This window comes from Panthera onca, chromosome D3, assembly GCF_046562875.1.
Source record: "Panthera onca isolate mPanOnc1 chromosome D3, mPanOnc1 haplotype 2, whole genome shotgun sequence".
Lineage (NCBI taxonomy): Eukaryota > Metazoa > Chordata > Mammalia > Carnivora > Felidae > Panthera > Panthera onca.
Genome location: NC_138350.1, coordinates 48,330,337 through 48,385,718, shown reverse-complemented (window position 1 = coordinate 48,385,718; position 55,382 = coordinate 48,330,337). Strand labels below are relative to the sequence as shown.

General features: G+C 41.2%; 1 protein-coding gene across 2 annotated transcripts; it reads left to right on the top strand.

The window, feature by feature from the left end:
* Positions 1-17,787: 17,787 nt before the first annotated feature.
* AQP4 (aquaporin 4) lies at positions 17,788-30,898 on the top strand. 2 transcript variants are annotated; one of them, XM_078435364.2, is made up of 5 exons: positions 17,788-17,920; positions 21,045-21,459; positions 22,381-22,545; positions 22,844-22,924; positions 27,120-30,898. In XM_078435364.2, the coding sequence occupies exons 1-5, from the start codon at positions 17,889-17,891 to the stop codon at positions 27,396-27,398; spliced, it is 972 nt and encodes a 323-aa protein (XP_078291490.1). In that variant the 5' UTR covers positions 17,788-17,888; the 3' UTR covers positions 27,399-30,898. The 2 variants fall into 2 exon arrangements, with proteins under 2 accessions (XP_078291490.1, XP_078291491.1); XM_078435365.2 differs by lacking the exon at positions 17,788-17,920 and adding an exon at positions 18,852-18,976.
* The last annotated feature ends 24,484 nt before the right edge of the window (positions 30,899-55,382 follow it).

Sequence of the window (55,382 nt, the reverse complement as noted above, 5' to 3'; positions counted from 1 at the left end):
AAAACAAAATTGCCAAGCTTAAACTCACAACCTTGAAGATAGAAAGGGATTTGACAGCGATCATCTTGTTTATCAGACTGCTTCCAAACAAGACCACACCTAAAATATTCCAAAATGGCCAAAATAACATACCCAGTCTTTTAATGAGCTTCCGGGAAGATTACAATACTCTATCTCAGGTGTCTATTCCGGAACTGTCAAATCGTTACAGTTTAATTCTTCACACTGAAATTCCATCCATCTCCAGTGTAAGCTGAAGCAACGGAACATGAATTTCTGGAACCTTCACCAAGCCCTGGAATCACTCTGCCTTTCCATCTTCTCCAGCCTGCTAACCTTCTGGTGGTCACATGACTGCTGCTTGAATACGCCAGTCATAACTACACCAGAGATGATGTACTTAAAGACTTAAGAACAGAAACTGGCACGTAGTAAGAGCCAAAAACGAAAAAAAAAATAGTGATCCTCATGATGACAATTGGCCGAGGTGACATGTCCAGTCACTTCAATGTTGCTCTCACCAAACACTGGATTGCTTTTAAATTTACCACTGTGCCAATCTCGACATAACCCCCTCCATTCATTTTTCGTATCCCTCCTCCTGACTGCAGAGCATTGCTAAGCCAAATCACAGAATTTTGCTATCTCCCTACAAACTCATGCTAAGTTCCAATGTACTCTTAGCTGACCAAAACCTTAGCATGTATCTCGTGTGCCCTCCCTAGCACACTTCTGAAATAAATCACTCCACATCTTCTCTCCCTCAATTCTTTTCCACCGGAAATCTCTTCTCCCAGCCGATCTCCTCAGGAATGGATTTTTCATACAATGCTGCATACACCAGTGCCTCGCTTAATACCTGAAAGATGGAGTTTGTTCAACGCGTATGTATCTGATTGAAGCCAAAACAACAGTAGTCAAGGTAGTTTCTACAGGAATTTCCATTTCCTTTTTTCTAAAGAATTGGGGAAGATCTCAGCCAAATGCAGGAGAGGAAAGGTTTTCTGTGTTCACCTGTTTTGTCATCTTGTTCCCACGACTTTTACTGTCCTGCCTGCTATGTTATCCTGTTGCCACTGGGTCTGCATCACAGTGGTCACTGCGGTCACATCTAGAATCTAGTCTTCAGTACTAGCTGCCATGTGCAGCCCCTCTCTTGGTCTGCAATTGTTCGAGTTTCCTGTTTTAACTTTTTTTTTATTTTTTAATGTTTATTTATTTTTGACAGAGAGAGAGAGAGAGAGAGAGAGAACATGAGCAGGGGAAGGGCAGAGAGAGAGGGAGACACAGAATCTAGAGCAGGCTCCAAGCTCTGAGCTGTCAGCACAGAGCCTGATGCGGGGCTGGAGCACCCAAACTGTGAGGTCATGACCTGAGCCGAAGTCCGAAGCTTAACCGACTGAGCCACCCAGGCGCCCCATCAAGTTTCCTGTTTTAAATAGCTTTCTTCACAACACGTGGACAGCTCCAGCCAATTGTATTCCTACCAGGAATTGACAAATTATGTGCAAATGACACATGCTCCCTTTGAACCGACACTTCTGTTTGCTGAGAATGGTCTCTCCCTTTCGTTCAGTTCTCTGGCTCCAGGGTCATCAATATTTGCATGACTCGTCCCCCCCCCCCCCTCCTCCTCTTCCCAGTCTCAGCTCCATGCTACACCATGCAGAGCCTTGCAGGAACAATTATGGACACCCCCGTCCAAACTCCATACATATGCATCCACTGACAGTTTTTGTTGGTGATGCCCAAGTTTGCACACATCAGCTGTGCAGTCCAGGTGGAGACAGGGATGCAGAAGGAGAGAGCAGAGAACTCCAGAGTCCCAGTTACGGGCGTGGTATGTGATCTAGAGGAGCTCTGATGTGCCCGAGAAGGAGGTTGGTGCACCCAGAGCCTTCCGAAGCATGGCCCGCAGCAGGGCTCCGTTGCCTGGGTCTGAGGAAAGCACTGCTGCCGTTTTCATCGTATTCACATCTGCAAAATAGGTACCGATGGATGGCAGAAGTCTATCTATTGAAAAATGCAAATCCCCTTCTTCCAAAGTAATTAATTCTGTAATGATTTCTGTGCTGCGCTATCAAATATTCCTTGATCTGTGTAGCCCGAAGGACTAACCATTTTTTTACCCTTCAAATGAGGTACACACAAATCTTCATTTTCCTCCCTTTCTTCATTCCCTCTTGATCTCAGGCATTTCCCCCTGCTATAAGGCATTTCCTCTCTTCCTTTTCTCCTTTCTCAAAAAGAGTGCCCTTCTTCACATGGAAGCAGCATACACTGATGGTATGCAAGGTGTGCACAGAGTGGACTTCTCTGAAACTATTTACTAAACCTAATGTGCATTATAAAAATCTAGCATGTAAAACCAGTTATATTATTGCATAGACTGATGCTATATAAAAATCTGAATTGACTTTATATATATTACATCTATATTATATATATACATATGTATGTATATATATAATATATTATATATAATATATAATATATAATATATAACATATATTATATGTTATAATATATACATATTATATACATTATAATATATTATACATTATATACATTATATATTATGTAATGTATACATAATATATACATTATATATAATATATAACATATATTATATATTATATATTATATATAATAATATATATAATATATAATATAAATATAATATATAATATACATATATATAATATATAACATATATATGTTATATATTATACAATATATAATATTATATTATATATATACATATGTATGTATATATATTATATATATATACTTAAGAAAGCAGTAAGTTAAATAGCAATTGACTTAAATATATATATTATATATATAGTATGTATATAATATATATAATAACAGGAAGGAGTTGACTTAGATATGGCAAAAATGATGAAGGTGGATTAGAAATGATAGAAATTTGGGAAATGTTCAGTACAGGAGAACTCATTAGAAAAAGATACACAGCCCTTGTCCTGGATCTTTTACTTCTTGGCTGTACAAACCTGACCCTTACATCACTCCTCAGGTTTGTTTTCTTACCTCTTTGGGTGGCTCAGTCAGTTAAGTGTCTGAGTTCGACTCGGGTCATGATCTCACGGTTCATGGGTTCGAGCCCTGTGTTGGGCTCCACACTGACTTGGGATTCTCTCTCTCTCTCTCTCTCAAAAATAAATATATAAAAACTTAAAAAAAAAAAGATCACGGGAGAGCTCATTGAACTGGCCATGCTGAAATCATGTGCCCTCCTACCCCCCAGTTTGCCATGCTGGAGAGTGCCCTTTGTCTGGAAGGTGCCCCTCAGCTTGTACCCAAGGGCACTCTCAAGCGAGACTGGGGAAAATAGGAATAGGAGTTGGATGCTGGGCTGCCGAGAATTGATTGGCAGTCACTACGATCAATTCTTCTCTTCCCTCTTCTTACTGACTCCTACTCATACATCAGGACTCAACTTCGATACTACTCCTTCCAGGAAGCCTTCCTGACTTCCAGACCTGGATTGGCTGTGCCCCTCAGCACTCTGCGCTTCCCCGCTCATGGTACTTTTTATGGCAGGTTGTAGCATCTGGTTTCTATTTCTTTGCTGAACTGCCAGTTCTGGGAAAGCAAGGCAATTTCTGCTTTTCACCTTGCATCCCCAGAACCTAGCACAGGGTCTGGCACAGGGTTGTCTCTCAGCATTGAAGAATAAACACATATGCTGGGTTTGAGCACTCCTGAGGACACGTGTATCTGGAAGTGGTTAATAGGGAAAGGTGCTCACAAGAGTAATCTACAGGCTTTAGAAATAGTTCAGATAAATAACGTTTGAAGTTGTTGGAATGGATGAGAAACTATCATCCATTATTGAGAAAGAATAAAAAAGTGCTGAGGACAGTGCTTTGGGGAATGGGGATATAAAAGTCGATGAAGAACACTCAAATAGATGAGTTAGAGATGTAACACATGTGGGAACAGTGAAAAACCAAAAAGGAGAGCATTTCATGGAACAGGGATACCCTGGCACACAACTGTTGCAGAAAAATTAATGAGACTAAAGACCGAAGAAATGCTATGCAATTTTGCAATTGTGAAACCACTTGGTGGCCTTTGAAAGAATTGTTTCAATGGAATAATAAGGATAAAAATGGGAGAACAGGGAGGAAGTAGACACTGAAGAAGTGGATGCTGAGGGTGGAGGCAGGGGTCGTAGATCATGGTTCTACGGGTGTGACTTCAGATTCATCTACATAGATGTAAAAATTACAGCTCTGGGTACCATTCTCAAACTTTTCTAGTTCAGTAGATCTTCAACGGGGCTTGGATTTCCCTAATTTTAAAAAGCGTTGTGGGTGATTCAACCTCTGTCTGGGAATCATTAGTGTATATCCATTGCTTCATTAGTTTGGCTCACGCAGGAAGAAGAAGAAAACAGGTAAGTGTTATGGATCGAATTGTATCCTCCCCAAAATATGCTGAAGCCCTAAGCCCCCAATGTGATGGTATTTGGAGGTAAGGCCTTTAAAGAGGCCATTCCATTTAAATGAGGTAATAGGGATGGAATAATTAATTGTGATATGGAATAATAATCATAGCTACACCTCAGGTTGCCGTATAGCTTAAACGAGCTATCTTGTGTAAAGCATTTGGCACCATGCCCAGCACATATTAGATGGACAAGTAGTCAACGAGGTCAGAAGGTCAGAGGGTCAAGGAAGGTAAGGATTGGAGCATGTGCCCTAGAGTCACATACCAGGGAAGGCCCTGGGAACTTGAAGACGGCCATTTACAAGAAGATAGAGGGACAGAAACTAGATTTCATTGGGTGCCAAGGATGCAACATGAAAAAAGCAGACAATAAATGGTAATGACTATTTACGGATATTTGGCTGTAATGGGGAAAATAAATTTGATGGTCTTTAGTGAATTACTTGGGATTGAGGGGAAATTAATTTTGGTGGGTTTTTTTTTCCAATATGAGAGATGCATAAGCATGCTTAAAAACTAATAGAAAGAGAGGTACCTTGGTGGCTCAGTCAGTTAAGCGTCTGAGTCTTGATTTCGGCTCAGGTCATGATCTCATGGTCATGGGGTGGAGACCCATGTCAAGTGTGGAGCCTGCTTAAGATTCTCCCTATCTCTCTCTCTCTCCCTCCTTTGCCCCTCCCCTGCTCTCTCTCTCTCTCCCCCTCTAAAAAAAAAAAAGGGAAAAAATAATAGGAATAATAGGAAGAGACAATATTGAATAAAGAATTAAGATACAGAAAAGGGGACTAATCGATTCAATCTGTGGGCCTCAGAGCGTGGTTTCCATACCCCTAGGGGTCCCTGAAACCTTTTCAGGGACCAATCACAACTGTTTTCATAATTACTATAGGATGTTACTTGCCTCTCACTATATGGCTTTTGTATTGTTAATGCAAAAGCAATAGTGGGTAACACTGTGGGCACTTTTGTGTAAACCAAAGCATCAAAGTGTCATGGTGGTGTTTCTCTTCTTCACCCTCCTACACAGTAAACCAGTGCCAGTTCCACTCAAGAATGTCCTTGCTGAAGCACAAAATTACCAATTTTATTAAATCTTGACACTTGAGTGTATGTCTTTGTAATAAGCCATATGACAAAATGGGAGGTACACAGAAAGCACTTCTATGTAGACTCAGTGTGATGGGTGTCTTCAGAATTGATCTTGTTGGGAGTTGAACTAGGCTTTTGTCACGGAATACCATTTTTAATTTCAAAAATGGCCTACAAACTATGGCTATTCAAATGAGTGTTTGGAGGACATTTTCTTGGAAATGAGCAAAAATGAGGCTGTCACTTCAAGAAAAACTGACAATATTTGTTGGCAATAATACTTGAGCTCTCAAGCGGAAATTATAATGTTGGAAAATTTGTTTCTGCCACTGTGAGTTTGACAGTTCTCAATACTTTAATACTTTTCTGATGTGATTGGTGGTGATATTCATGAATATGGCATTTTTGATATTATAAAATAAAATGTGCCAACATTTGAAAGATCTGCATAATTCAATGAACCAATATTTTCCAAATGACTATGCATAATGTTTAAAATCATGCCATATTAGCAAAAGATTAGTTCAAAATGCAAATAGATTAATGGATTTTTAAAGTAACAGGCTATGGAAAACTCATTAATACGCCTTCAGGATCTACATGGCAGCTAATCTGTAGGAAAATATTACTTGTTGAGTTTTGGTATAATATTAAATAAAAATATCCACAATTATCTGAAGAAGTTGTTAGAATAGTCCTCCCTTTTTCAGCTACACATATGTGTAAGGCAGGATTCTCTTCCCGTACTTCAACCAAATAATCATTTCACAATTGTACGCAGAAGCTGAAGCAAGAATCTGGTCGTCTTTTGTTAAACCAGACATTAAAGAAATTTACAAAAGTGTAAAATAATACTACTTTTCTCACTAATTTTTTTGTTTTGGAAAATATATGTATTTATCTTTTAAAATGCAATTGGGGTGCATGGGTGGCTCAGTCGGTTGGGCATCCTACTTCGGCTCATGTCATGATCTCATGGTTTGTGGGTTGGAGCCCTGCATCATCAGTCTCTGTGCTGGCAGCTCAAATCCTGGAGCCTGCTTCAGATTCTCCATCTCATCTCTCTCTGCCCCTCCCCCACTCGCACTCACTCGCTCTCTCTATCAAAAATAATTAAACATTAAAAAAATTTAATGCAACTTAATTAGCATATACTCAGGTTATTTTTTTTTTAATTTTTTTTTAACGTTTATTTATTTTTGAGACAGAGAGAGACAGAGCATGAACAGGGGAGGGGCAGAGAGAGAGGGAGACACAGAATCTGAAACAGGCTCCAGGCTCTGAGCTGTCAGCACAGAGCCCGACGCGGGGCTTGAACTCACGGATCGTGAGATCATGACCTGAGCCGAAGTCGGAGGATTAACCGACCGAGCCACTCAGGCGCCCCTCAGGTTATTTTTTTAAGTCAATTTATTTTTTAAATTCTCTGTTTCAGTTCCTAAAATGGTGTCAATAACGTACACATAGTTCACATAAACAAGAAGTCCATCGGGGTGCTCGATAATTTTCAACTGTAAAGGGCTCCTGTGATCAAAAAGTTTGACCAGAAAGCTGGAAAAACAATGGTACTAGAGTAGGCAGGAAGGCAGAATGGGAGTGAAAGATTCCATCCAAGATGAAGGGAAGGCTATTTCTCCCATAGGAAACAAAGAAGGAGGAGAGGATTAGGCAGATGCCAAGATATTTGGAGCTTGGTGGCAGGAATTCAAAGGATTTCCCATCTGAAGTCTTGCTTTTCAGTGTGATGTAAGTGTTGGGGTTGTGTGTGGAAAGTGAGGGGAAAGGGGAAGGTAGCTCAAGCGTTTGAGAGACCCATGGAGCAGCTCTGGAGAACAGGAGAACCACCTGGCCAGAGCCCTGCAGAGAGAAGACTAAGCAGCAATGGGGACAAGAGGTGAGGTGAACATTCCAAACCAGGGACAACGCTATACTCTTTACCCTGCCAAAGTAGCTTGGTTTTACTATAATTACTAAATTTCTTATCCATTTAATATTGCAACCACACAGAAATAAGTAGAACAATATCTCAAAACACCTGTCTGTCCACCACCACCATTTTAACAATGCTAATGTTGGGGTGCCTGGGCAGTTCAGTCAGTTAAGTGTTCAACTCTTGATTTTGGCTCAGGTCATGATCTCATGGTTTGTGAGATCAAGTCCCATGTCAGGCTCTGCTCTGGCAGCACAGAACCTGCTTAGGATTCTCTCTCTCTCTCTCTCTATCCCTCTTTCTCTCTCTCTGTCCCTCTCGTGCTCAGGCTCGCTCTATCTCTCTCTAAATAAATAAATAAACTTTAAAACCAAAACAAATGCTAATGTTTTGTCATAGGGAACACAGACTGAATATTTAAGCTAATTTATTTCTAGATACTATAAAATGTCTTTAAAAACTTTATTGGTAGTTTAGTCCACCCTTTATATTCTGATTTTATAATATACAGTTTTTAATTCTACTTCTGTTTGTTGATTTTGAAACGTAAATCTAGAAGATTGGACAATTGACAATCTTGCTGTTTTATTGTAGCTTCCAGGAACAAACAATTTTACTGGGGATAATGGCTAAATGGATTTGTTTTCTTTTTTTTTCTTTTTTTTTTTTGACTCTTAACAACTATTTATTATAAACCATAAGTTAAAGTTGTTTCAAAGAAGAAAACTATATGGATTTTGAAGATATTTTCCTCTAAACAAATGATGCTATTTTAAATAAGAGGTAAGAGCTAAGCGTATTTAAAATTTTGGTCAACAATCTCCTTCAGGGTTTACTCAAGGATTAAATCCTGAATTATTTCATTATATTCATTGTTTTTTCTAATATGAAATTTATTGTCAAATTGGTTTCCATACAACACCCAGCTCATCCAAACAGGTGCCCTCCTCAGTGCCCATCACCCACTTTCCCCTCCCTCCCACCCCCCATCAACCCTCAGTTTATTTTCAGTTTTTAAGAGTCTCTTATGGTTTGCTTCCTTCCCTCTCTGTAACTGTTTTTCCCCTTCCCCTCCCCCATGGTCTTCTGTTAAGTTTCTCAGGATCCACATAAGAGTGAAAACATATGGTATCTGTCTTTCTCTGTATGACTTATCTCACTTAGCATAACACTCTCCAGTTCCTAAATGGATTTGTTTTCATTTTCTCTTCAATGCATAACATAGGGAGGATCTAATGCCAAAAAAAAAAAAAAAAAAAAAAAAAAACACAAAGCTCAGCTTCCTTGTCTGAAGTGAACAAATTTTAATCCTTAAAGTGTATCTTCAGAACCCAAAGTCTAGATTGGTTCATGACCTTGATTGTGCAGTTCTGACCACCTTTAGAAGTTCAGACTTCCCAGCTATGGAAGCACTCACTCCCTTTTCACGTCAACTAAAGGCTCAGAGGATGACACAATACTCTAAAGTGTTTAAAAAGCAATATCCCCTTGTTGGGCTGAGATCAAGCTGTGGTCATCTCCACCGAAGTCAAGGTCAACGACCTTCACAAGTTCTGATGCTAGCAATCTCTTTCTGCCTCCCTAAACATCCAGTGAGCCACGGGCCACTCAGCGCAGCACTCTTTCCCCTAAAAATGCGGTGCAGAATGAGAAGGGCAATGTGAGGTTTGCAAACTTTTTCTGTGAGATCTGTAATGGAATATGCTGCTAAAGGCTGTAATGTTGCTTCCACCAAGACACCATAGAGTTCTTTCATTTATTCCACGCAACAATCTCTCATTTTGAAAATAGAATTATTAGCAATAATAATAAATAATAAGTATATTGCTCTTGCTAGTTTATAAAGTGATTTTCATATGTCCCCCTGGGTGATTATAAACACTGGTACACAGAAACTATTATAACAAAATTATAAACTATACACTGAGCGGATCTATAAAACTGTTGACATCTGGTTACAATGTTCTGTTGGACAGCCACTCTCAGGTATCAGGGCGACTCATCATCGTTCATTATGTCAGTACATTACTGATTCACTAAACTTTTTTTTAAAAAAGTCTCACCCAGTTGAAATGAAAATGCTAATTAAAAAAAAATAGGGGTACCTGGATGGCTCAGTCGGTTGGGTGTCCAACTTCAGCTCAGGTCATGATCTCACAGTGAGTTCGAGCCCTGCGTGGGGCTCTGTGTTGACAGCTCAGAGCCTGGAGCCTGCCTTGGATTCTGTGTATGTGTGTGTGTCTCTCTCTCCCCTCCTCCACTCATGCTCTGTCTCCCTCTGTCTCAAAAATAAATAAACGTTAAAAAAAAATTTTTTAATTGATCTAACCAGTTAACAGGAATAGGATTCTATGTTTGTTAAAAGGCTATCAAACAACCCCAAATTAGCCAATTTCCCTACAAACTGTTATTCTATTTGCAAAAGAAAATCAAAGCATAAACTTCCTTTTAAGTCTTTTTTTTTTTCCAATATATGAAATTTATTGTCAAATTGGTTTCCATACAACAATTGTTGTTCCATACAACACCCAGTGCTCATCCCAAAAGGTGCCCTCCTCAATGCCCATCACCCACCCTCCCCTCCCTCCCACCCCTTTTAAGTCTTTTAAATAGATGGGATAGTATATGAAAAGGGATGCTTGTCCCCTGAAACATTAACTTTCTTAAAAAGCCAATACCCCCATGATAGATAGGAAATGTACTTCTATAATACATGACAAATCTGGTCCAGTCAACTTCTGACCTTCCGGGTCACTCAAACTCTCCATAATTCAGATCGAATGCTTATCTCATAAACATACAAAACAAGACACATGTGAAACCACTTTGGTCAACTCCTCACTCATTCATTTATTCATTCAAGCAACCAAAATGTATTGACTGCCTTCTTTTTTCCAGGGTCGCGTTAAAAAACTAACACACAATCTCTGCCCTGAGGAATTTTTTCTTGAGTTAGAGACAGAGACATAAACAATTAATTACCAAGCAGTGTGTTTATAACGAATGCAACCCTACTTGGAAACCGCACGCACAATTCTTAGTGTTTGTTGTCAGGTACTAGTTATAAAAGCCTTTGATTTTTGGACCTCCTTACTGAGGCACCTCATGTATTTTTGGGGGGGACATGAAAGGAACTCTGGATTTACACGCTCAGAAATTGGAAGGTACAAAGCTATTTTAGAAGGCACTGTGGAAGAACAGAGAAATGGCATCTAAATAATATCAGAGGAACAAGGAAGTTTTTACAGAGAAAGTAAAATTTAAATTGAATTCTGAAGAACAAAAGGTGAGTTATCTCGTCAGGGACTTCTAGCCTGTGAGAAATATCTTTCTGTTGTTTAAGCTGCCCAGTCTGTGGTGTTTTGTTATGGTGGCCCCAGTAGACTAACAGTGCCGTGTGACTAGAAAGAGATGGCATCAGGAATGGTGGGAGGTGAGGATTAAATGAGTTTATATAAAAGAGTTAGCTGCTATCGTTTTCACCTCTCACTCACTGAGTATGGCCTTGGTGGCAGGATAACTCCTGGTGACTCTCCCCAAGGAAGCCATCTTTCTCCCTGACATAAGATCGAGTGCTCACTCCAGGGACTTTTCCTCTCGAAGCAGTGAGGCAACCGGAATTCTTGATGGCCATCCACCCCAGCAGCCAAAATGCGGGTCCTGCCTCAGCTTCCGGAGCTGCCTGGGGTGTGGCCACAGGCAAGCTGGTTCTCCACCTCCCTTCAATTCTTTGAGCCTCAATATCCTTTCAGTAAAGTCTCTTCTGCTTAGGAAACGCCAGAGTCATATTCTGTTTCAGCTAAGGTCCCGGCTTGATAATAATTTCCATCTCCTTCCTGACTGGAGGATGAGAGAGATTGCTGGGTGACGGTAGAGGAGCAAGGGTACTTTACAAATGATTCACTTGTAAAATGATCAATCCTCATTGGTGTTATTTGTCCTAGCAGTACTCAGTGGCCTGTGTGGAAATGTGAAAGTCATAAATGTCATATACAATCATCCCCAAAGAGTTTCTGGGACAATGAGGAGATGACATATGAGTCAGTTTCTTACTTTTGAACAAAATTTACCAAAACATTTTGGATTAACCTATAAAATAAAGGTTTTGAAAACATTACTTCTCCCTTAAACTCTCAAATGTGGCCTTAGAATTATCTATGCCCATTTGAAGTTTATAAAATTTTATTATTAATGTTATTACTTGGCAGTTACCCAGCTCTTTATTTCAAAGAACTATACATATGTTAACATCTATTTCTAAATTCTTACCTGCACTAGAAAAAACTTTCATTCTGCAAACAGGAAATGAGATTAAAAATACATGACTTTTGGGGTACCTTGGTGGCTCAGTCGGTTAAGCGTCCAACTCTTGATTTTGGCTCAGGTCATACTCTCACAGTTCGTGGGATCGAGTCCCAAGTTGGGCTTTGGACCATCACTTGAGATTCTCTCTCTCTCCCTCAGCCCCTCCCCACCTCTCAAGATAAATTAATAAGCTTAAAAAAAAAAAAAAAAAGAATACATGACTTTTTCAAGGTTTGGCATGGATAAGTTTCTTGATTTTTTTATCATAAGCATCAGCAACAACATTATTTCCATTTACTGATTCAGTTTGCAAAGCACGTCTGCTGATATGACCTTATTGGAGTCTCATCCACTTGTTTATGTATTCCAAAATGTTTTTTCATCTTTATTTATATGAGTTTTATTTTTTTAATGTTTTTATTTATTTTTGAGATAGAGAGAGACAGAGCATGAGCAGGGGAGGGGCAGAGAGAGGGGAAGACACAGAATCTAAAGCCGCCTCCAGGCTCCGAGCTGTCAGCCCAGAGCCCGATGCAGGGCTTGAACTCACGGAGTGTGAGATCATGACCTTAGCTGAAGTCGGACACTCAACCGACTGAGCCACCCAGGTGCCCCTGTTTTTTCATCTTTAAAATGTATCTTGGATGTACACTAGGTGCTGATGTTACAGCAATTAATTACTAAGATTAACTAACCCCTGAGATGACTAAGAAAGTATTCCCTGCTCTCACTCTGATTCCAGACTGATGATGGAGTTAGACAAAAAACAGGGGGTTCCAGCATGCTGAGAATAATTCTGGGATGGAATTTAGGGAACCGAAGTATTGCAGAGGCACACCAGAGGTCGTCCACAATGAGAAGGGGGTGAGGAGGGACTCTGGACTTAACCACAGCTTTGCAAAAAGACAAGACACAAATAACGCTCCATTCCATTTCAGAGATGAAGAAGTAGCTCAGGGAGGTCAAGTGGACCAGAGCCAATAACAGTGAAGTGACGGAGTCCAGAATGCCAACTCTTACTCCTCCTCTTCGTGCACAATCGTATCGTCACCAAAATCATGGCTGGCACTTCATCATCGTCCTCACCATCATCATCGTCATGATCATCATCATCGCAGTAAGGAAGGTAACAGGACACGCATACTCCACAACTTTCTTATACCCAAAGAAAACAGTGAAACACTTTGTGAATCAGACAAAGACATCATCTAGTCATGACTGCAGAGTATCACAGAGCCTTGCGGTCACCAAGGGTTTGTCAAGTGACTACTGTCTAGTTGGCGACAGGCATGCTTCCGGGAGTAGATAAATGTTAAGGAGTGTTTAAAAGAGAGTCAGAGGATCTTGTGGCAAAGACAGAAGGGAAAGGGATTGGAGACGAGACAGCACCTCAGTTGGCTCTTGAGAGGCAGGAGCCGGCAGGATGTGGCCACAGTGTGACCCCCACAGCAGGCAGACAGACAGACCAAGGTGTGGCTGGGGAGAAGAACATTCAGGTGAGGCGAAGTCACGAAGAAATGTGCCACCTCCAAGAGGCCCTGTAAATTTCTTCAGGTGTACATTTCTTCCAATGGCATGAATGTAAAAAAAAAAGGAATTACAGAGGTCAAAAAGAAGGACCTGTGATGATTTAGGATTCAGTTTTGTCTGAATTATTAGAAGTCTCATCCATGGGAATTTCTATGACTGTCAGTCACATTTTTTTTGTGGTCACAGATTATGACCATTTCTGTTCCTTTTTTAGAAAATGTTCTGTTTCTAGCATTACTCCAAAGTATTTTTTTTTTTTTTATTTATTTTTGGGACAGAGAGAGACAGAGCATGAACGGGGGAGGGGCAGAGAGAGAGAGGGAGACACAGAATCGGAAACAGGCTCCAGGCTCCGAGCCGTCCATCAGCCCAGAGCCTGACGCGGGGCTCGAACTCACGGACCGCGAGATCGTGACCTGGCTGAAGTCGGACGCTTAACCGACTGCGCCACCCAGGCGCCCCCCAAAGTATTTTTTAAGTGCCTAGTTTTTTGGTCGACCGCCCCCCCCCCCCCCCCCGGCCCAATCACAACTTCCTTGTGCACAGAATTGTAAACATCTTGCTCTTTTCTTGAAACTAGGAATATCTACGTTAGTCTATTAAAAACATGAGGATTCTGAGCCTTCAGAATAATGGGTGCTAATAATCACCAAAATGTGGGGCTTACTTCTTATTATGTTCAAATTTAATTTAAATGTTGGAACAATTATTACTACAGACCACACTTCGATTATTGATCATTTAAAACGTTTTGGTCTGACCCATTAGATCCCAAAGTCCTTTGCTTCCCAGAGAATTGATTTTCAACTATGGATGTCTGAGTGGCCTTTAAAATGCCCAACCAAACTCTGAACTGTCATAATAGCTGGGTGAGAGATAAGGGGGAAGAAAAGTATCCAGTCATCCAACCACATTTCTGTTTTTTTGTGCAAGTTTCAGATGAAATACAGTCACTCAATAAAGTCCTTCTGTTTCTCTTTCCCTCCCTCCCTGTCTTTCTCCCCGTTCGCCTAGAGTGGGGAACCCTAAACCCTTTGGAGCCCCGCCAGCAGCACCAAAAGAATCTCTTGACTATTTTCCCAGGGAATTCCTGCCTTAAATGTCAGCGGAGTACAACTCCCCAGCCAAAGCAGAGTCCGGCTGGATCTGAATCAAGGAAAATGCCTGCTGTACCAAACGGGAAAACCTGGATCCATGGAGCATGGGGGGCAGGGGCGAGATTATCCACAAAAGTTGCCACATCCATTGGAAAGACCCGAGTTTTCTCAGATTCACCCCACTGAGAACTGGGAGGCTAAGCCAAGCGTTTTGGTTCCTTGATGGTTTTGTGTTGTTTTTTTTTTAATTATTATTTTACTCTTTTGGTGGTGAACTGTATTTCTGGAAGCCATTCTGAATTGTAACATCTCAGTAGGGCAACATCTCTTTGAAAAGGGAACAAAGCTCTATTAAAGCCCTTTGTTGTGAGGGTTGTGGTTGTGGCTGCTGCTGCTGTTGTTCTGTTTGTTTGTTTGTTTATTTTTAATGAACATCCTGATATATAAGTGCTCTGGGGGGAATTCATGATGCTGAGATTCATGAAAAGCAAAATAAGATTTATGACTTAGGATTGAATCTGCCCCTACCAGCCTGGAGACACTTCCGTCTGGTACTGAGGCATTGCTGGCATTTTTAGTGCTTCTGTGTTAGTCTTCAATCTCTGAATACATGAAGAAATATTAAAAGTTCTGAGGGCAAGGGTGGGAGAAGGAGTCCACAAATCCCAAAGACATACATCAGCACCAAAAGAAAACAGCGTGGTGTGGTAGATTAAAAATGTGGAAGCAACGTGTGTCAATCAGCTAGTTTTTGCTGAGTACTCTTGAAATGTTCATTTACTCTTCTCTCATTTTTCTCAGATGTTACTAAGCTACAGCTGCACAAGGCTTTTCAGCGAAAAACTCACAAGTTTGCCTGGCATAGGATACTGATTTTATTTTATTTTATTTTATCTTATTTTATTTTATTTTTTATTTTGAGACAAAGAGCGTGCACGTGAGCTAGGGAGAGGGGCAGAGGAAGAGATAATCCCAAGCAGGCTCCGAACTCAGCACAGAGCCCGACATGGGGCTTGGTGTCAGGACCCTGGGATCACGATCTGAGGGAAAATCAAGAGTCAGATGCTCAACCAACTGAGCCACCAAGCGCCCCAAGAACATTGATTTTAAATCAATGTGCCACATTACTATCCTTCTCCCCACAAAGATCATAGCACTGTACATTAAGAAAGTCAAGAAGATTTAATCAGTAAACTGTTATTCCATTTTTAAATGAATTAGGCCCTTTTCAAGTTAGCAATGGAAAAAAAATTTTAGATTCCAAATCTCATTTGGCTCAGGGTCCAGGCCAGTTCAAAACAGATCAACTTAGAAGGTCTTACTTATGTTCACCAAGGCTCTTGCCTCATGCTGCCCACACCATCCTCACAAGGGCATTGAAGCTGCTTTCTTCCAACATTATCCTGCATGCATCACCCTAGACAACCCTACTGGAGACTCTGTCCCTAGTCCAAAGCAAAGCCAGGCAAGCAGCCGATTATTAGTGTTGCAGGAGAATCAATAATTCCTCCTCAAATATAAAATAAAAAAGACGATAACTAATACCTGATAAGAAAAACTAACCCCAGTAGGTGAAGGGTTAATCTCTGGTCACTTTTCAGCCACTCTGCTGAGAGTACTAATAAGTGCCCAAGTCGGTGCCAATTAGGGTGGCTCTTCCCTTGTTGGGAACAGCCATCCTTTAGGAACTGAACTGTCAACACATGCTACCAGGGCGGTGATCAGCCAGCCAGAAGAAAGGCAAAGAGTCTGAGAAACCGTGGTAACCAAGTTTTTTGCTGGCACTTTGTAAAATGGTGACGGGAACTGCCAAGGCCAAGGAGTGAATGCTAATGAGCCTAGGGCAACCTGCAAAAAGTGGACCTGAAAATTGTCCCCTGAACAATGGGCAGCCCTAAGGGATCACCACGCTTTGTGGGTTTCTGTGGATATGACTGACCACAGGCTTCATTCACAAGGAAGAATCTAAACACTGAAGCGTCATTCCTCGGGTTCATAGGCCTCACAGTCCCATCTGACTCAGTGTTCGTAGGGTCAGAGCAATTAGCACATCTGTGTAGAAAGTCAAAGTTTTCAAATTTTTAAAAAACATTTGTGACCCATTGTTTAAATCGCACTCTAAAATCGGAGCGGTAAACAGCTTTAAGAATCAACAGGAGGGGCGCCTGGGTGGCTCAGTCAGTGGAGCTTCCGACTTTGCCTCAGGTCATGATCTCATGGTTGGTGGGTTCGAGCCCCACATCGGGCTCTGTGCTGACAGCCCAGAGCCTGGAGCCTGCTTGGATTCTGTCTCTCTCTCTCTCTCTCTCTCTCTGCCCCTCCCCCACTCATGCTCTGTCTCTCTCTGTCTCTCAAAAATGAATAAATGTTAAAAAAAATTTTTTTTAAAGAATCAACATGAAATGTTTTAAGCATTCTTTGCAGAGTCGCATAAATGCTCCCTTCACTTCTCATCAGAATTTATTCTTACCTTCAGGGAGCACATTTTAAGAAGGCCAAACCAACACCATCCCCCCCCCAACATGGACAACCATCAGTGTGTAACCACATTCTTAAGGGCGTAAATTCAATCTCTATTATCTGAGAATGCTTGACACAATAATAAAATGCTCCTCCGACATTCACCCTCAAAATTTTAATTCCTCTTTCTAATAGCTTTTCACCCATTTCCAAATCTTAGGTCCCCAAATGAGACAAGAAAACAAAAAACTGTCATTGTGATGCATTCGTTCCGCACTGGGCCCCACAAATGATGCAGTCAGTCTGGTCCCTAGGTTTGTAGATATCAAATTTACCTACGATTTCCAAAAATTTTGTCCCCACCCAACCTGCATATTTTTAAATTTGCTACTCCATATCCAGCAATTATTATTAATGTAACAGTCAGAGGAGCACCTTGGAAGTCTTGTTTCCTATTTTTCCTATTTCCCTATCGTCCAAATCAGAGCTGCCCAGGCTACACATGGACTTCTCTGTTGTGCTGCTTCTCAGGTCAAAAACTTCTTATAGAACCCATTGGATAGTTAGCCCCTCAACAGCAAATGCACTACAGCCCAGATCTCAATTCATCTCAAATGCTGGATAACACAAATCTGTTTTCTCATGGCTGCCCAAATCTGCCTACAACACGCAACCAAACAAGACCAATTCTCAGCAATCCTTTGTGGTGAGAAGAGTTGAAATACAAATTGGGGGAAGTCCTCGTTTTCAAAGATTACCGGCTAAAGAAATACAGTGTAAGCAAACGTTTTGTGTTCCTGAAATGCCCTGTGTCTACAGGGATCAGGTAGAGAAAAGTTATTTCAAGTTCAAATATAACTCGACGATTGCCACATGGTACAGAGTCTTTCCACCCCTTCACTCCAAAAACCCAATCAGACAAGTGGCCGTAATCTGACTCCCAGTGCACTGGGAGCTGTGGGGCAGGCAATGAGAGCTGCACTCTGGCCAGGGAAGGCATGAGTGGCAGACCTGAAGCAAGGCAGTGGGGGTAAGTCCTTCTTTGCCTTAAGGGAACAAAGCTCAGGGCCAAAAGATGAAACTCTGACTCTTTTATTATAAATATATGTGCCTTCTCAGACAGAATCTAGAAGGAAATCGTAGGGCAGGTAGACGATGCTTATAGATCTGGGTATTGGGCGTGTTCATAAGAGAGGCATAGAGAGGGTAGAAGGGGTAAAAAAGGATGCTTTGCTGCAAAAGCCTCCACATATTCAAGACCTGTGCATGCACAGGAAAATTACCCTATGGAGGTAAAATCTATCTGCAGTATTTTTCATCAGAAAAATTACTCACCCAGAGGCTCAGCTGTCCAGAAGCGGATCAGGCTGTGTGTTCAGCTAGAAAGTAATGTGTCCGGTTCAGTACAACCCGGGCACATCAACAAACCCCCTTTGTTCTGGGGCGAAGGAAGCAAAACAAATGGTGTTGATCCATTTCCAGTGAGTGCGAACACATAAGGGAACATTGCTGATAATAACAGGAGCTATGACAGACTCCGCTGAGGGGAGCACTTGTGAGGTCAGGGGTATGTATGTGCTGCCTGGAAACTTTGGGGTTCGTGGCTAACTGAGGCTGTCCGGTCTGCGCTGGAAGGAGATCAGATTTTGTGGGCTTTCCAAAAAAAGCTAAAATCACTGTCAAGGAGCCTATTTATCTATTCGGGGTGTCGTCGTTGTTATTGTTTTCATTTCTCTGGCTGATGAAAATTTGAAGTTGAAAGAGCAACTGAGTTTCTTAAATCAGGTCTCTGGAGAGGCATGAGAGAATGGGCTGGGAGAGAGAATTCGGGGGGACTGGGGAAAGTGACGGAGAAGGGGTGTAGCAGGGAGGAGCCCTTCTGCCAGGGCCCGCCTCTCCTGGTGATCCATGCCTCCGCCTTCGCCTTCGCCTTCGTAAGGGACCTGAGGCTTCCTGCCCACCAGCCTCCCTAGCTCCCTGCTTTGTGCTCTTCATTTTTCCCACTTAATCCAGTCACAGACGACCAGCACCTGTGGCGGCACCTTGCCCTCCCCCCCCCCATTCCGGCTGCGGCCGAGGGCTGCTGGTGAGTTCAGAAGCCACCTTCCTAGCTTCTTTTTCAATTTGTAAGTTCTTGGAGTTTCTCCCCTTTGGGATACTTTTAATGTCTCTCCCAGAGCATACTCCCTGTCCTGTTCCAAGTGCTGTTTTGTCTCTTTATTTTCTCTTCCTCTAAGGAATATGATGTCATTGTCCTCCCAGCTGGGTTTTCTTGTAATTACATGATTCACTTAGAGGAGCTCACAGGCAGGGGACACCTGGGACAGGGCTGGCTGTCCCCCTTCTGGAGCTACTCCCCCCGCCCCCCCCCCCCCCCCCCCCCCCCCCGCCTTGGGCAGAAAATGGGTTTCTCTTTCCAACTCTGAGGCAAAGCCCCATATCAAAGCAGAGGCTGACTTGAGATCCTAAAGGTCAAGGGAGAGTTCCCCTAGCCCTTTTTTGGCACAGCATTTCCCTACTGTTCATCCAGAACCCAGGCTCCTGGGGACAATAAGGGGGGGGGGGGCGGGAGGGGCGGTTCCTCTTCAATAATACATCAAGGGGAAAGCTCTAATAACTCTAATCTGTTCAAATGCTTGACTTTCTTGCCTAACCCTTTTCATTGTCCTCTGGTGATCAGAGTCTCTGCTAAATGTCCTCCACACTCCTTCGCTCTCACGACTCTAACAGGCAAAGGATAAGAGCAAATGCCTTGAATAATGGAGTAACCAGTGTCATTGACCCCCACATCGGGAATTCTAGCCATTTCTTGCCCAAATGAGCACTGGGCATTAATATCCTCAAACCCCATCCTTTCTCAGCTCCAAAGATCTTCAGACAGTATGAGGAAAACAGACTGGAGGAACAGAGTATTCCCTCTCGGTGGCTGTCTTGCTGTACCGCACCCTCCTCCCCGCTCCCCACCCAGGTCCCCGCTGCCACAAGATCCCCCAGAAGTGGCAAGCCCCCCGACTTTCAGGGCCAGGCAGAAGTAGGAGACGGCCGCCAAGAAGACGCTGGAGAACAGTCGCTGTCCGTGGAGCCTTCTGCTCTGAGGACCACTGTCCCCCGCCCCGCGCCCTGCCCCGCGCTCCTGCCACCCCGCGGGGCTCCGCGTCCCCGCACTCGGCTGCCCCCTGGAGGGCGCGGGCGGGGTGCCCGGGGCTCCTACTCCCGCCTCCGGGATCACATTGAGAAGGTGTCTCTGAAGGGTAACGTCAGGGGTCGAGAGAGGGTCAGACGCCAGGAGGGACTGTCCCCTCGCACTGCAGAAGCACCGTGGAGCCAGGATGCAGCTTTCCCAGGCGCGGCCGCGGGGACGCCGGGGACATGGGCGGGGCGCGCGCCTGGAGGCTGCTTGTTTGTCCACCTGGCCGCTGCCCCGGGTCCTGGCACCGGCCCAGGGGTGGCCGCTCCCCCGGGGCCCGGGGCCCGCGGCCGACGCGTCCTAGTGCCGCGCGTCCAGGCCCGCAGGGGAGACGGAGGGAGCGTCCCTGCCGCCGCTCAGGCCCCGCCGGTTCCCACCGCCCCTGCCAGCTCCCCGCCCCCTAACGACTTCACCTTCTGGAAAGACAGACTTCGGCATTCCCGGCCTCCTCGCTGGCCTCTCCTCTAAATCCGCAGTCTCTGCTGGGGCAGAGGAGAATCACGCTCCACAAATCCACTTTCAGAATGCCATTTTGAGCAATAAAGTGCAAAACTGCAAATGACCTCCCCCCCCCCCTTTTTTTGAATCGCTTTACGTTCAAAATATAAACAGCATGTTAAAAGTACACTGAAACTCAAAACCTTGCTCTGAGGGAATTAGCTCTTGCTGGGAGGTAAATACATTTCATTCTTAACTCTTTAAGAAACTTGATTTAGACATTTTCCTTTTTAGGGGCAAATCAGGGAAACTGGCTGAGCTTCGAATGTTAGATAAAAGGAGGCTAGAATAACAGGGGACAATTAATTCGTTAATTAAGAAGGTTTTCTGGAAGCATTCTTTCCTGGTATCAAATAACCTTTGAGGGGGCCCTTCCCCACAGAAGGGCAAGACTACAGGCCCCGAGTCTTCACCCAAATTCACGAACCTTGGTTTGATAGCTTCTGATATCAACTTGTTTTCTTTTCAGTAAGTGTGGACCTTTGTGTAGAAGAGAGAGCATCATGGTGGCCTTCAAAGGGGTCTGGACTCAAGCTTTCTGGAAGGCAGTCACAGCGGAATTTCTGGCCATGCTTATCTTTGTTCTCCTCAGCCTGGGATCCACCATCAACTGGGGTGGAACGGAAAAGCCCTTACCTGTCGACATGGTTCTCATCTCCCTTTGCTTTGGGCTCAGCATTGCAACTATGGTACAGTGCTTTGGCCACATCAGCGGTGGCCACATCAACCCTGCTGTGACAGTGGCCATGGTGTGCACCAGGAAGATTAGCATCGCCAAGTCTGTCTTCTACGTCGCCGCACAGTGCCTGGGCGCCATCATCGGAGCTGGGATTCTCTACCTCGTCACACCTCCCAGTGTGGTGGGGGGCTTGGGGGTCACCACGGTAGCATCTTTAGCTCTCATTTTCAAACTAGGATTCCAAGCTTCTTGCAGACTCTGCTAAATGCCACCCCGGTGGCCTGAGAGACTTTTCTAAAATTGCAAATTTATTCCCAGGGAATTTCTGACGATTCTTGACAGGGGGGAAACTGACCCCAGCAACATTGAGCGTATCCATATATTATCATCGTTTGCTATATGGAGTGACTTCAATATTATTAAGTCTAGGTGACACAAAAATGGTGTTGTTTTTTTCCTCTCTCTCGCTCCCATCCCCGTGACTATACTAGACTATATATTTAGCTTAAGGAATTTTTATTACAGCCATTGGTTGGCTCACTAAATTTTGTTTCTGGTCATGTTCGTGAGACTTAAAATGATCTACAACAAGGACCACACTTAAAAAAATAAATTGGCATTTGATCCTAGTTTTGTTCTTAACTGATTAGGAGTATCAGTTGTTAGTTCAGCACCAGATTGATTTAAAAACTGCACACAGTTTAAATTTTAATTGAAATATATATTAATTAATTTAAACCTAATTAATGGATTTAATCATTGCCTTATAAAATTACAAGACTCTCAAGAAACTCCTTTATAAGTTAAGTGCAGCAGTGGCACATTTTGCTTCCTTTGTAGAAAAGGACATTCAGCACAAATTCCCGCTTGGTCATTGTAAGAGTAATTAATTATCTGTGATGGCCCAAAATGAGTGGAAATTTATTCCTTTTTTTTTTTTTTTTTTTTTTTTTTTGGATGCAGCCGGTTGGGGGGGGGGGGGCGGGTGTCTCACTCGTGGGGTAGAATAGATGACTCAAATTAACCATTGCTTTTTCCAGTGATGAAATATGCCTTTCACAATAATATGTTCTCATAGAAAATGTAATCATGCTTCAATTCAGATAGAGCATTTTTCTCTTTCTAGGTTCATGGAAGTCTTTCTGCTGGTCACGGTCTCCTGGTGGAGTTGATAATCACATTTCAGCTGGTGTTTACTATTTTTGCCAGCTGTGATTCCAAACGGACTGATGTCACTGGTTCAGTAGCTTTAGCAATTGGATTTTCTGTGGCAATTGGACATTTATTTGCAGTAAGTTTCCAAGTCCATTTAAATAATTGATTCATTTCATTTATCGTCACCCTAGAGCTGGCCTAAAGATATTGTGTTTTACAGCTGTAGTTCTTTAGTATCCAGCCACGTCTGTCCACATTAGGTGATGATTTTGCTAACTTTATGATGAGAAGGTTGATATGGCTGCTAACGTCTTGACAGTTCCTCTAACTGACTTGGCAAATGGTAGCAAATTGCAATGAATGCTTCCTGTTACTAGCCCTGTTTCAGCAATGTCTGAAGTTGTCGTTTTTTGTTGTTGTTGTTTTCCCTATAGATCAATTACACTGGTGCCAGCATGAACCCTGCCCGATCCTTTGGACCTGCGGTTATCATGGGAAATTGGGAAAACCACTGGGTAACCATCATGTCGATAGTACCTGTCCTCCTGCAGTTAACAATTGCCCATGTAGCTCTTTTTTTTCTTTGCCCACTAGTTTTCTTACTTCCTCTCAACCTTGACCCCCCCCCTCCACTTTATTACATCTTTCATAAATACCAGGGAGAGACGAGCACATATCTACGGTAGAACATCTCACCTTATATCTGTCCTGGGTCTTCAGTAATAGCCTTTCTTTTTATATATAAGCACTGCTCTGGGCACCGTATCTGATAGACTGAAGCAGAATACATTGTGCATGGAGGCTGCCAATGTGGAACAAGTGAAAACCAGGATAGTGTGGTGAATATAGTGTTTAAGTAATTGAATGTAAAGCCTTCCTGGCAATGACAAAATATATACCTACCAAGAAATTAAAAAAAAAAAAAAAGAAGAAGAAGAAGAAGAGGAAAGAAATGCTTAAAAGCAATGCCCAGAGCAAAAATATTTATCGTTTTTGTTTACAAAAGCATGGACCCAATTAATAGTATGTGAGTTGGGAGCACTTGAACTACAGATGGAGAGGACTAGATGTTGCAAATGTTTATGCTATTATCACCGTAACTGTACCTGGACACACGAATGACTTTAGAAGAGGCACACTTTCCAGTCTCACTGGCTAACCTACTTAATAATGCGGTGGCAGCGCTTCCAGAGAGCAGTGATATCCATTTTTAAATATCACAATCAATTTTATTTCAATTGTTTCTTACAACACAGGCATTTAAATCCCTTAAATGAATAATGCAGCAGTTTTAAGGCCACTCACATGCCAACTTCTAATAACCAATACAAATATGAGATATGGGACTTATGTCTGCCAGCCTCAAATAAGGTTGACTCCCGTTGTCACTTATGTGTTGTGAATGCTATTTCGCAACTTTTAGTTTTAATTCATGACCGTAACAACATGTCACTCGTGTTTGAATCTCATTCATACAGCGGTTATTGACCCAGTTACATCCACTCAACCATAGTGCACATTGCCAATAAGAGGATATGGCACCATTACTAGGGGCACTGACAGTGAAGAAAAGGGTACTGAGTCTTTAAAAATAATTTCAGTCGTGAAAGAACGAGCATCAGAGTTCAAAGCAAGATTTTGCACCCAGCTATACAATGAATGTCAGTAATACCATCCATGAGATTGGTCATTTTGCCACTGATGTTTCCATTTATGTCTCAAAATGTTTGCCACATTGACATGAGTGGAACATTTTAATGGACAGAATATAGTTAATTATGGTAGAAGTACAATTGGAAGTTCAACTTCTTACATTCAAACTTTTTTTGTAATTAAAATTTAGAAAAATAGCAACTTTTAATTTTATGGATGAGGACTTTAAAATGGGGGTGAAATGTATGTTTTTAATGATTACCTACTGGTTGTGGTAAGCTAGCTAAAATTCAAATAGTGGGAAACTTTTTACCTTGTTGACTGAATGAAATGTTTCCCCTTATTGCAGAGCTATTTTATAACAAACTTAATCCTACTGAACATGAATGTCCGTTCTGTAGCAATAATTGTGTGAATTTTAGAACTAATTTACAACATATTTGCAGATTGATTGATTGGTTGATAGACTAGAATAACATCAAAATATTAATGGTGAATTTTCTAGGTAGTGTAATGACATTGTTTTAGTTTTCATCTTGATACTTTACATAACATCTATATTTATAGCAATAAAAATTATTTACCTTTATACATTTTGAGAGTCATTTTAAAGTACATTTTGACTTTGTTTTGGAATAGCAACTTGAAACTGAGATTTGCTCTTTTTGGAGAGCATGTGGCCAGATGTATTCTTCATAGGTGTTTGGGGAATGCATCATAATTATTTAGCAGACCCTTGTTTCGTTGTAGCATGTGGAATAGACCATCTGTAATGAGCTCTTACCAAAGGAACAGAGAGCAAAGACATTTAGAGGAGGGCTCTCATTTCTCCTTTGAAAGGGCAACTCTTACATGGTTTCTTTCTGTTCAAGATAGGAGCTTGGTGCTCACAACCACTCTACCAGTATTTTCCACGTTAAATATATGTGCTCATCTCCAGCTTAAATTTTTAATTGTCTTTAGATTTTGCAATGAGGATGCTAAGTGGAATTAACTTCCAGAAAGTGTCTTAAGCCAGAAAAGCATTTCTCCTATTTTTTTCAAACGAGATAAGTGCAGTATCATGGAAAACAGTGCAATAGTTCAAAAGAGAGGTTTGAAATCACAAAGACCTCGAATCCCCAGTTCAAGCACTTGTTAGGCATGAACTCCTAAGCAAGCTTCTTATCTGCTCAGGGTGTCAGTTTTCTTACTCATAAAAGAGGGATAATAATAATATCTACCTCAAAGGTTGCTGTTTGAATTATGTGAGTTAATACAAGAAAAGTGCTAAGTACAACTGGCTCAATAAACAAGGTTTCTGTTGCCTAATTGAATCTGTTGAATGAGTGTCAAATATTCTGCAGCATATACGTGCTCTAAAGCAAATGTTGAAGTTTACCAAAACTCAAAACTGAGTTTTTTCTAGATACAGTAACGATACGATAAAAAGCTTCCATGTTGGATTAAAAATCCTATGGAATTGCTAAGCCTCAACTAACCACCATCCATAAACTCAGTACTGGTTTCTTTGTTTGTTTATTTATTTATTTATTTATTTATTTATTTATTTTTGAAAGAAAGAGAGCTCAAGAGCAGGGGAGGGGCAGAGAGAGAGAGGGAAAGAGAGAATCCCAAGTAGGTTCACTGCAGTCAGCATGGAACCCGACACAGGACTCAATCCCACAGACCATGAGATCATGACCTGAGCCAAAATCAAGAGTCAAACGCTGAGCCAACTGAGCCACCCAGATGCCCCAAAGAGACAAGGTGGGATTTTTTGCACCAAGTGACCATGGTAAGAACCATGAGGATGAAAGTGCTCTGCAAGAAGAGTAATGAACAAACCATGAGGTTTTCAATTAAATCAAATCATCAGATTTTAGGGAGGAAAAGCATGTAAAAAACACAGGGTGCCTCGGTGACTCGGTTGGTTAAGCCTCTGACTTTGGCTCAGGTCATGATCTCAAAGCTTGTGAGTTCAAGCCCTGCGTCAGGCTCTGTGCTGACAGCTTGGAGTCTGGAGCCTGCTTCCTATTCTGTGTGTGTCTCTCTCTCTGCCCCTCCCCCACTTGCACTCTATCTCTCTCTCTCAAAAATGAATAAACGTTAAAAAAAATTTTTTTAAAGAAAGAAAAGCATGTAACAAACAGAAAATGACTTATCTCCAGCCTGTTCACACACAACTTTGAATTGCCTAGGAAGCATGGAATGAAGCCGGTTGCTATGAAATTAGAACCACCAAATACTTTACAAGTATTGTTTCAATTTAATTTTTATAGTCTATGAAGTATGTATTATTACAATTCCCACTTTGCAGATGAGGAAATTAAGGTTTAAGAAGTCAAGTAATTGACACAAAAACTGACCAAATTACTAAGCGGTGGAGCTGGGATTCCATTTATCATGCTTCACTGAATAACTAAAGCTCAACTGATAAAAGCTGTATATTGGTCACAATTATGCAGAAAGCCAATGTATGATGGCAATATTAAGAAAATAAGATAACTCTCTAGAAATTTTTTTCTATTTTACTTGAAGAATTCTTTGCATCTACTGAGTGTGCAGTACCACCAAAGAGGAGCTATCTTTTCTTAATATGTTTTTTAATGTTTCTTTATTTCTTTCGAGAGACAGTGCATGCACATGCATGTGGGCGGGGGGGAGGGGCAGAGGGATGGAGAAGGAGAATCCCAAGCAGGCTCCGTGCTGTGAGCACAGAGCCCGATGTCTGAGCTGAGACCAAGAGTCAGATGCTTAACTGACTGAGCCACCCAGACGCCCCTAAAGAAGAGCTATCTTGACTTTAAGGACTCTCAGAAAATGGAAAGAAAGTAATTAGTGAAAGCAAGAAAAGAGAAAACCGTCTCCTTGTTTTCTGTTCAAATGCTATTTAGCAGTTTATGGATCTCTGGTGTGCATTTGATGTATTCTCTTATAGTGTTTCCAATTCTGCTTTCTTCCACACGACACATTTGTTTTCTTAATGTAAACCAGCTAAGCTCTCTATTCACGAGTCGTTCAAAGGAATAGTTTTACTCCATGCTCATTCTATAATGCTTCCATCTTTTCCTCCAGATATATTGGGTTGGACCAATAATAGGAGCTGTCCTCGCCGGTGGGCTTTACGAGTATGTCTTCTGTCCAGATGTTGAACTCAAACGTCGTTTTAAAGAAGCCTTCAGCAAAGCTGCCCAGCAAACAAAGGGGAGTTACATGGAAGTGGAGGACAACAGGAGTCAGGTAGAGACTGATGACCTGATCCTAAAACCTGGAGTAGTGCACGTGATTGACATTGACCGGGGAGAGGAGAAGAAGGGGAAAGACCCGTCCGGAGAGGTGTTGTCTTCAGTATGACTAGAAGATGGCACTGAAAGCAGACAAGAACACTTAGAACTGTCCTCAGATTTCCTTCCACCCATTAAGGAAACAGATTTGTTATAAATTAGACATGCGCAGGGTCATTGTTTCTTGCCTCATTATTCAGTCTAGACAAGAAATGTTTCACTATTCTACCAAGGAGGAATGGAAGAAACCTATTGTGAATTCCAAATCTAAAAAAAGAGGTCTTTTTAAAGTGTCCCCAAAGCAAATAGGCATCTAGTTTATCTTGTTGCCATTCATTAATTATCAGTTTAAAATGAGTATCAAGATTTGGTTAAGTCTTGCCTGACAGAACTTATAGACATACCTATCAGCTTATTCCTCCTCTACCATGAAACCGGTATTTGTCAATCCTCGTCTGAGTGTTTTTTCCAGTACGCCAAAACAATGTGCCACAGAATCGTGCACATTCAACAGAGGAAATATAACAAGCTCTTTTGTGGGCAGCCCCCTCTTAAAAACTACCTCGGCGAAAGAATATTAACAAGGGTCATTGCTAATGAATTATTTCCATTTATATTTCAAATACCCAGCTTTCAACCTGAACTCTAATTCATAATATTCCTTCCTCTTCTTCAGTGCCCAGGGTAATGTGGAAAGCCCAGAAATTTGAGGAATGTTCGGAAACCCTTTATATTTTTTAGTTTTTTCTAATAAAATATCCAAATCGTAAGAAATACCTATTAAGATTCAGGACAAACAGACTCATAAGATCTTATGCGAGTGGAGGAAAAATTACCATTATAAAAAAATCATAAGGAAAGAGGCAATCCATATTCTGGAATCAAAGAGTTGATCTGTTTTCAGTGCACATCCTCAAATACACCACATGAGGTTAACGATCTATGCTTTTAACTACTTAACCATTTTGCTTATATTTTTTAATTTATTGGCAAAACTGGTGGTTTTGTTTGTGACTTTGGTTATCTATATTTAAACATTAGCTGAGATTTCTTTTTGATAACAAGAACATAACTAGCTGAATCCTGACTTTTTGTGATTAAGCTCTGCTCACTCTGAAAGATAAAAACTGGCTGTCCCTGTCCCCGTTTCTGCACTCTGTCACTTCTCATGAGATTTGGTGATAATCTTCACTGTGCCTGTGATGATATTTTAATGAATTAAAATGCACGAGAGACAAGGAAGGCCATGGTTGCAGACTAAAGGGAGAAGGCATCAGAACACTCTGTATTCAAAGCTGACTAGATGACCAATCGTTTATTTGTAGAGATATTGTACGTCGTAATGAAATACATCTTTAAAGTATTTTCATTACCGACTCGTTTGTCAGAATACTTTGCTCTTCCTGTACTGCTGTGCCTTAAGTTGGGAGAATGGTCTCTGGAAACCCCAGTCTCTATCATCTTAACCTAAACTTTATCTTAGACAAAGAGCTGCAAATGTCAATTTCACTGAACAAAAGCTAGTAGTGGAGCAAACACCCATCACTGCAAAGAATGGCTTAAAATAAGCTGATAATCAAGGACTTTCTTCTCCCATGCATTGTTCCAACTGTGTGCCACTTTTTAGTGTTAATGGCAGTTGTGTGTCTGTGGCAGTGAGATAATGGACCACTGTTAAACCTGATTCTCTTCGGTGCTAGGAAAGTGATGTGCAAGTTTCCCAGGGAGTCATCACTCCAGTGCAGCGCTTGGGAGTGTCATTGGTGGGTTTTTTTTTGTTTGTTTGTTTTTGTTTTTTTTTTTATGGCAGATTCCTAAATCCCAGGTGCCTTTCTCAGATGTGTGGCCAACCACACCCTCCACCAGTGAGGCCCATCCTTTCCTGTTTGGAGCTGCTTCTATAGAAGTAGGGTGAGATTCTAAGGATGGCTTGTGACTTTTCTGTTCAAATATTTGCACAAAATACCACTAAAGGCTTAAAATAGGGGTGAGGGTGGGGGGTTGGCGTTCAGCTCAAAAGATAATTCTATCAACCAGCGGCAAGCATATTAGCTCAAAAGGAAGCGAGGTTAGCAAGGGAAAGTTAAACAGATTTTTTTGAATACGCTTACAATTTACTGGCTTACAATCATTTTTATTCAGCCATATGGTTTACTTCTTATGCACTCACTTTTATACTCACTTCCAGTTAGAGTATTTAATAAGTTAGTGCTGTAATAAAAAAAAAGGCATGAATGATGTTTTTGTAGTTTGTTTTCCATAGAGTGCCTGGCACTTAGTAGGTATGTGTTAGTTAATAAAAATACATGAATTTCATTTAGGATTTAAGAATGTAAATAATTTTCTTTTAACCTTGATTTTGCTCAGTATTTAATAAAAGCTTGATTTCAAGGACTACTAAGGGAAGGCAGTATAAATGTAAAACCCATAAAATATATTTTTGCATTCTACTATTTTAGAGGCGTGAAGTGAATGAAAGCTTTAGCACTTTTTTTCCCCTGCATATGAGACAACATATTTTGTATTTCACTCAAGGCTTTGCCACTAAAAAGTAATGAAATTGTACCTTTCTAATGACATCTATGCAGCAGGGGTCTATTGCCTTGTGGATGGCACCAAATTATCCAAGTGTATTAGGAGACGAGGGCTTTTTCCTTTAATCCCTTCTTATTAATGAAGTGCATCGTGCTGCTCCCAGGAGAGTGCTGCTGACAGATATACAGAAAAGAGATCAGAGAGAAAAAACTGGAAGGACATAAATGAATTATACCAAGCCAGGAAGCAATGCCAACCGCCTCTTCCCTATGGAAAAATACAACACGCGTCCCAAATTGTAAGATGGTCCCTACGCTGAAAAGATACATAGTTTGTCAAAAGGTGTACCAAAAGATAAAGAGTCATTTTTACGTTCGGGGGGTGGGTGGGGGAGGCTTTCTTAAATATTTGGGGCCCAGAACTGGAATGTATTTTTTCACTGTTGAACTGGACATTGTCTTCAAAGAGTCCTAAACTTTTACACTGGAAGGAAGTATTTTCTGGTACCTAACTCATTGCCTAAATGTAAGATCCCTACACTTTGTTTCTACTATTTGATGGTTTTCATAAGTTCTTACACTTTCGGACTCTTTTCCTTATGCAGTTGATAGGTACTAGCTACAGCTGCCACTCAGTCTAGAAAATTTTACAAGGAGATTAGAAATATTTGAATAACATATATGAGAGCATTAAACTACCTGATTAATTCTTAGAAGTCTGATACCAAATAGCACATAATATTCTTCTTAGGCCAAGAAACCAGGCAACTTACTTACCGGTTTAAATTCAATAATGAGCAGGGGCATCTGGGTGGCTCAGTGGGTAAGGCATCTGACTTCAGCTCAGGTCATGATCTCACGGTAGTGGGTTCAAGCCCTGCATCGGACACTGTGCTGATAGCTCAGAGCCGGAGCCTGCTTCAGATTCTAGCTCTGCCCCTCCCCTGCTCATGCCCTGCTCTCTCTCTCTCTCTCTCTCTAAAAAATAAATAAACATTTCAAAAAATGTAATAAATAAATCAATCAATAAATAAATTCAATAATGAACAGGAAAATTCCAAAACAGAGTAGCAAATTCAAATGCTAAAATTGATCCTGGCGAGGCCCTTTGTTGCAGGATGTTGACACTATCCCCACATGTTGTCAGCATTCGACAGAGCCATTGCCTTGTGACAGCTGAAGATAACAGTAGGAGCTCAAGAGATACCCTTAAAAGACAATATAAGGCCAATATGACTTCTCATTATAAGCACTATAGATTGTGCAAATTCAGAATATCTTATAAATGTCTTATATCTAATATGTATCTTATATTATTCTGTCTTTCCTAATATGTTTATGGCAACAACATTATTAGGAAGACGTGACTACTATCTGGAAAGTATAATGAACAAAACTCACTTTCTTTACCACAGATTTTGTGTGCGTGCATTGGTATTATACTACTTTATAGATCACCCCAAAATAACAGTAACTTTTGAATTCATAGTTCTCTGAAATACATAGAAGGCATTTAATTCAGGGCTGAAAAACTGTGGCCACTCACTTTTGCAAATGCCTGTACCCTATGAAAGTAGTTACAGTGTTACCCAGGCATGTTAAAATCCAAAAGCTAAAAAATACACCTAATTTATATAACCTATCAGAATATATTTTTAGATTCTCTTCAGGATTAATTAAATAAACATGCAATTTGTGGAGACATAATTGTTTATCACTTTTATGACCCAAATCATGATTGTAATTCATGATAAACTGCTGAGAATAAACTGAACATATGGTCATATTCACAATTATTTATTAACTGAAATGTTATTCCAACGTCAGAGCTAATGTTGAGATTTAAACTGTAATGTCTAATGTTTGGAATAATCTAGTAAGCATTAGCATTGTGGCTGATTTCCATGAATTATGTTGTATCTCATACTACTAAGTTTGTGCAAATAAACTTTTAATGTTTAAAAGGTAAGCACTGCATTTGATAATGTTTGAAAATTTTTTTTCAAGTTTTTCCAAGTTATATCTTAAGAGCACCCTTTAGATTTTTGAGTGTAGTCAACACCAAATGAAAGAGTGGCGAAATCTGTATAATAATATGCATTTTTTTTTAAAGCATGCAGAGGATGCCTTGTGGTAGGTCCTGGTGCACACAGTAAAAATTATGCTTTAGCGGGCTTACTTCTAAATGTTCACATCTAGGCAAAATAGGCCATTGACTATCAACTGTCATTACAGTGAGTCTAGAAGTGAAGACTTTAACAACTGTGACTCAGATGAGGCTGGTATTGCCAAATAGATGATCCATCCTCAAGGCATTTGCTAGATTGTGCCCACCCAGATGGATAATGTAGGCACAGTGAGTACTGTAGGCACAGTGAGTAGTCCCTTGGGCTCTTCGTTTGAGAGGCTCCTCCATTTTGAGAGGTTAGAGACCCTCAGGGAAGGATTGAGGACAATCATTTATGTAGTGTGCAACCCATCAGATGAGTAGCGAGCGATGCCTTAGGAGCCAGGTGGATATGTACCTCTCTTACAGCATTTGCCCACGTTCGTCAATAGAGCAATAGCACTATTCCACATTGTAGGAAAACAGTTGGTATAGGTATCTGTCTGCCCTGCTAGGTACTAAACTTCTCAAGGGCTAAGATGGTATTTTATTTATTCTGTATCCCTCACCCTCAGCATTGAGCACCAGGCTTGACATTTGGCTCAATATATGCCGGTTGCATGAATGAATAAAGAGCTTAAGGAATATCTTACGATCACTAGGAGATACTACAAAGCACTATTCCTCAATCCAGTTGGTTTTTTCTGTTGTGTAGATGTGTGCTAAATATTTGAATTCTTATAGTTTCAGTGAGGAGCCTGAAATTGGCTCAAACACTAAAGAAAAATAAAAGAAAAATACACAGAAAGAATAAAACACTAATTGGATTTCTAAAATTTATACCTACTGTGTAGGCAACAAGACATGTTTTCATTGCTACATTTATACAATGGCCAGATGTTAGATGAAATTTAGCTCAATGAGTATTTCAGCAAGAAAAGTCTTTTAACAAGCATGGGAGGCTAGAGATATAAATGTCAGCCTGATTTTAGATAATTATCCTGCTTGGAAAATGTCCAAAACAATGTGTCACCTGAATAATTCTAATATTTTTTTCTTTTTTCTATGTCGTCACTCCTCAGGTTTAAGGAGACATTGAGAACACAAGAAAGCTGAGTTCTTCTACATGCACATATTCAGAAATCTCTGAGAAACCATGGCACTGATTTTTGAAAGCTTTATGCATAGCAGAGTGATAGCACATGGTTACAGCTCAGTAAATGCATAGTGAACGGATGGATGGATGGATGGATGGATGAGTGGATGCAAGAAACACTCCAATCTGGAGGCATTAAGTTAATCTGTGAACATATGGCAATCAGAGCCTGTATTCCTTCTTCCCTTATGAAAGTCCTGGCCATGGGTCAGATAGGTAGAGGAGAAATGCAAGCATTAGAATAATTATCAGTTATGTATGTATATGGGGCTTTATAATTTATAAATATTACTCTCGATCATTTATGCTTCAAGGCTTATTGTGGGGTAAGCATTACTATCATTTTCATTTCCAAAGATGAAAAAAAACAAGTGTTAATGAGATTAAGTAAATTACCCAAGATGATACCCAAGAGTAAAGCAAAAACTAGAACTCACATCCCAATTAATCTCATTTCCCTAAATCACACAACGTTCTCCCATTTCTCCCATTCATCTATCAGTCCAATTTCCCATCAGCCATGCTTTCTTAGGTGGCAAGAAATATATTAAATCCATGCAAGAGAAAATTCTTATATACAACACCAATAAAGGGCAATATTTTCAGTTCCACAGACCTGGGGTATCACAGATCTGAGAAAAGTTCTCAAATAGGAAAACAACGTTGGGGCACCTGGCTGGCTTAGTCGGTAGAGCATATGACTTTTGACCTCTGGGTTGTAAAAAGAATAAAGAAAAAGTCTACCACAGATTTACTTTAGGATACTTTGGATAATTTCAGACATTTTTTATTGATGTTTTTCCTTTTGAAAATAATATAAAGATCACTATTTGAGATTTTGTAATCTGGTCCAGGAAGGAGAATTGGGGATTAATTGTGAAGATACTGATAGTGTCTTCCACATTTCAATAATAATAACCACAATAGCTTTCAATTATCGAACGCTTATTGTGCACAAGACATACCCTTGACACTTGAGTAGTCATTCCTCATAGAAACCTTATCAGGTAGGTATTGCTATCATCCCCATTTTACAGGTGAGGAAACTGAAGTCTAAGGAAGGTAACTTGTTCAAAGTCAAATAGGTACAAAGTGGTAAAAGTAGGATTTGAACCCAGTCTGTCTAGACTACTCTTAGCCACTGCCCTGTGTTGTGTCTTACCTGTGGTACTGGAGGCATCCAATTGTTCTAACGTTCATATTTGCTTTTTCCAAGCCTTTGACTTTTCAAATCCAGTAGAGATTGCAGTGTGTTTGAACTTCTCAGTTGTTCCCGACTTCACCTCGCATTATCATTTTGACCACCTTTGAAGCAAGATTTAAATATTCAAGAACAAATGCCACAAAGATAAGTCAGCTAAACTTACAAAGTATTTTCAAAAGGGACTTTGAATGGCCAAGACAACTCTTTCTTTACTGAACAGGAGTACGACGGACACCTCTTACACAATATACCTTCCACGTTTCAGCTTAAGTTTCCTGGTTATTCAAATAAAATAAAATTGCAATAAGAGAATCAACAAAATGGTGTTTGGAAATAATCTGAGCTTACCCTAGATCAGCCTATAAAGTGTACAGACTGTATTTTTTTTTTTAACAAGATAAAATAAGGGTTATTTTTGAGCGGTTAAGTTATAACATTGTTACAATGGCACCAGCTTTGGGAAATAATTGAATGGAATGACCAATGCTAGTACCTTTACCCTTTCCTGCAATGGTTGAAAGGAGAAAGATTTTGCTTTACAAAACAGAATGGAACACACCTAGTACCTGCGGGTTTGCAAACTATAGGACTGTAGAGTAAGTCCCCAAATATTTTGACTCAGACTCTCAGAAGTCAACAATCTTTTAAACAGTCTTTTAAATACTATATAGAGACGTATAACCAAGGACTGTTGGAAACCATTTAATTCAATTTGGGGCTCCCAGAGGGGAAAGAGGAAAAACAGGGAAGAGCGAGGGCAGGGCAGGAATCCCAAGGTAACAGAGCCCAGTTAGTGGACAGGGGGGGTCCTAGCACTCCTGCCCCCACCCGGTGCAGGAGTAGGTAGCACAGCCGTTGCCCCTTTGCAGAGAAAAGTCCCTGTGCTAAGGCAGCATACTCTTGTCAACCTATACTAAATTAGTGCCCCAAACAGAACTGGACTGTGCTTTGTCATCAACAGACGTGAGCCCCCATCTCAATTTGAATCGTCAAATGTCAGGCTGAAGAGAAACAGACTCATTTCGCTCAAAAAACCTAGACTCTACAGTGAACTTCTTTGTAAAAGAAGACTTATGAGTCCAAATCTCAGCACATGGCTCCTGGAAATGAATTGCCATATTAAGCTACTCCAGGATTTCAATGTCAAAACTTATCACAAAGGATGTAAGCCTCACCTTGTTGTTTCAAAAGCCAGTCTCATGGAAACAGTCACAGAAGCACTAAAGAATGAGAGCAGCTGAGGTTTCTCTGGTGACCCGCAGTGAGAAGGAGTTGAGAAAAACTGATACAGATTATTCAGCCCTGTGGTGTTGGTACATTGTGGTTAAATCATTCATATTCTTTGAACTCTAATAAAAAATTCTCATCAAACAATGATGACATTTTCATCTCATCAAAGTTTAATCATAAGAGTATTGTAATTCAGATTTTCTTCACCTCGTTTCAAATTGAAAGTAATTGTCAGACGTCATTTTAATTCTAACCATTACATCCGTCCTTACATGCTCTCCCTCACATTATCATGGCCCATTTTGTTCTCTAAGAGGCATGTCATTTTTTTCTATTATTCAAGCAGTTTTAAAAGAACTTTGTCACCTACTTACAAATAGTACACTTAGGGCTCATTTTCAAAAGCATTTGAGATAACAAATGAACATGAATGGAAAATGTTTCCTTGAAACACTGAGAGACACGAGGGGTAATAAATTCTGACTATGGAATTGTTTGATGTTGGAAAAACACTTAATTGCCTGAATTCTTGAGTGTTGAAAAAAAAAATGTCCTTAGCAACCCTCAGAACAACGGGCTTAAAATGCACAAAAGCAGAGAGGTAAACACACGCTTGCTTAATTTTCTTCCATTGACACTTCGGAAAAATAACTCTGCTTTACCCCAGTTGAGACAAAGAGGTGGCTCCTTCCTGGAGGTGGTAAGAGAGCCCTCATCACTGTTTCCAAAGATATATGGAAATCTAGCAACAAAACCCTTGAGGCCTCTAAGATTTGGGATAATATGTGTGCTGTATTTTCTGTGTTTCCCACAAGAAACATGTCTGACTACCAGAATCAGAAAGAAAAAAAATGAATGATATATTTAGAAAGTCCTAAGAGATCTGACTGAAATGTATGGGTCAGAGGCGGACACAGAAGATACAATATGGAGCCTTTTGGAATCGTTCTCACATCTGTGTCTATGCCAGAGAGCAGAAAGCTCCAATCAAAACAAAGATTCTACCCTCAAATTCTTATGGGGTGAGTGGGTAAGTAACGCAATGGAGTCAAGATGTATTTGGGGAGACTGGGACAAATTGAGGCAAACCCTGCTCAGTAGATTTTTGTCACCTCAGAACTTGGGTCCAATATGTGCTGATCTTCTAATGTTTCAGACAAACTTAAAATTTTTAATTGTATATGAAGTCTCCCAATTCTTAAATGTTGGCTGAGGTGTATTTTTTTTAACGGTAGACACAAAGAAAATAAGTCTGAGATTAGACCAGGCTCAAGCATCACCAATTTGAGACCCTTACTGTAAGGCTTCTTGGACATCTTTATTTATGTTCCTCAAATGCCCCAAACTGAACATGTCCCAAACTGAACTAATTGTCCAATTCTCCCAGCCTGTTTCTCCTCTTGTGTGTCCAAACTGCAGAACGTCTAGGCCAGAACCTGGCTATCAACAACATGTAGTTCCCCTTCGCATTTGATCATTTGCCAAATCGAAGATCTCCTCAATCCTTCTTGCCTCCATTCTTACCACCTCTACCTTGGTTCAGGCCAATGCAATAGTCATCATTGCATTACATTCCAAACCCAGTGGTTCTCGACCCAAGGTAACTTTGTCCCCCAGATGATAATTGGAAGAGTCTGCAGACATTTTGGTTGTTACAACTGGAGGTACTTCTGGCATCCAGTGGGAAGATGTCATGGATACTTCAAAACTTCAAAACATCACACGATGCAAAGGACAGTCTTCTACTCCCAACAAAGAATTATCTGGCTTAATATGTTAATAGTACTGAGGCCGATAAATCCTGCAACTGGTGTACCTGCCTCCAGTCTTGCTTCCCTCCAAGCAAGAGGAATAATCCTCTCTTAAAAATGAAATCAGGGGCTCCTGGGTAGTTCAGTCAGTGGAGAAACCAACTCTTGATTTCAGCTCAGGACGTGATCCCAGAGTCATGGGAGCGAGCCCTGGCTTGGGCTCTGTGCTGAGTGTGGGGCCTGCCTAAGATTCTCTCTCTCTCTCTCTCTCTCTCTCTCTCTCTCTCTCTCTTTCTGGCTCTGCCTCTCTCCCCATTCACACTTGCTCTGTCTCTAAAAATAAAAAAAAATTTAATGAATCCTATTTCAAGGTTATCTTTCAAATGTGAAATCATATCTTTTCATCTTTCAAAAGCTATCTTTCAGTGAAATCATTATCTTTTAAAAATGAAATCACATATCTTTGGAAAAATCTGGGAGATAATGTTTATTTTTCCATCCAAATCCCACTCACACACTTTTTTGCAGCAAGAACCCTTTTGCTTCAGTGAAGGATGGGTCCTCATTTCCAAGGAGTCAACTTTTATTATGCTTATCTAACTGGAATCATCTAATCGCCCTCTCTATGATTGGTTTAGGAAAGTGTCTGAGAATAATTTGCTTAACATCATCTGAAAAATATTCTCTAGTCTTCAAAGGAGGCTGTGATAGATTTGTTTACAAAGATGATTGTAACAACTCCTACCACTCTTTACAATACAACGTCTCTGTTCTTTCCATCATGGGGTCAGATCTATTTCTTATCTCTTGAATTTGGGCTGTTCCTGCAACTTGCTTTTACCAATAGAATGTTGCAGAGCAGCTTTATGGGATTTTGGAGGCTAGGCTTCAAGAAGACTTGTAGCTTCAGCTCTCGCTTCCTTAGAACACTGCCCTGAGACTACCGTGTGAAGAAGACCAGTCTAGTCAACTGGAAGAGAAAACCACTGGGAGCAGGGAAGCCAGCTGTCCCAGTCATCCCAGCTGAGGTCCCCGACATGGAAGGGAGGTTATCTTAGACCATCTAGCCCCAGATAAGCCACCACCGGACTGACTACAGGAGAATGAGTGAGTCCAGGATAGCAGCAGAACTTTCCGGCTAAGCCCAACCCAAACCACTGACTCACAGAGCCATTAGCACCGAACATGGTGATTGCTACAGACCACTAATTTTTGATGTGATTTGTTATGGCTCGATAAAAGACTGATGCAAAGACATAAGGAAGGAACATGGCCTTTCTTTCCTTCTGCTTTTGGATGTTGTGTGAGGATGCCATATCTGGCTTTTTTAGTCATTCTGAGAGATCTACCTGGCACACCGAGAAGAGCAGAGTAGAAAGAAAAGTCTGATCCTGCCTGATATCACGGAGCTGCTCAATTAATCTCCCTACCTCTAAACCTCTTGTTATAGGATAAAACATAATAAAGTCCCCCGATTGCTCAAGATATTTTCATTTAGTCTTTCTCTCACTTGCAGACAAAAGTACCCTTTGAACTTCCATTATCCTCTCGTTAAAATTAAAGCCCGTTCATGATCTGATCCCTGCTTCCCTCAATACCACCCACCTTGCTCCTCACCCTGACGGGCACACTCACCTTGAACTTCTTCAGTTCCTCAAGGGAGACATACCCTCCCTGCCTGGCTCAGGCTTTCACGTATCCTGTTCCTTCTGACTGGAGTTCTGTTAGCCCCACTACCATGCACCATCGCTCTCTCTTTCACCTCAAAATAATTGAGTCATTTTTTGTAACATTTATATTAGTAGTTCTACCAAGTTTGCCTATCAACAATACTACTCTAGCCTCTCGGCCCATTTCCCCCTCCCCCTGAAGGCAATCACTTTCACTTCTTTTAACTAAATATTTTGGCCATTGCTTCTATGCCTGTAAATAATAGAGTTGCGTTGCTACTTGCTGACTTTCTTCAGTTTGGGGTTTTAGACATTTATCTATTGACTTGCCACTACTGAAGAAGATTCATCGTCTTCCCTACCATTTCTGAGGCACAAATAGAGACAGATATGCTCTTTACAGCTGAGCCATGAGCTCACTCGAATTTCTTTGCTTTTCTTACATTTTTTGTTTCCCTTAAAGTTAATAGTAATCTTGTAGGGCTGATTTTTCTGATTTTTAATGTATTTTATCAGTTTAACTCCAAGTCCTCATCAATTTTCCAAATCTCCTCTGAAGATGTTGAGATAGAGCAGGCAGTCTCTCAATGGCACCTTTCTGAAGGTCTCCAAGAGCCTTCTGCTGGACTGCTGGAGCTCCTCACCTGGTAAATGTCTGCCACCTTGGGACCTATCTTCACCATCACCTTGAGAATTTCCTTTGGCCCTCTCCTCTGTCTCTCCTATTCTCTATCTTCCTCTTTATTGTTGCTATTTGTCTGTCCTGACAATTGATTATAGTCTGAGAATAGAAATTTTGAAGGCCTCTGGCTTCTGGCAGATGAGAAATATGATGCCATTTGCTTTATTGATTCATTCTCTCTCTCTCTCTCTCTCTCTCTCTCTCTCTCTCTCTCTCCCTTTCTCTCTCCCTCTCCCTCTCTCTCTCCCCCCCCCACACACCGCAACCTTTCTCCTCAGCTTATGCGTGCCTCAATTCTCCCCAGTGCATTGATATTTTGTAATGATATGTCTTGCATCTATTTAAATCCACTGCATTTTGTTGGCAAGCATACATTGAGATTTTTTATCTCAAACAAAGATCCTTCAATTCCAGTTTATTTACTTGCATTGTCCCTTACATCCAACTCTCCATTTTGTCTCATACTGGAACCTCCTGTACTACATAGATGCTTTGCTCACATGCCTGGTTATCCTTGACTGCCACTCACATTTAAGTATGGGGACCAAGAAAACCCGAAGGACTCCACCAAAAAATTTCTGGAACAAATACATGAATTCAGCAAAGTTGTAGGATATAAAATCAATGTGCAGAAATCTTTTGCATTTGTATACATCAATAATGAAGCATCAGAAAAAGAAATCAAGAAATCAATCCCATTTGCAATTGCACAAAAACAATAAGTTACTTGGGAATAAATCTAACTAAAAAGGTAAAAGATCTATCCTCTGAAGACCATAGAACACTTACGAAAGAAATTGAAGAAGACATAAAGAAATGGAAAAACATTCTGTGCTCAAGGATTGGAAGATCAAATACTGTTAAAATGTCTATACTACCCAAAGCAATCTACACATTTATTGCAATCCCTATCAAAATATCACAGCATTTTTCACAGAGCTAGAACAAACAATCTTAAATTTTGTATGGAACCACAAAAGATCCAGAACTGCCAAAGCCATCCTGAAAAAGAAAAACAAAACTGGAAGCATCGTGATTCCAGATTTCAAGCTATATTACAAAGCTGTAGTGATCAAGACAATATGGTCCTGGCACAAAAACAGACACATAGCTCAATGGAACAGAATAGAAAACCCAGAAATGGACCCACAACTGTATGGTCAACTCATCTTCAACAAAGCAGGAAAGAATATCTGATGGAAAAAAGACAGTCTCTTCAACAAGCAGTGTTAGGAAAAGTGGAAAGCAACATGCAGAAGCGTGAAACTGGACCACTTGCTTACACCATACACAAAATAAATTCAAAGTGGATGAATGCCTAAATGTGAGACAGGAAACCATCAAAATCCTAGAGGAAAACCTCTTTGACCTCAGATGCAGCAACTTCTTACTAGACACATCGCTGAAGGCAAGAGAAACTACAACAAACGTGAACTATTGGGACCTCATAAAGATAAAGATTTTCTGCACAGTAAAAGGAAAAATCAACAAAACTAAAAGGCAACCAAAGAATGGGAGAAGATATTTGCAAACAACATATCTGATAAAGGGTTAGTATCCAAAATCTATAAAGAATTTATCAAACTCAACACCCAAAAAACAAATAACCCAGTTAAGAAATGGGCAGAAGACATGAATAGACACTTCACAAAGAAGACATCTATATGGCTAACAGATACATGAAAAGATGCTCAACACCACTTATCATCAGAGAAATACAAACCCAAACCATGATGAGATACAACCTCACACCAGTCAGAATGGCTAAAATGAACAATACAAGAAACAACAGATGTTGGTGAGGATGCGGAGAAAGGGAACCCTCTTGCAGTGTTGGTGAAAATGTAAACTAGTGAAGCCACTCTGGAGAACAGCATGCTCAAAAAACCAAAAATAGAACTACCCTATGATCTAGCATTTGCAGTATTAGGTATTTGCCCAAAGGACACAAAAATACAGATTTGAAGGGGTATTTGCACCCCAATATTTATAAGCAGCATTATCAACAATAGCCAAACTATGGAGAAAGCCCGAATATACATCAACTGATGAATGGATAAAGAAGATGTGATGCACACACACACACTGGAATATTAGTCACCCATCAAAATGAATGAAATTTCGCCATTTGCAATGACACGGAGGAAGCTAGAATGAATTATGCTAAGCAAAATAACCCAAAGAAAGACAAATACCATATAATTTCACTCATATGTGACATTTAATAAAACAGGTGAACATATGGAAAGGTGGGGAGAGAAGAGAGAGAAACAAACAAGAGACTCTTAATGATAGAGAACAAATTGTGGGTTGATGGAGGGAAGTGAGGGGGCATGGGCTAGATGGGTGATGGGTACTAAGAAGGGCACTTGTTGTGATGAGCTCTGGGTGTTGTATCTAAGTGATGAATCACTGAATTCTACTCCTGAAACCAATATTGCACTGTATATTAACTAACCGAAATTTAAATTAAAAAAAAAAAAAAAAGAAGTATGGGGACCAAATCCTTCAAACACAAGGGTAGCACTCCTGAGCTATGAACTTCATTGTAGGGTGATCTGACTTGGCAGGTCAGTTGAGGAACCCTGGATGTCACCATCTATGGGACTCTGTGCTTATGCTAGCCAGATTCCCCAGAGAAAGTTCCTCAGTCCCCTGGCTGATTGACGTCTGCAGGCTGAGAGGGTAGGGGATGGCCTCAACATCTAGTACACATTCACTTAACCCTCTGGTTTCAATGTGGTATCTCCATCCTCAACTGAGCTCAACTTTCCCTCCTTTAGAAAAAAATAAACCTTCCTTCTCTTGCCAGGGCAGTCATTGGTTGAGATCTGGGAATCTGACTACTTCAAAACCCAACCTTCAACCACTCCTCCTCATTTTAGCCTTTCTAAAATCCTTTTAAATGTTTATTTATTTCTGAGACACAGAGAGAGACAGAGTGTAAGCAGGGGCGGAGCAGAGAGAGGGAGACAGAAACCGAGGCAGGCTCCAGGCTCTGAGCTGTCAGCACAGAGCCCGACGGGGGTCTCGAACGGACTGTGAGACTGTGACCTGAGAGGCAGTCAGACACTTAACTGACTGAGCCACCAAGGCACCCCTCATTTTAGCCTTTCTGAAGTTCCCTTGCCTGCAGGTTACAGGCACTTCTGAGCTGTGGGTTCTGCATACATTGAGTTGGATTTCATCTCTCACTTCTGCTGAACCGTCAATTCTCTCAGGTCCTTTACCTCTCATCCATCTGCTTTCCAGGTTACAAAATTTTGCAGTTTTTGCCTTCTTTTCTCTTCTTCTTTCCTTTGGGGCTTAAGACTTTAAAAATCACTTTAGAATTGTTTTATGGGGAACTTTGCAGGGAGCTAAAGCATTTAATCTTCCACATTTCACAGTAAGCTTCAGATCCCTTCTGCTCTTTGTTTAACAATGTTACTTCCTCTGAACCCCCTGGAGCCCATGTTAGATGCCTCTGCTAGTCTCCCCCTTAACACCCTGTGCTCTTCCCATCAGGCATGTGGATGTGGGTGTGGATGGGACCAAACCACAAATTTATTTTTGCCTCTTTCTGTCCCTTTAAACTTTTATTCAGTGGAGATAATCTTCCCCATCCCTGGAAGGAAAGTTGGCAGAGCCCCGTGAGTTCTTACTTGCTCACATGGCAGAGACAGTTCTGTGATCGCTTTCATTCACAAAACCAGATTGACTAACTAGAATGTTTTAAGCCCCAAATGTCAGGCAACTCTTCAACCTTCAAAGTGAAGAACGTTCCCTCTTGCCCTTGCTCAGTCCTGCACTTGGCCGACTTCCAGGAAGGAGGTGTGCCCAGCTTCTGTTTTGTGCCTCTCTCTTGGCCCCCTTTCCCTTTCAACAACAGCTCACATGGCTGTGGGCAGAGGGCAGAGTAAACAGAAATGCCGGATTTAACAAAGAAAAATATTGGTTGGGTAGCTTTGAGCTCTCTGGTCTGGCAAATGATTATTGCTGACTCTTTCCTCATAGGCTGTAGTTTTGTTTTGTCTTGTTTTGTCTTGATTTTTACGTCTTTGGGATTCCCCTCCCCAGGGACTCCTCATCTGCAAATTTCAAGATGGGCTGAAGGGGATGTGCTCTGTCTGGCAGGCCTGCAGTCAGCTCTCTGCTCCTGGGACACAACAGGAATAAATGGTTCCAGCATGGCCCATGGGAAGCATTCTTACATCTTCTATTCCGACAAACTCTGGGCATGGTAGGCTGACCCCTGTGCAGCATGAAAGCAGCTCATTGCCCCTCTGTCACCCTCCAGACTTTCCAAGTTAGAGTTGGACCCCAGTCCAAGGCGACCCCCAATCTTTTTTTTTTTAAATTTTTTTTTTTTAACGTTTATTTATTTTTGAGACAGAGAGAGACAGAGCATGAACGGGGGAGGGTCAGAGAGAAGGAGACACAGAGTCTGAAACAGGCTCCAGGCTCTGAGCTGTCAGCACAGAGCCTGACGCGGGGCTCGAACTCACGGACCGTGAGATCATGACCTGAGCCGAAGCCGGCCGCTCAACCAACTGAGCCACCCAGGCGTCCCGTGACCCCCATTCTTAAAACACACAGCACACTCTCTAAGAGATCATAGTAAAGGCTCGAGTTGAAGAATGTGATGTTATTCCCTTCCCATCCTACCGCTCGGGATAAAATTAGGGACTTGTAACACCATTTCCTCCAAGGAAATCCCCAAATCTTTCTTTCTGCTCAACACACTTGTACCTCATCCAGTTTTTAACCAGAATTTAAGGAACTACTTCTAGTATATTACTATATAAATAAATTATGTGTCAGGGAGAATCTGTCTCAGGTTGACTTTGATTTCTTGTGTTTATTATATCAGTGTCTTAACCAAACCAGGCAGAAAGCGTTCATTTTCAATTCTTTTTCATTTGGTTACTTGTCTGTCTCTACCCCCTAGATCATAAAACTCACTAAGGATAAGGAGACATCAGAACATCTCTAGAACTTGGCACATGCATGGCATACAGACATCAATCTGTAAATACTTTTTGGTTGGTGAGTGAATGAATGAATGAATGAATGAATTGGCTATTACTGGTTTTCAACATGGAGCTGTAACACAATAAACAGTTATTAATTATTTCTCCCCTCTCTACCCAGCACAGGTACCAGTCTTAGTTCCAATTTGCAGTTGTAAATTAAACAGAAAAAATAGAAATGCTAAGTCTTAAGACAAGTTACCAATGAAAGTGCTTAAAACTTCTTTTTAAAAGATTTTAACAGGGGCTCCTGGGTGGTTCAGTCCATTGAGCCTCCGACTCTTGGTTTGGGCTTGGGTCACAATCTCACAAGTTTCTGAGTTCGAGCCCTGCATCGGGCTCTGCGCTGACAGTGCAGAGCCTGCTTGGGATTTTTTTTTTCTCTCTCTCTCTCTCTGCCCCTTCACGGATATCTCTCTCTCTCTCTCTCTCTCTCTCGCAAAAGAAATAAACATACACAAAATTTTTTTAGTTAAAAAAATAAAATAAAAGATTTTAACATGAGCTCAACAACCTCCTATTTCAAGTGGTTCAGAGGTTGTCCTTGATAAGGAGTTAAATGAAATACCCAACTGGGGAGATGCTCCAATACCACACTTCTATGAAAATACAATAGCTTTGTTTCATTTTTATGAAGAAATTGAAATCGGATTAATAGAAAATTAACTTGGTCAGGTCTCTTTTTTATTGTTCAAGCCAAGTGAAAAATGAAAAGTAAACAAATTATATCCTATTCTAAAATCCTATGATTCCATGATAGGAATAGTGGAAAAGGGGTTAGACTTTTCAAATATTGCCAGCAATAATTTTGCAATTTCTGGTTATAAGCATTTGGAACATATTACATTCAAATTTCTGTACTGAGTCATTCCCACATTAATACTAAATTTAATTTTAGTTATTCAAAAAGAAGTGTAGAAGTTTATAGAGAGTTACGGAGAAAACCTGGGATCACATAAAATTTACCTGATGTAAATATCACCTAAATGTACTTTTTCCCTAACTTATGATTATAGAATTTATGAATGTATCATATGTATGCCCACCTGCTTCCTAAAAAAGATTTGAGGAAGATTTCAATTTTTTTAAAGATATCCAGTTACACAGGATAAATATAAGAAATAACAAGGCTGTAGACAGAATGATGCTTATATATTTTGAGTCACAGACGAAGTTTTAGATTTAGCTCTAAAATTTCTGAGATCAAGTCAAAAGAAGAAATCTAGTAGTCTTTATTAGATCTGCCATAATGTAAAAGGAGACATACCAGCTCTTCGAGGGTCACTATTTTAGTTTTTGTACTGAAGTCCAGGACTAATTTATTTTATGAGTATTTACAAAATAATGGCTAATATTTATTGAATGTCTATTATGTGCAAGCTTTATCGTAAACTCTTCGTATGTATTGATAATTTCATCATCATATCAGCACTGCAAGATAGATTACCATCCCTGCTTTCCAGGTGAAAAAATCAAAGCTACAGAGAGATAAGTTGCCCAGGGTTACAGTTGGAAAGAGGCAGCCCTAATCTGGACACCCAGAGCTCCTGCTCTTGACTGACACATTGCAGAAAATCTTCATGGATGGTTCCACGGGTGACTCTGACGGTCTCCATTTCTTAAATCAACACTCAAAGCCAGGGGTATAATATTGAACTTAATGAAAGCATTTGCACTATTAAAACTTAGCTAATAGAACCATTGGAACTTAGCTGAAGACACACAAATTGCTCACTACTCAGTATGCTGTAGGAGTGGAGAACAGCAAACCCAAAGGAATCCTTCTTGTAACTCACATGTGTTAAGTGCTTACTATATAACGGGCACTGTGCCGAATGGCTTGGATGCATTATATAATGCAGTCCTCCATCAATCTTACAAAAGGAGGTATTTATTTACCTATTCACCCCAAACTGTTGATCATATACCTTCTATGTATCAGATACGCTGAACGATGAGTGACAGGGGTGAAGCAAAGAGTATAGTGCTGGAGACTTACCCGAATTAAATCATAAGAAATAAAAGCGTAAGTATGAACAGAAATGTCGTGAAGAAAAGATAGGGTGTTGGGACCTCATTGACAAGAAGATTGGACGTAGTCTGCAAGGGCTTCATTGTGGAAGTGACATTTGAAATAATATCTAAAGGTTGTGTTGGCGTTAATTAGGTGAAAGAGGAGGAGGGACAGGCTCTGGAATGTGAAGAAACATGAGAAAACCCAGAGGGACTAAGAGCAAGAGAGAGAGAAAGATTAATTTGATCAGCTTGCCCATTGTCAAGAGCTATGAAGGGAGAGAGCCTGGATTCAAATCCAGGTTCACGTTTGAGTTCACGCTATTAACCCCCACCTCATTATGCTTCTAACCCCGAAGGTGTTTCTCTTCGACATTCTCTGAGAGCTAAAATAGCAGTCAGCTCAAACAGAGTTCTTCAAGGTCACCCGACGTGCAAACTACAGGTGTTCTGGGGGTACTTGAAAAAGACCTCTCCCCTGGAGTTGCTCTGTTCTTTCATTTAATTTCCACAAATTCAATGATACACACTGGCACCAAACTAAAAACAGAAAGAAATGTACATTTCATAGTAAAAACAGCTACGTCCTGCATTCCCCATCGAGGGCTTGTCCTGGAAGGAGGGTGAAACAGGTGACAGGAGCCAGCTCGCTCTGTCACCTCTACTCTGTGAGCCTCTCAAGTGAGAGCCCCTCATGGTGCCAGTCAGCTCTCTGGGGTTTCCATGCCTTTCCTAATCATAAGCCATATTTCCCCAACGCGTGTGGTCCTTCTCACCTCCATGGCTAAGTGCAGGCCTTTCTGCCCTCAGCCTGGGCTGCCCCTCTCCCACCCTTCAGCCGGGCAGATTCCTTGAGGTTCTTCTCTGAAGCTCACTTCTCCCCTGTGCTGTCCACGCTGCACCCTTATGAGACTGCTCGTAGTCGCTGCCTTCCTCGAAGGCCAACAACGCTCCAGCTTCAGATGTGTGTCTTCCTAATGCCCAGCAGATAGCAAGTCTTCAATAAAATTTTGTGAATTGCTGAATGAAAATTCATTTAAGTTGGTATACTGTGTTTCCAGGGGACTCCCCTTCACACGGACCAGGGAGAGAATATTTCACTGCACTCAGCACTTTGACGTGGAGCTTTCTTTTCCTGTCCAGAAAAGATTCCAATGTTCAAAGGAATCATCTGTTTATTAACAAGGCTCTGGTCAGCAGGCTGACCAGCCAGACCCCAGACTCTGATCAGATCCTGAGAGACCACATCCACCAGTGTATTCCCCACGTACGGGCCTGGGCTCACCCAAGACCCTGACCCACCACATCTGCCAAGCCCCCCACTGCTGCCAGGAAGGCGGGAGTAAAAGAGGGTGGGGAGGGAGTGAAGAAAGGAGGGAGGGAAAGCAGGAGGGCAAGAAGGCAAGCTAGCTAGATAGGCGTTTCTTCTCTCTGAATTCTGCATTGAAGGTTTCACTCAACCCAGCCGGAGCAGGAAGCATCAACACAGGGGCCCAGAGATAAACAGCTATGAGCGCTTATAGAAATTACAGTGAGGGTTCTGGACTCTCAAGACCTGGGAGGGTAGGGTTCCAAGCCAGGTTTAAGCAGATCTCAAAGGTACAGGGCATCCATCCCTGCTGATCTGCAGTCACACTAACCGACATATCAGCCCAAAGGAAGCCTGTCTACTCCCCGCTCGGCCTCAAGGCGGGTCACAAGGTGGGCTGCAGCTATGATAAAATCACTAGATAATTTTCTATGAAAACTCAGCCTCTAAACAGCTAGTTTCCAACAGTTTATGGAAAAAAATTGTTCAGTAATATTAGAAAGCTTTGAATGTACGATCCCCCCCCCCGCTGACATGCACACGTGCATGCACATACACACACGCACACACATGCACACTCCTTTTCTAAAAACAAACAGCGGTACCAACAACCACATCTATCTCAGTATTTTGACAAACTTACCCACACATATTCTAGAAGGATTACAATGACTGTGGGAAAAGAAAAAAGGAAAAGAGCAAATAAATCTGATGTAGGATAATTGCAGCGCTGGTGATCCCCTGGGATTTACATTCTAATTTTTTTTCACTTTTCAACTGTTTTGAGGAGACGTTCCCCAGAGGCCAGGTGTTAAGGATCAGAATGTGACTGACAGTCAGAATGATGTTGATGACAATAAGCAACAATAATAATCAGAAGAAATAACTGTGATGATAGTAATAATCCTGGAGGTGCCATCAGAGCAAAATGTTGCCATAGAAACTGGGAAAATGAGGGTGGGGGGAGACGTGGAAAATCTTTTACAATAGAGTGCTGGGTTCCTGCAACTTCTGAGAATGAGCTCACACACTGTATCCTAAAGAAGATTTGGATAAATAGCAATCTTTTGTGATTATACACAATAGAGTTAAGGACAAAATGGCTTGCCAAGATCAGAAAGGATGTGCCGGGGCTGATGGGTTGGGATATTTGCCCTCAGGTTCTGCCTCAGAGAAACAGCTGCACAACATCCTTGTAGAGAGAATTCAGACCAGCTGCACAATAAGGAATATACACAACAAAATGAAAATGTTCCAAGGGTGGTGTTTCTTTTCCATCTTCACAGCTGTCCAGACAGCTCAAGTTTAAGTGTAGCATACATTGCTCTTTAAGGCACAAGAGAGGAACTTTTCGAGTCCACGACTGAAATGTGAACAGATATAAAAACCATTCCACTTACTTCCAAAAGTGTAAAGGAAATGTTGGTGCAGAGAGAAGTAAGCAAATCTATCTGGATCGCTTTTGAGCTTGGCCATTCTATCTTCGGGGTATTTTTTCGTTGAAAAACCTCCATCACAATGTTATACAATTATACACGAAGCCATTCTGTGTGGTAGGCCACACCCCGGCAAACACCTGCAAAGGCAATTGCTCTCCTATCTTGAGATAGCCAGCCCGTCCGAAAGCGGGCTGCGAGAATCTTCCGAAAGCAAGCCCGCGGAGAAGGTGTGCCGGTCCCTGCCAGCCACGGAGCCCGTTTGCAAAGAGACCGAAGAAAACCACCTCGCTGGAGATGGCGACTTTACCAACATGCTTCGCCCTTAGCGCTCCGAGACCGACATCTGTAACGGCCAGGGAAGTGCAAGTGGTTCCCAGGCAAGAATAGTCTTCCTTACTTCCTTACGCTGTACTACATATGATTATAAACGGTTCTCCGTTCTCTTTCCTACCTGTGACATCATCTACAAATTTCTCTTTTCTTTCCCCTTGTACTGAATAAACATCTTATGATGATAGAGGTACATCATATCAGCAACATGGAAGTTAATCCAAGCGCAATGCTAAGTGCCCAGTGTTTTTACTGGAGGTGACCAGTGGATATCTGGTAACTTCCGCTAGTGAAAGTCATTGGAAGACGTTTGTTCACTCAAATGGAAAGAATAGCAAGGCAGCATCATTGTATAGTTTTGTGCTGAAGATTCCTTTTCTAGCAAGGAAGAGGCACATCCCTTACAGCTGGACTGGCTCCAGAAGGCTTTTGCAGATGGAAGGAATAGGTCCCACCGCCTCGGTGCCGGCCCAGCGTGGAGGGCAGGGGTCTTCCAACCCTTCCCAGAGTAAGCCTTGCAAACCTCCTCAAAGGCACCACCACATTGAGAGTTAGTAAAAAGAATACCCATTACCGCAATTTGAAAATACTCTCAAATCACAGACCTGGCTCCGGGTTTCTTCTGAAGTCTCACAAAACAGTCCCTTCCTCTGAGCACCTTCCTGGTGCTAATTTAGAGTTCTGCAAACCATCTCTGGAATTCCAGGCTCCAGCCCCCCTCCATCCCTAATGATTCACTTTTCACATCTGTCCCAAATTGCAAAAGGAGCCCCTGAAGTTGGATAAAATGCATATTCCGTTATCAAAGTTTCTGCTTCCCCGAGTCACTTTGATTTCACTAAAAGCAATCAGTCAAAGGACGCTTTGCAAGCCGGTATCCCAAACAAACGGACTAGCATGAAGCAAAAGTGATTTGAATTGTAAGAGATTTTCCCTTGAAATATGCTTTGTAGTAAAGGTTGTGATGCTGAGAACAGATAAAAGAAAGCCAAGTTGCACATAGAGTTCAGAACGACTTAAAATCAAATTTAATCATCAAATGTTAAGAGTTTAGCAGATGAACACACAGCAGCATCTCAGGCCTCCCTTCTTGCGTTAAGATTTCTATTTTGTATTTTCTGGAGGTTGATGTCACGGGGTGAACAGGCACCGGGGGCTCCTGGGGGAGGGTCAGAGAGCTCCCAGTCAGGATTAGCCCCATCGTTAGAACAGGCGGTAGCCCAGGGCTGTGAAATATTAGGAGCAACAAAAATACGTCGTGACTGGGTATTCTCTGACTGCCGGCTTCTAGGCACCAACATTTTCCAGTTCACCTGAGACGGTAAGTCTTCATCTCCCCCTCTCAATTCAACCCAGCACACACGATATTGACTTCTAACCTGATTACAGAGGGGATTTTTTATTCTTGAATACAGTTATTTTCCATTGTTTATAATGCATATGTCTTTAAGGAAAAAAAAACTGGAAGGAATTTGAGAAACCCTCCACTCAGAAGTATTCTAATATACAGAATTCATTAATTTCTATTGCCTGAATGAAGATCCTCTGACTCCCTAAGACAAGACCAGATGGGTTTTTTTTAAATGTTTTATTTATTTTTGAGAGAAACAGAGAAAGAGCAAGAGCAGGAGTGAGGGAGAGGGAGACCCAGAATCCGAAGCAGGCTCCAGGCTCCAAGCTGTCAGCACAGAGCCCAACGTGGGGCTCAATTTCACCAGCTGTGAGATCATGACCTGAGCCGAAATTGGAGGCTTAACTGACTGAGCCACCCAGGCAGCCTGACAAGACCGGATCTTAAAGGGCTATAGGTTCCAAATGTTTAAAGGCAAGAGGCATTATCTAAGGGCAACCCTTCTGTATGCTGATACAATAAAATATGGAAGAGCTGCTCATTGATCTATAAGGATCTATGGACCTCGTAATAATGATCCAAAAACCCTCTCTCAACCAGCCTCCGTCCAACTGGAAATACTACCAGCGGTTCTCATTGCCCTCTGTAAAACATACTGGTTGGTGCCCTTGGAAGGCTGAATCCAAACAACCAGTAGACCACTCACCCCCCCCCATACAATTCTGCCCAGGCCCCTGAGTTAGATGCTTAGCAAAAGGAGGAGGTCCTTTTTCCTAAATCCAATGATGCTAGCTGTACTTGTTCCTGTAATTACGTAATTTAATTAAGTGTTATTAAAAGGAATTAATATGAAAACAAAGATCAAAAGATCTATTTCTATAAAAACCACATTAAATGTGTTGGAAACAGGCAATAACATAGGCTGCCGAAAAAAATGCTTTCATATTAAGTGTGAGCAAAACAACTGTAAAGGATTCAGGGAGAAAATCATAAAAATCTAGATGAATACTCATCTCAGGCTACCCTTTAAGTTTCTGTAAATTCTCCCTTCACTTAAGAAACTGAAGCTGAACACTGTAAATGATGCTGTGTCGTGTCACTTGTGCATGAGCCAATGAACAACATGAATCGGCAGGTCCCCACTCAAGGATGAGGTCTTGACCTACTTCCCAAGGCTAGTGAATTAGTGTGTAATTACGGTTTCAAGTTGAAGTAAAGCCCATAAGATTTGTGTAAGCTCTTTTTTTTATGATTCCTTTCTTTAACTGACTTTTATGATTGAGCAATCAGCTTAGCATACTATTTTGGTCAAAGAAGAATAATGTTATTGCATTACACACAAAAAAATGGTATTTTGAGATTATATTGAGGTAATTTCTCTTTTATTGTCAGGAGCATCCTCACTTTGAAAGACACAGAAATACTGTGTATGTCCTTGGCAGTGATCTTGCCAATATGTTGACATGAGTATTTCCACATCAGATAGCACACAATTCCCTTCTCTACTAAGAGTTGCTGTCTTTGTGCCTCTCCTAGAAGATTCAATAAATATAACATGAAACTGCACCAGCATTCTTCTCGAAGCTAGAACAAGCAATCCTAAAATCCATATGGGGCCACAAAAGGCCCCAAATAGCCAAAGTAATTTTGAGGAAGACCAAAGCAGGAGGCATCACAATCCCAGACCTTAGCCTCTACTACAAAGCTGTCATCATCAAGACAGCATGGTATTGGCACAAAAACAGACACATAGACCAATGGAATAGAATAGAAACCCCAGAACTAGACCCACAAAAGTATGACCAACTCATCTTTGACAAAGCAGGAAAGAATATCTAATGGAAAAAAGACAGTCTCTTTAACAAATGGTGCTGGGAGAACTGGACAGCAACATGCAGAAGATTGAAACTAGACCACTTTGTTACACCATTCAGAAAAATAAACTCAAAATGGATAAAGGACCTGAATGTGAGACAGGAAACCATCAAAACCCTAGAGGAGAAAGCAGGAAAAGACCTCTCTGACCTCAGCCGCAGCAATTTCTTACTTGACACATCCCCAAAGGCAAGGGAATTAAAAGCAAAAATGAACTATTGGGACCTCATGAAGATAAAAAGCTTTGCACAGCAAAGGAAACAACCAACAAAACTAAAAGGCAACCAACAGAATGGGAAAAGATATTTGCAAATGACGTATCAGACAAAGGGCTAGTGTCCAAAATCTATAAAGAGCTCACCAAACTCCACACCCAAAAAACAAATAATCCATTGAAGAAATGGGCAGAAAACATGAATAGACACTTCTCTAAAGAAGACATCCGGATGGCCAACAGGCACATGAAAAGATGCTCAACGTCGCTCCTCATCAGGGAAATACAAATCAAAACCACACTCAGATATCACCTCACGCCAGTCAGAGTGGCCAAAATGAACAAATCAGGAGACTATAGATGCTGGAGAGGATGTGGAGAAACGGGAACCCTCTTGCACTGTTGGTGGGAATGCAAATTGGTGCAGCCACTCTGGAAAACAGTGTGGAGGTTCCTCAGAAAATTAAAAATAGACCTACCCTATGACCCAGCAATAGCACTGCTAGGAATTTACCCAAGGGACACAGGAGTACTGATGCATAGGGGCACTTGTACCCCAATGTTTATAGCAGCACTCTCAACAATAGCCAAATTGTGGAAAGAGCCTAAATGTCCATCAACTGATGAATGGATAAAGAAATTGTGGTTTATATACACAATGGAATACTACGTGGCAATGAGAAAAAATGAAACATGGCCTTTTGTAGCAACGTGGATGGAACTGGAGAGTGTGATGCTAAGTGAAATAAGCCATACAGAGAAAGACAGATACCATGTGGTTTCACTCTTATGTGGATCCTGAGAAACGTAACAGAAACCCATGGGGGAGGGGAAGGGAAAAAAAAAAAAAAAGAGGTTAGAGTGGGAGAGAGCCAAAGCATAAGAGACTGTTAAAAACTGAGAACAAACTAAGGGTTGATGGGGGGTGGGAGGGAGGGCAGGGTGGGTGATGGGTATTGAGGAGGGCACCTTTTGGGATGAGCACTGGGTGTTGTATGGAAACCAATCTGACAGTAAATTTCATATATTAAAAAATTAAAAATTAAACAAACAAACAAAAAATAAATAAATAAATATAAATAAATAAATAAATAAATAGATAAATAAATGTTGGGGCACCTGGGTGGCTCAGTCGGTTGAGCATCCAGCTTTAGCTCAGGTCATGATCTTATGGTCTGTGAGTTCAAGCCCCACATCAGGCTCTGTGCTGACAGCTCAGAGCCTGGAGCCTGCTTCGGATTCTGTGTCTCCTTCTTCTCTCTGCCCCTCCCCCACTCGCACTCTCTCTCTGTCTCTCAATAATGAATAAATGTTAAAATTTTAAAAAAACAAAAAACAAAAAACACAAAAATAAATAAATGTTAAAAAAATTTTATTTAATTAAAAAAAAATATGTACTCAGTTGGAGCCTAGAGCAGGACATCTCCAAAGTGCTGGAAGTATCAGTCCTCCTCTGACCCCTGCACAAAACCACTCAGGATGATCTACAATGTAATACTAATAAAGACTTAAATGTTAGGTACTATGCTATTTTCCTCATACATAGCACACCCAACTTAAAATAGTCCATAGACAGCAAAGATATCTGCATTTGTAGGTCCATTGCACCACAGTTATAACAACAACAACAAAAAGGTGAATATTACAAGAAAATAAGCTTCAGTAGAAAAATAGTAAAATAAATTGTGACACATTTGTACAATGTACAATGGGATACTCTACACCCATTTTGGGTTTAAAAAAAGAAAAGGGGCGCCTGGGTGGCTTATTCAGTTAAGCATCCAACTTTGGCTCAGGTCATGATCTCGTGGTCTGTGAGTTCGAGTCCTGCATCATGCTCCATGCTGACAGTGCAGAGCCTGCTTGGGATTGTCTCTCTCCCTCTCTCTCTGCCCCTTATCTGCTTGTGCTCTCTCTCAAAATAAATAAACTTTAAAAAAAAAAAAGAACCCATTTGGAGGGCTGCTTGTGTGGCTGAGTAGGTTGAGCATCTGACTCTTGATCTGGGCTCAGGCATGATCCCAGGGTTGTTGGATCAAGCCCTGCCTCAGGCTCTAAGTCGGGCTCCACAATGACTGGAGGCTGCTTAACATTCTCTCTCTCTCTCTCTCTCTCTCTCTCTCTCTCTCTTTCCCCCACTTCGCTCACTCTGTCTTGCAAAAAAAAAAAAAAAAAAA

What these genes read in the sequence shown, in the direction of transcription:
- AQP4 (XM_078435364.2), top strand. Translation starts at nt 17,889, where the DNA reads ATGAGTGGCAGACCTGAAGCAAGGCAGTGGGG. An exon ending in GGGGCTTGGGGGTCACCACG is followed by an intron (nt 21,460 to 22,380) that starts GTAGCATCTTTA and finishes TTCTCTTTCTAG; the next exon opens with GTTCATGGAAGTCTTTCTGC. An exon ending in CAATTGGACATTTATTTGCA is followed by an intron (nt 22,546 to 22,843) that starts GTAAGTTTCCAA and finishes TTTTCCCTATAG; the next exon opens with ATCAATTACACTGGTGCCAG.